At 42.6% G+C, this 55,804-nt stretch overlaps 2 protein-coding genes across 3 annotated transcripts; both read right to left on the bottom strand.

The window, feature by feature from the left end:
• Window positions 1-12,275: 12,275 nt before the first annotated feature.
• LOC139374808 (uncharacterized) lies at window positions 12,276-17,900 on the bottom strand. The gene is made up of 3 exons (XM_071115952.1): window positions 17,443-17,900; window positions 16,185-16,315; window positions 12,276-14,562 (listed from the first exon to the last, which is right to left on the bottom strand). Exons 1-3 carry the CDS (start codon window positions 17,687-17,689, stop codon window positions 13,414-13,416), a joined length of 1,527 nt encoding a protein of 508 aa, XP_070972053.1. The 5' UTR covers window positions 17,690-17,900; the 3' UTR covers window positions 12,276-13,413.
• A 3,963-nt stretch (window positions 17,901-21,863) lies between these two features.
• On the bottom strand, window positions 21,864-55,126 carry LOC139374771 (uncharacterized). Of its 2 annotated transcripts, XM_071115906.1 has the most exons (6): window positions 54,657-55,104; window positions 34,092-34,222; window positions 32,105-32,269; window positions 25,564-25,728; window positions 23,430-23,541; window positions 21,864-23,282 (listed from the first exon to the last, which is right to left on the bottom strand). In XM_071115906.1, exons 1-6 carry the CDS (start codon window positions 54,931-54,933, stop codon window positions 22,243-22,245), a joined length of 1,890 nt encoding a protein of 629 aa, XP_070972007.1. In that variant the 5' UTR covers window positions 54,934-55,104; the 3' UTR covers window positions 21,864-22,242. The 2 variants fall into 2 exon arrangements, 1 of the variants encoding a protein (XP_070972007.1); XR_011627729.1 differs by lacking the exons at window positions 21,864-23,282; window positions 23,430-23,541; window positions 25,564-25,728 and adding exons at window positions 26,123-28,823; window positions 29,436-30,292 and having other exon boundaries at window positions 30,591-32,269; window positions 54,657-55,126.
• Window positions 55,127-55,804: the final 678 nt, after the last annotated feature.

Below are 55,804 nucleotides of genomic sequence, written 5' to 3'. Positions count from 1 at the left end.
GAGCGCGTAATAATGTCATTTATTTGGACCCGTTTTTTTGTACGTGGATGGCAGAAATATTCAAACTTCATATTGTTGCACTGTGTGCAACCTCTGCATTTATAACTACCATTCAGAAGAATGAGTAAAATAACCTGGCTCATTTTCTATTGTGGGGCAGTTGGCATGGACCAATCTGTCACGTAAATTGCGACCTCTCCTATATACAATAAGTGGTGGGTTCTTAAATTCAGCTGGCAGAGCTGGGTCTGATGTTAAAACATGCCAATTTCAACAAAATGGTCACACACTCAACATAAAGTACAGTACTTTTATTGCACAAAACAATACATGATCACGTAGAAAAACGTCTCACTATGGTAACTTTACATTTTCTGTAAATCTGATACCCTCACTTTGATGAAATGGATTTTAGAATACTTGGTAAAAAAGGGTCAACATTACATTACACACAGCTTCACTACTTCCTGTCAAGTAAAAATGATTTAAGGCATTATCACAGATATGTCATCATATTAGGCAAGAATTAAGAGTAGACAAAGTTATCGTGTCAGGTGAAAATTATATCAAAAGTTTTACCATTGCAACATTTGATGTAGTCACGTTCACCGTAGTTGTCTGAAGCATGAAATAGAGTTCACAGCTGGCGATGCCTCATCGCGATTGGTTATTCCCCATCATTTGCGACAATGTCTATGAGCGTCACTAACTTTCCTTTGCGTTACCTCAAACTGTCGTGATTATCAGCTGATATAAACTTTTAAGAGTTGATTTTACTCCTGGCTCAGAGTTTGTCTGAGCAGTGTCTTAACATCATCCTATAACCAACTCTGAGGTGAATTTTTCTTCTTCTTCTTCTTCTTAAAACAAGGTTTAACAGGATTCCTAGGACCTTTTCTGGGATGATTTGTGGATACAGGCCCTTATTGGTTGATAGAATCGTCAACAACAAAAAAAGGCACATAGTATTCAACCTGTCAGTTGGAGCTGGACCCCAAAAGCCTGTCAGTTGGAGCTGGACTCCGAAAGCCTGTCAGTTGGATCTGAAGCTGGACCCCGAAAGCGACAATCTTCCACAAGTGTGTAGGCTACTTTGTTTTGTCATCAAAACAAAAAAAGTCATACATCACACATCATAATGTTCTATATCATTCTTGTACTGTTTTCAATAGGTCACCAGAAGACGCAGGACGAGAGGGGTATACTACGAAGCAAGCTAGATCTACTCACAGTTTTCTAAAGCTAGCTAGCTTCACTTCGCATCCAATTCAAGCTCATTCATCCGTACTATGACATTGGATATTGCTCATCTGCCTGCGGCTAACTCTAGCAGGTTTGTAACTGCACGTGCATGTTACTCATGGCAACTCCAACGCCAAACTCTTTATTTAGACAATGCTGAAACATCAATCCATGGGGAAGTGTCTGCCTAATTTTCATTTAGTGCCGAAATCAAAATTAAAGCAAAGTTATCTTGCCAATTCAATAGGCTAGAGTGTGAAATAGTCTTTTAGAAGTGCTGTCTTTATTTTATTATTTTGGTGTGCTTATCAATGCACAAGCATATTTTTCCCCACTCCTATCGATACAATAATTGTATTAAGTCATACAAAAGTTACTGTGCGTGAAGTTTCAAATACATTTGATGTGATTATGTATTTTAACATTACTATATTTTAACACATTTGATTAATAAAATATTTTAATGAGTTGTTTTCCTGTGAAGTTGATGATGACGAAATCTTTGTGAAAGAGAGGGATTCTGATTTCATTGGTCCTCAACTCGCGGCTCACACACTTCATTCAAGATAAATGTAGTTAGGTTGACGATAGTGATGGAATTTAGGTTTACGAGTGTTTTAACGATGCATCTTTCCGAATAATGTAACATCCGTTTCCCAAAACACCCCGCAGAGAGAATGGTCGCTAAATGCATCGTTGGAGCATGTGTCGATACTGATTGGGCGGAAAGAAATGCTGCGCTCGGATCAGCTTTCTCAATTCAAATCTTACTTTAACATTAGGACTATTTCGCAATACTGATGACGGATCAGCTCCTAGAGAAATTTGACCACCTACGGCTGCAAATATTGACGCGGCTTTTCCAATGCTTACCCAATCAAAATGCATTAAATCTCCGATTTGGCACATGATTGCGCACGTTAGCAAATAGATATAGAACAATTAATTGCATGTATAGTCCTATGGCCTGCTTTTTTATGCAGTCATCTCTTTATGCATCATTTGATTTTAATCATTTTTATACGTCGCTTGTTTGTATAAATTGCAAAGGCATTGGCAACTTTGTAATAGTAGTCAACTTTTGTCACAGAGCAACACCACGCGATTCTATGTTTAGCTGAGATCTGTGTATAAAGTGAAGCGGGAGGGCAAAAAAGCATCGAAGGACGCACTTAGTTATTCTATAGACCACTCGTAGAACAGCCACCTTCAAAGTAATGACTCGGGACGTCGGGTTTGAAATTAAAGCTTATGTTAGTAATACAACTTGTTCACGTTATATTTAACAACTTTAGATTCTACAAAACAATAACATTAAATTGCTATCGAAAGTCAGGATAATCACTGGATAATCACTTGTCACTTGTACATACATAACATAACATTAAAGTTACAAATTGGTCTAAGGCAGACGTTAAGATTACAATCATTTTGAAATGCAACGTTAATAACGATGGTTTTGGAAACAGCGCGGAGATTTACCGGGTCGCCTACGAAGGTTCTAACGATGCACTTAGCCTTAAGATGCTCTTGGAAAACCAGACCAGGGTTCGTTCTGAACGATTCGTTACCATAGAAATGTACCTGGCTAAAAGCTAAGCCATTTTCGTTGTACATATTATTCCGAGTTGACCAAAGTTACCTCGCTAACTCCTCAAACTACATTTGTAGTATAGGGCTCTGAGCAGCCTGTTTGTATGGTGGACCAAACTGGCCTATACCCTGTCTACGTGCTATTCTCAAAAAGGGCTTTAGTTTTTGAGATGCCCCATACCCGAGGTGGAGCAAAATACAACCATGTCTTCCATCTCCCATTTATGAAATGTTCTATCCTACACAGTACAAACACAAAATGAAACATACTTTTTAGGTTTATGACAAAATGTCTGGATGCAATATTCTACCCAGGAATATCCAACACTGAAATCTGTTACTCTTATTATTCCAAATGTATCTTTGGATCTTTTCTGCTGACAACAATGAAAATTAATCTTTGTCTTTAAAGGGTAGGAAGCATGAGTTCAGTCAAAGTAACAATGTAGTGTGGTCAGATTTAGTCATGGTGTGGTTACCTATAACTCCAAAAATAGTTATGTTTTGAAATATTTATGATTATTTTCAGATATCTTTCGGAGCAACCCAAAATGCACTATTGTCAGCGTCATATGGAGAACCGGCGTTACCTAGCCAGCTCAATCTGGCTAACATTAAATTTAATACCAAGTGTTGGCGTTGGTGAGCTACTATGTACATCCACGAAGAAGTAACTATATATATATATATATATATATATATATATATATACTTCTCCGCTGTGCAATCCGGTTTACGAGCCAGTCACGGGTGCACCTCAGCCACGCGATATAACCGCCATCAATAAAAGACAGTACTGTGCAGCCGTCTTCATCGACCTGGCCAAGGCTTTCGACTCTGTCAATCACCGTATTCTTATCGGCAGACTCAATAGCCTTGGTTTTTCGAATGACTGCCTCGCCTGGTTCACCAACAACTTTGCAGACAGAGTTCAGTGTGTCAAATCGGAGGGCATGTTGTCCGGACCTCTGGCAGTCTCTATGGGGGTACCACAGGGTTCAATTCTCGGGCCGACTCTTTTCTCTGTATATATCAATGATGTCGCTCTTGCTGCGGGCGATTCCCTGATCCACTTCTACGCAGACGACACCATTCTGTATACTTCTGTCCCTTTCTTGGACACTGTGCTAACTAACCTCCAAACAAGCTTCAATGCCACACAACACACGTGGTCTCCAACTGCTCTTAAACACTAGTAAAACCAAATGCATGCTTTTCAACCGTTCGCTGCCCGCACCCGCCCGCCCGACTAGCATCACCCCCCTCGTTTCGACCTAGAATATGTGGACAACTATAAATACCTAGGTGTCTGGCTAGACTGTAAACTCTCCTTCCAGACTCATATTAAACATCTCCAATCCAAAATCAAATCTAGAATCGGCTTTCTATTTCGCAACAAAGCCTCCTTCACTCACGCCGCCAAACTTACCCTAGTAAAACTGACTATCCTACCGATCCTCGACTTCGGCGATGTCATCTACAAAATAGCTTCCAACACTCTACTCAGCAAACTGGATGCAGTTTATCACAGTGCCATCCGTTTAGTTACCAAATCACCTTATACCACCCACCACTGCGACCTTAATGCTCTAGTCGGCTGGCCCTCGCTACATATTCGTCGCCAGACCCACTGGCTCCAGGTCATCTATAAGTCTATGCTAGGTAAAGCTCCGCCTTATCTCAGTTCACTGGTCACGATAACAACACCCACCCGTAGCACACGTTCCAGCAGGTATATCTCACGGATCATCCCCAAAGCCAACACCTCATTTGGCCACCTCTCCTTCCAGTTCTCTGCTGCCAGTGACTTGAACGAATTGCAAAAATCGTTGAAGTTGGAGACTTTTATTTCCCTCACCAACTTTAAAAATCAAATATCTGAGCAGGTTTATCTAGGTTTATCACTGCAGCTGTACATAGTCCATCTGTAAATAGCCCACCCAATCTACCTACCTCATCCCCATACTGTTTTTATTTGATTTACTTTTCTGCTCTTTTGCACACCAGTATCTCTACTTGCACATCATCATCTGCTCATTTATCACTCCAGTGTTAATCTGCTAAATTGTATTTATTCGCTCCTATGGCCTATCTCCTCCTCCTTTTGCACACACTGTATATAGACTCTTTTTTCTACTGTGTCATTGACTTGTTTATTGTTTACTCCATGTGTAACTCTGTGTTGTTGTCTGTGTCACACTGCTTTGCTTTATCTTGGCTAGGTCGCAGTTGCAAATGAGAACTTGTTCTCAACTAGCCTACCTGGTTAAATAAAGGTGAAGTAAAATAAAATATATTAGTCCAATTTAGGCACTCCCCCTTCTCACCAATCCTTACATATTTTATGGTTCGACAGGAAGATGAAGTGATAAGGGAGAAACAACGGGTAATAAACCAAAGGGGATTTGACCTGACCTCAACCCCCTTAAGGCCTAATCCAAAGACCTCCACCTGTATCCACTATAGCAATGCTGTGACAATGCTGAAACACATTCCAAAGCCATCTGGCTCCTAGAGAACTTCGGATTAAAAAAACAGTCTCTTTCACTCCTTAGATACTAAACTTCTGAGTATAACAATGTTCCAAGTTTAACCCAGAATCTTACAAACCTAAAGCATGTAATTAAGAAATGCATAGTACAATCACAGCAGTGATTGAAAGAGGGTATAAGGCATGAGTTGAGGTGTTCAGAGGCTTGACTTCAGTGCAGGACAGGGGTTGAGGTGTTCACAGGCTTCAGTGCAGGACCGGTTCATCATGGATGGATGGTGTTGGAGAATAGCTCAACTCTTCCACTGAGGGCAGGACAGGATTTGACGAGGAAGAGAAAAAACAATAACACTACACAGTTAAACAAAAGAGCCAAGTCAGGAGTAAAATCATTGATGTGTAATAATGGGATTGTGCTCGTGTGTGAGTGACTCTACATACAGTAATGAGAAAATTGATAGGGGTACTCACAGTGCTTGGAGAGGAAACATTCAATGTGCCAGTGGATGAGAATGAGATGTGGCTTCAGTTCATGTCAGGAGTTGACAATGGTAGTCACTTCTTAAATCAGGTAACAGGAGGGGACTTAGATGTAAATACAAATAGCAGATACATTCCATTACAGCTGCGCCATCTTAGGTTTGGGCAACGAGTTTCTCCATGAAGTTAAACTCAGACATCTCAGAATTCACAAAGTCAAACACAGACTGCGCATCTCGCCCACATGACACATCAAAGTAGCCCAAGAAACGTTCCTGAATAAAGCCCTGATCATCCACATACCTTACAACTTTAAGCAGACTGGTGGCGCCATAGGTCCCAGAGGGGTGTTGCAATTTTTTTCCCCCGGGGCCTAGAGTTTTTCCTTATCTGGTAACCTAACCAGGAAAACTCTGGACCCTATAAGGTATGCCAGTGATTAATACGTGGTAAAAAGGTTTCATGGGTTATGATGGGACCATTTTTTTCTAATCAGGTCACATGCTTTTAAAAACCATGACAAACTGCAGCAACCTTATACTTGTTCATATGAATTACACTACCGTTCAAACGTTTAGGGCCACTTAGAAATGGCCTTGTTTTTGAAAGAAATTTACATTTTTTTTGTCCATTAAAATAACATCAAATTGATCAGAAATACAGTGTAGACATTGTTAATATTGTAAATGACTATTATAGCTGGAACTGGCCGATTTAAAAAAAATAAATTAAAAAAATGGAATTTCTACATAGGCGTTGAGAGGCCCATTATCAGCAAATGTCACTCCTGTGTTCCAATGGTACGTTGTGTTAGCTAATCTAAGTTTATCATTTTAAAAGGCTATGTTAGCACAGCTGAAAACTGTTGTAATTATTAAAAAAGCAACAACTGGCCTTTTTTTAGACTAGCTGAGTATCTGGAGCATCAACATTTGTGGGTTCGATTACAGGCTCAAAATGGCTAGAAACAAAGAACTTTCTCCTGAAACTTGTCAGTCTATTCTTGTTCTGAGAAATGCAGGCTATTCCATGCAAGAAATTGCCAAGAAACTGAAGATCTCAACAGTGATGGGTACTACTCCCTTCACAGAACAGCGCAAACTGGCTCTAACCAGAATAGAAAGAGTGGGAGGCCCCGGTGCACAACTGATTAAGAGGACAAGTACATTAGAGTGTCTAGTTTGAGAAACAGACGCCTCAAGTCCTCAACTGGCAGATTCAGTAAATAGTACCCGCAGAACACCGGTTTCAACTCAACAGTGAAGAGGCGACCCAGGGATGCTGGCCTTCTTTCAAAAACAAGGACATTTCTAAGTCACCCCGAACTTCTGAACAGTAGTGTATATTTAGACTAGATTAAGAGGGGGATTTCCTCTACCCAGACACAGACACAACCACTGATAGACAATAGAACTCACAGGGTTTATGCAACTGTAGGCCTAATAACATTAATTTGCATGTCATCACTATCATCCCATACAGCATGTCCAATCTCTGTTTAGGTGCAGCCTAGGCTGCTGCAACATTTATGTAATGAGTTATTGCTTGTCTGTCCGGAATGATTGTGTTATCACCTTTGCTAAATAAATACAGAAGGGAAAATAAAACAAATGTGCCGCGTCAACCTCTCTCTTTAATCACACTTAAGGTATTATGCGATGGAAGCTATCAACATATTCTGAATGGATTACGACATCTCAGAAAATACAGTTGAAAGTTCCATATGTGAAGCAGGTAAAGTATCGTAACGTGCAATTACCTCTGCAAGTAGTTTCTCTTGTTAGCGGAACTTTCCCTCTCTTCGTGTTCTCTAAACAGCCAATTATTGCATGCTGTGAGGTTCTGTGTTATACACTATAGCCCGTTACCATATCATATGTGATGGAATATTATTTGCTGTTGGCTTGTGTGGGTGTATGTGTTATGCAACATAGCTGACTTGAGACCTTTAACAGTTTCAGGGCCATGGGCCTTTTCTCGTGATGGAAAAATACAGAATAACATGAAGACAGGAACTGTGCAATGAGTTGTGGGGGACACATACAGAACGTAGTGTAGCAAACCACAGACTGTCTTTTGTTAGAACTCAAACTTAGCAATAACAGAAACCAGATATGTGATAATGGTATCTAGGGTATGAGCGCATAGATACTCTACACAGCAACAGTTACATCTATCAACTGGAGCGTCCGGGGGCTGGGACCAGCTCGTGCGCCAACAATCAACGATAGGTTGAGTAAACCACACTTAACCTCTACTCTGACAGGCCAGCTCGGAAGCAGGAACTACTTCTGTCAGAGTATTAAAGAAGATACCTTTAGGGTGTTGGCCAGTTCTCTGTTTGCCCTGCGAGGTGGGACAGAGAGCCCGTATATACGAAAATTGCATTTACCACTTATTGCTTAGCTAATAAAAAGTACATAGTATACAATCAGTGACTCATTGTCATATTTATCCTGATACCAGACTCGATTGACGCAACCCTAACAATGCCCAAAAATGCAGTGGTGTCGATAGGCAGCTTGATACCGTCTCTGTTTCTTCTTACTTTCTCGTTGTGTTGCGCAGTTTGAATACGCAGTCCTACGTCCATTACATAATCGATGCTTAAATCTGATGTGGGCATGTATATGCTCCCTGCTTTTGTTATGGTGTTTGGCTGAACAATTGATGAGATAGGGTTAGTTTAGTGGAGTCTGCCACTAGCACAGTCTGTAGTCATTTCCCCATTGCGACCGTGTCTGTGCCTCGATCTAGGTTGGGCAGAACTAAACATGGCGGTGTTCGCTTTAGCAATCTCACTGGAATAAAGACCTCCTCCATTCCTGTCATTATTGAAAGAGATTGTGATATCTCAAATAGGGCTACTTAATTTTAGATCCCTCACTTCCAAGGCAATTATAGACAATGAACTGATCATAATCTTGATGCAATTGGCCTGACTGAAACATGGCTTAAGCCTGATTTCATTTACTGTGTTAAATGAGGACTCTCCTCCTGGTTACACTTGTGACCATATCCCCTGCGCATCCCGCAAAGGCAGAGGTGTTGCTAACATTTACTATACCAAATTTCAATTTACAAAGATTGAGCTTCTAGTCATGAAATCTATGCAGCCTATTCAATCACTTTTTATAGCTACTGTTTACAGGCCTCCTGGGCCATATACAGTGTTCCCTGAATTCCTATCGGACCTTGTAGTCATAGCAGATAATATTCAAATTTTTGATGACTTTAATATTCACATGGAAAAGTCCACAGACTCACTCAAAAAGGCTTTCGGAGCCATCATCGACTAAGTGGGTTTTGTCCAACATGTCTCCGGACCTATTCACTGCCACAATCATACTCTGGACCTTGTTTTGTCCCGTGGAATAAATATTGTGGATCTTAATATTTTTCCTCATAATCCTGGACTATCGGACCACCATTTTATTACGTTTGCAATTGCAACAAATAACCTGCTCAGACCCCAACCAAGGATCATCAAAAGCAGTGCTATAAATTCTCGGATAACCCAAAGATTCCTAGATGCCCTTCCAGACTCCCTCCACCTACCCAAGGACATCGGAGTACAACAATCAGTTAACCACCTAACTGAGGAACTTAATTTAACCTTGCGTAATACCCTAAATGCAGTCGCACCCCTAAAAACAAAAAACATTTGTCATAAGAAAGTAGCTTCCAGGTATATAGAAAATACCCAAATCCTGAAGCAAGCTTCCAGAAAATTGGAACAGAAATGGCGCTACACCACACTGGAAATCTTCCAATTAGCCTGGAAAGACAGTACCGTGCAGTATCGAAGAGCCCTCACTGCTGCTCAATCATCCTATTTTTCCAACTTAATTGAGAATAAGCACAATCTAAAATGTATTTTTGATACTAGGTTCCAAGAAACAAAGATCTTCTGTTGGATCTGACAATTCATCTTGATGGTTGTACAGTCGTCTCAAATAAAACTGTGAAGGACCTCGGCGTTACCATGGACCCTGATCTCTCTTTTGACGAACATATCAAGACTGTTTCAAGGACAGCTTTTTCCATCTACTTAACATTGCAAAAATCAGAAACTTTCTGTCCAAAAATGATGCAGAAAAATGTATCCATGCTTTTGTCACTTCTAGATTAGACTACTGCAATGCTCTACTTTCTGGCTACCCGGATAAAGAACTAAATAAAACTTCAGTTAGTGTTAAACACGGCTGCTAGAATCTTGACTAGAACTAAAACATTAGATCATATTACTGTAGTGCTTGCCTCTCTACACTGGCTTCCTGTAAAGGCTATTGCTGATTAAGGTTTTACTGCTAACCTACAAAGCATTACATGGGCTTGCTCCTATCTTTCTTTCCGATTTGGTCCTGCCATACATACCTACACTGTCCCTAGAATTTCTAAGCAAACAGCTGGAGGCAGGGCTTTCCCCTATAGAGCTCCATTTTTATGGAATGGTCTGCCTATTCATGTGAGAGGCGCAGATTCGGTCTCAACCTTTTAAGTGTTTATTGAAGACTCATCTCTTCAGTAGGTCCTATCGAGTGTAATCTGGCCCAGGGGTGTGAAGGTGAACGGAAAGGCATGAGAGCAACGAAACCCCCTTGCTGTCTCTGCCTGGCTGGTTCCCCTCTCTCCACTGGGATTCTCTGCCTCTAACCCTATTACGGGGGCTGAATCACTGGCGCTCTACCATGCCGTCTCTAGGAGGGGTGCGTCACTTGAGTGGGTTGAGTCTCTGACGTGATCTTCCTGTCCGGGTTGACGCCCCCCTCAGGTTCGTGCTGTGGGGCAGATCTTCGTGGGCTATACTCGGCCTTGTCTCAGAGTAGTAAGTTGGTGGTTGAAGATATCCCTCTAGTGGTGTGGGGGCTATGCATTGGCAAAGTGGGTGGGGTTATATCCTGTCTGGTTGGCCCTGTTTGGAGGTGTAGTCGGACGGGGTCACAGTGTCTCCCGACCCCTCCCGTCTCAGCATCCAGTAATTATGCTGCAATAGTTTGTGTCGGGGGGCTAGGGTCAGTCTGTTATATCTGGAGTATTTCTCTTGTCTTATCCAGTGTCCTGTGAATTTAAGTATGCTCCCTCTAATTCTCTCTTTCTCTTCTCTCAGAGGACCTGAGCCCAAGGACCATGCCTCAGGACTACCTGGACAGATGACTTCTTGCTGTCCCCAGTCCACCTGGTCATGCTGCTGCTCCAGTTTCAACTGTTCTGCCTGTGGCTATGGAACCCTGACCTGTTCACCGGACATGCCAACTTGTCCCGGACGTGCTGTTTTCAACTCTCTCTACCGCACCTGTCTCCAACTCTGAATGCTCTGCTATGAAAAGCCAACTGACATTTACTCCTGAGGCGCTGACCTTGTTGCACCCTCTACAACCACTGTGATTATTAGTTGACCCTGCTGGTCATCTATGAACGTTTGAACATCTTGGCTATGTACTGTTATAATCTCCACCCGGCACAGCCAGAAGAGGACTGGCCACCCCTCAGAGCCTGGTTCCTCTCTAGGTTTCTTCCTAGGTTCCTGCCTTTCTAGGGAGTTTTTCCTAGCCCCCGTGTTTCTACATCTGCATTGCTTGCTGTTTGGAGTTTCAGGCTGGGTTTCTGTATAGCACTTTGTGACATCGGCTGATGTAAAAAGGGCTTTATAAATACATTTGATTGATTTTCTTCAGGTCACTGTACCCCCTTTCGCACAAGGCTCTGACTTTCCAAAAAGCAGGCAAGGACAGCAATACAGGTGGCTTGATGGAAGGCTCCCTGTTAACCTGCTGCACTTTTGATACCAATTGGTATTGAACGCCCTCACCTTTTCATCCTTCTTCATGAAACTGTTCTCAGGCAGAGGTCGACCCTTTGTTTTAATTCGCACCTTTTCTGTGTACTCCAGAGAATGAAAGTGTTTCTTCAACAAAAAGTCCACAACATTTTCGGTAGCATTAGCCATTCTGCTGGCGAAAACTGCATGCTTGTGCTGGTAGCTAGCTAGCTACTGCTACTTGCTTCTGAAGTTTGATATTATTAAATTCAAATTCATTTTTTTAAATTACAGGAGGAGGTAGATTTGAAATTGTTTTATTGGTTTTAGAACTGTATTTTTGTCCAGTTAATGCAAGTTATTTCAATTGGCCTTGCTATCACTTTTTACTCTCAATCTCTATCCAATAATGTCACCAAGTTTCTCGACACACAGAACCCCCCAGAATGCTCTGCAGCACAACCCCAATACAACACACTAGGTTCATTCTCTGATCATAATCCTATGATTGGATGGATAAGATGTCAGTTCATACTGCAAAATCTTTGATTGGTTGCAGGTCATCCTCTGGAAGTGGTCATAATTACCATGTAGGTCTATGGAAGGGGGGTATTGAAGTCAATCTAGCCAGAGGAAAACTGAAACTAGCTGTCCTCCGGCAACACCATGGTTCTTCCCCAGAAAGTGCTGTTGAGGTTACAAAATACCTTCATTTTAAAACTGCGTTTTAATCAATTATTTGATGACATATGAATAAAATTTGTATAGTTTTATCTGAAAAAAATAACTTTTTAATGTTTCACTTTTTCTTTTTATGAAATTTCACTGAGGAGGATGACCCTCCCCTGCTGCATGTACTGGTAACATGATTTGATAGCAGGTTAGATGGCATTAAGTTTTTCCAAAACTGTGGTCTATATTAATGTGAAAGTCAGTAAAATACTACTAAGTAAAAGTCAAAGTATTTGGTTTTAAATATACTTAAGTATAAAAAGTAAATGTAACTGCTAAAATATACTTAAGTACCAAAGTAAAAGTATAAATAATTTCAAATTCCTTATATTAAGCAAACCAGACTGCACATTTTTCTTGTTTTTAAAATTTACGGATAGCCAGGGGCACTCTCTATAAGACATAATTCACAAACAAAGCATTCGTTTTTAGTGAGTCCACCAGATCAGAGGCAGTAGGGATGACCAGGGATGTTCTCTTGATAAGTGCGTGAATTGGACCATTTTCCTGTCCTGCTAAGCCTTCAAAATGTATCTTTTGGGTGTCAGTGAAGATGTTTGGAGTAAAAAGTACATTATTTTCTTTAGGAATATAGTGAAGTAAAAGTTGTAAAAAATGTAAAGTAAAGATACCCAAAAAACTACCTAAGTAGTACTTTAAAGTATTTTTACTTGAGTACTTTACACTACCGACGTTAGCAGGCTAGTTGGCTAGAAACCTTGCAAGCTGATTTGTAACATTCAAAGTATTTGCTTGTAATTTGGCTGATGACTACTGGTTTCAAATGTAATTGAAACCAGTAGTCATGAGTGTAAATTATATGGTTTAGTTATTTCTGTTGGAGTTTACATTATGGAGAATAGGATGGCTTGCCTGGGGCCTCCATATTACGTCACACCGTGCATTAACATCTTCCGGCATGACTTCGGCATTCTGATGGGTTTTATGTAATAACTTGAAAAATAGAAAAGTGAGGTAACTTTGCATTTGGACTTTTGATGCGTATACTAATGCAATTCCATATGTTACATTTGGTTGAATTTTTATGCTACCTACCCTTTAATGCAGGTTTTGATCTAAACTTCAGAAGTTATCAAGTGGAATGGTTACAATTTTATGTTAATAGAGTGGGATGGTTTTTCTGCTGGTGTATTCTGAGGTAGCTCCTTTCTGTGAACTTCTTCCCGCATTGCGTACAGGCGAACTGCCCCTCTCCCGTGTGGACCTTCAGGTGTATCTTCAGATTGTCCTGGCGGGAGAACCTCTTCTCACACTGGGGGCAACTGTAAGGTTTCTCCCCTGTGTGGACCCTCTGGTGCCTCTTCAGGTCACGAGTCTGGGCGAAGCGCATCTGACACTGGCTACAGCTGTAGGGTTTCACCCCTGTGTGGACCCTCTGATGGATCTCCACCTTCTGGAGGCAGCTGAAGCCTTTGTTACAGAACATGCAGAGGAACCGTTTCTCTTTACTATTGCCTGATGTGGCTCCCCCTCCCGGAGCCTGGTCTCTAGCCTTCTCGTTTGTGTTAAATACCTGATCGAAAAGGACTTTTGAATCGCAAGGCCCCACTGACGTGGACACTGGGTCGCGATCCCTGAGCGAATGTAAAGGAGAGTGGGTCGCAACATTTGGATTGGTCTCTAAGCTTTCCCTGTAATCTAAGGAATCTCTGCCCTGGGACTGTCCGTCTCCTAGATGACTATCTGCATTCCATGTGGGAGGAGCATCGCCCTCCACTTTCACAGTCTCCTCATCTACCACTATAACCTCCACTTTCTTGTCTTGGCACCCTTCAGAGTATACACTACTACTGTACTGGTTCCAGTCCCCTCTAGACAGATCAGTCTGTCTCTCTAAGCCCAAGGATATGTTACCAGCTTCCATTTCTGTCACGTAAGAACAAGACAGGTCATCACTGCCAGTGTCTAGCGCATTATCATCACTGTCTCCACGGCAATGAACCATCCTCTGGCTCTGGTGAAATACAGGTATGTACTCTGAGCCTGGAGCTGGAGGACAGCCCAGTCTCTCTGGATCTGATCTGTGGTCATATCCTGTGTGCAAGAGCCTGTGGGTTTCAGTTAAAGTCTCAGGGTCCATCTCTGACAACGTTCGGTATTCCACTGACCCAATGCTGCATCGGGTCCTGGGCAGCGCTGGGGCGGTGATGGGGTTCTCTGTGGCTAAAGGAGCCGTTCTTTCAGTCTTCTCCTGCTTGACCAGAGACGATCCTCCAGGACCTGCAGCCTCTGCATCTGCAGACTGACGAGAAGAGAGGTGGTACATGAGTTGAATTGGATAACAATGTCATAGGGAAGTCGCACAAGCTCCTATATCCTCCTAAGACCCAGCAATTCATTTTTATGTTCTTTAATGGACATTAGTTTTTGATCCGTATCTCTAAGGCCATAAATGCCACTGTGTTAGGTCCTGTTGTACCTATGAGAGGACATTTTGGGCTTTTCAAATATCACGTGTAGCGGTGTCACCTTCATAATTTTTACTTGTGTGTAATTATTTTTGAGAGTTTGATATTCAATTTTCTAATAGGTAAATATCTCAAGAATAGTTTGTTTTCAGAGCAGTGGAATAATTTTCACACGAAATAAGATCTAAAGAAGAGCTTGTTAATAAATGTTTTCTGTTCATATTCACTATCAATTTGTATGTCCAAACTTTTTTTCCCGGGTCTCTGGAGGCTATGACAGGTAAATGTGGGTGTACAAAAGCTGAAGAACAGCAGGTAGCCTAGTGGTTAGAGCGTTGAGCCAGTAACCAAAAGGTTGCTAGATTGAATCCCTGAGCTGTCAAGGTAAAAATATGTCGTTCTGCCCCTGAACAAGGCAGTTAACTCACTGTTCCTAGGCCGTCATTGTAAATAAGAATTTGTTCTTAACTGACTTGCCTGTTTAAATAAAGGTAATAAAAAAGAACATACGCACATCCAGGTACTTTCCGCAGGTCCTGGAGTTGAAGGCAAACTCAGGGAAACAGAAAGGAAAATGCAGCACACTGCTGCTCATGCTCCCAGATGATATTTATTTACAACATGTAAGCAAGTGAATAGCTGAGGGTAGCATTGGGCATTTGAAATGATTTCACTATTTAAATAATATCATGATATTTTTGTGTTTTAAAGAATGTATTTAAAAAAAAAAGAGTTTTACTTCAATGAAGATTTGAGAGAGAAGGTGCTCTACACTAAGGGTGTGGGGGGGGGGTTAGAGAGGAGCAGGGGCAAGTGTGTGTGTAGCACGGAGGGAGAAAGTAGCCAAACCAACTCACGCTAGTTAGACGAACTTGTTGCTGCCATAGTTCATCTGTCATGCATGTCTTGACTGCATCGTTGTAAAGACACTAGCTAGCTGCAGTAGACACCAAAGTTAGCCAGCTAGCTAACTAAAGTAGCAAGGCTGAGGCTATTTTGCTGGGCTTCCCTCCCTTGTCTTCAACTCCGTTCATATGAAACAGCCTACCTGTTGGTTGATCATTGTAGCCAACTTAATTCTGTAACTTTAATTCCATTTTGCATTGATTAGAAAGCTCCCACTTCACTTGCTACACATGGTTCCTCTTGATTGACAATAAGCTGCACCAGTGTGAAATGTATGTGGGCTACCGGTGCCTTTTTTTTAAATGAAAACTGTCAAACTGTTTTATAAAAAAATTGAATGTAATGGTCTATCCTTGTAGGCTATGTAGCAGTGTCACATAGATCATTATTTAATTTTAGAAAAATGAATACTCTCCCTAGTAATCAAATAGTAACAGTTTGGATATTCGAATAACCATGCCCATCCCTAGCTGAGGGTAGCCTTTCTGAAATAAACTGGCCACATTTGCTTTACAAAGTAACAAGTTTTAGGCAACTCTATTACACTAACCTCTATCAAAATAACATGCTGGATTGAGGTTCCACTCCCCTCATCAACAGTGATTGGTTGGTCATCTCTCCATGTATTGTGTACCGCTGGCTTCACAAAGCTCCTGTGGCCTCCAGTGAGATGTCCTTCACCTGAGAGAGTTATTGGGGGAAAAGAGGTGCTAAGTAGTGCCTGACCAATATTTTTTTTTTGGTCCAATACTGATTCCGGTATTGGGGTGACAAAACTTAACGATACAGATATATCTGCCAATATACTGTTACAGTGGACAATTAAAGTGTAATATTTTCATAAATTGCTGTCCAATAACTACTTCAAATGTTGATTTCTTATATTGTGACAAATTATACGTAAGAATGGCCGCAATTGTTCAGATAAGCATCAGATTACCTTTTTCCATATCGGTTAGTTTCAATTATCCACTGATACCAATATCGGTCGGGCTCTAGTGGTTAGATTAGCTACCGTGAATGCTCAACAGTATATTGTACACTATTGATACAGTCTAGAATTGGCAAGGATGTAAGGTAACATATCTCAAAACTTCTTGATATACTATTTATTGATTGATGTATTATGTGTCCATTTTTTTCATTGAATAAATAAACCGGAAATACAATAAACAAACATCTGGTTTGAATATTATATTGTGTCTTTACACAAGATAGCTAAGTAATCAGGGGAATTATTGCTTATTATCCAAGAACTGACCAAGCTCTCAAGAACCCAAGTGGGGTATACCCAGTTTACAGCCGCCGCCCCCCAGGTTCTCGGTTGATGGTACTGATCCCAGTTTGCTCCCTCGAACTACAATCTCGACGACACTGTTTAATCCAATCAGCTGCCTCGGCTACCTTGCGCTCACATTTTCATTGGACCATTACATTCCACATTTCCTGTGTTTCACAAAATACAACCGGATGCAATTTTGCAAGTGTTTCTTTTCTAGTTGAAAAATAATTTCTTGCTTATTTGAAACATTTAGTTTCACTGCTCTAATTACGTTGGTAACCAGTTTATAATAGCAATAAGGCTTCTCGGGGGTTTGTGATATATGGCCAATATACCACGGCTAAGGGCTGTGTCCAGGTCGCGTCGTGCTGAAGAACAGCCCTTGGACACCATATACCACACTGCTTAAATAACAGTTACCGTCTATTTGAATGGGTTAACTAAGACCCAATTCTGGGTAACACATCTGAACATGTGTGCAAAGGGGAAGGGGGCGACAGGCAGCACAGCCTTCTGCAAAATGTACCTCTTGCCATTCCTCTGTATCGGTCGAGGATCTTGACACTACTGGGACGACTGGCAAGGACGCGCTCCCGTGATACCTTCAGTTCGAGTAGCTGTAGTTTCCTCCGCAATGCCCTGTTTTCTTTCTGGCTTTGAGTTATTTCCAAACTAAACACTGCATGTTCGTCGTCTATGAGTTTACAGATCTCTGCCACGGCTGCATTCGCTAGCACCTCCATGATGGAGGCTATTTGAGTGTGAAACACCATACAGCTAGCTAACGTCAGCAACTAGCAAGCTAGCGTTACCTAGATAACATATAAACTTTAAGTCCTGTCTCCAACGCGAATTACACACTGCCTGTGGTAGGTTTGTGATATTTTCTGTTCCAGCGTGTTAATAAACGTCTAAATAACAACAATAACACTAAACACTAACATGGAAAGTGTTCTTGGTCACTGTTTACTTCCGTTTACACTTGAAAGGAAATTATCTTATTGGTTGGCGTCATAGCTCAAAGGTTGTGGTTAAATGAAAAAGGTACGCGCACCGTTCTTTGAAACGCGGTACTGGTTTTTATACTGAACAAAAATACACTGCTCAAAAAAATAAAGGGAACACTTAAACAACACAATGTAACTCCAAGTCAATCACACTTCTGTGAAAACTGACTGTCCACCTAGGAAGCAACACTGATTGACAATACATTTCACATGATGTTGTGCAAATGGAATAGACAACAGGTGGAAATTATAGGCAATTAGCAAGACACCCCCAATAAAGGAGTTGTTCTGCAGGTGGTGACCACAGACCACTTCTCAGTTCCTATGCTTCCTGGCTGATGTTTTGGTCACTTTTGAATGCTGGCGGTGCTTTCACTCTAGTGGTAGCATGAGACGGAGTCTAAAACCCACACAAGTGTCACAGGTAGTGCAGCTCATCCAGGATGGCACGTCAATGCGAGCTGTGGCAAGAAGGTTTGCTGTGTCTGTCAGTGTAGTGTCCAGAGCATGGAGGCGCTACCAGGAGACAGGCCAGTACATCAGGAGATGTGGAGGAGGCCGTAGGAGGGCAACAACCCAGCAGCAGGACCGCTACCTCCGCCTTTGTGCAAGGAGGAGCAGGAGGAGCACTGCCAGAGCCCTGCAAAATGACCTCCAGCAGGCCACAAATGTGCATGTGTCTGCTCAAACGGTCCGAAACAGACTCCATGAGGGTGGCATGAGGGCCCGACGTCCACAGGTGGGGGTTGAGCTTACAGCCCAACACCGTGCAGGACATTTGGCATTTGCCAGAGAACACCAAGATTGGCAAATTCGCCACTGGCACCCTGTGCTCTTCACAGATGAAAGCAGGTTCACACTGAGCACATGTGACAGACGTGACAAGAGTCTGGAGACACCATGGAGAACGTTCTGCTGCCTGCAACATTCTCCAGCATGACCGGTTTGGCGGTGGGTCAGTCATGGTGTGGGGTGGCATTTCTTTGGGGGGCCGCACAGCCCTCCATGTGCTCGCCAGAGGTAGCCTGACTGCCATTAGGTACCGAGATGAGATCCTCAGACCCCTTGTGAGACCATATGCTGGTGCGGTTGGCCCTGGGTTCCTCCTAATGCAAGACAATGCTAGACCTCATGTGACTGGAGTGTGTCAGCAGTTCCTGCAAGAGGAAGGCATTGATGCTATGGACTGGCCCGCCCATTCCCCAGACCTGAATCCAATTGAGCACATCTGGGACATTATGTCTCGCTCCATCCACCAACGCCACGTTGCAGACTGTCCAGGAGTTGGCGGATGCTTTAGTCCAGGTCTGGGAGGAGATCCCTCAGGAGACCATCCGCCACCTCATCAGGAGCATGCCCAGGCATTGTAGGGAGGTCATACAGGCACGTGGAGGCCACACACACTACTGAGCCTCATTTTGACTTGTTTTAAGGACATTACATCAAAGTTGGATCAGCCTGTAGTGTGGTTTTCCACTTTAATTTTGAGTGTGACTCCAAATCCAGACCCCCATGGGTTGATACATTTAATTTCCATTGATAATTTTTGTGTGATTTTGTTGTCAGCACATTCAACTATGTAAAGAAAAAAGTATTTAATAAGAATATTTCATTCATTCAGATCTAGGATGTGTTATTTTAGTGTTCCCTTTATTTTTTTGAGCAGTGTATAATGTTTTGGTTCGCCTGAGATAAGGGAAACTCAGTCCCTCAGATTAATATAGAATTTTTAAAATAAATCAGCACAGATTTGATTTTTTATTTAATTTCAACAAAATGGTCATACTCTATCCTACTGGACAGTACTTTTATTTCACAAAACGATATGTAACAAGAAGTGTACATTTTCTCACTATGGTAACACAATCTTTGGTAAATCTGGTACCCTCGACTTTGATAAAATGAATGTAAGAATACTTTGGAAAAGGTTCAACATTAAATTACACACAGCTTCACTACTTCATGCCAAGTAAACATGAAGTAAAGCACTATATTTTCTCATAAAACACCAGCATCAAACAACATGACAGGGTTGTCACTTTACATCAGTGAAGCATTTTTACAGACACCATCCCACCAACCATATCATCTACTCTGCCTCATCATACTACACAGTACCAGTCAAAAGTTTGGACACACCTACTCATTCAAGGGTTTGATCTGGGCCTGTATCCATAGTCTCAGAGTAAGAGCAATGATCTAGGATCCCCACCTGCCTATACAGGACTGGCTCTGACCTAATACCATTCATGTAGTTGACAGTGGACTAAACCTCAGTGACACTGTGTGTGGTCTGTGTGCTGCTCAGTTGGTTACTCTGTGGGTTCAGACAGGGTGTATTGTGGTTGTCCTCCATGACCATGGTCCCCTCAGGGTTCCCCAGACCCTCCTCACAACCCTCCTCCTTCACCAGCTGCACCTCTGGACCCTCCTTCTCCTGGAAGAGACAGGTGATACAGATTACACAGACATACACTGCCTCAGGTACGTACACACAGATAATAAACACACTTTCAACATAGTGTTTACCCACCCTGGGGCGGCAGGGTAGCCTAGTGGTTAGAGAGTTGGACTAGTAACCGTTCAAACCCCCGAGCTGACAAGGTACAAATCTGTCGTTCTGCCCCTGAACAGGCAGTTAACCCACTGTTCCTAGGCCGTCATTGAAAATAAGAATTTGTTCTTAACTGACTTGCCTAGTTAAATAAATAAATAAAAATTCCCAACTACATAAACGCTGTAGTTACATAATGACTTCATTGATGTTAAACCCATCATGGTGGACATATATGTTGTGGATATGAGTCAGCTAAGATAAGTCAAAATTCATCATCAGACGAGCCTATTTTGAAGTGTAAACTCACTCCATAGCTAGCTTGAAATGTTGCCGATGGAGCCATTCCATCGGCAACATTGTTGTAGGGCGAACGCTGTCAAGGAGGGCGGTCATGTGTGTTGCTGGTTCAAGCCCAGTATGGGGCAGTCAAACAGTGGAGGAAGCTAAGCTGTTAGCAGCATACGGACTCCCTTCACATAGAGTAGGTGTTTGTTAGTGTGGGTATATTTAGTAAGTGTATATTGGTTATAATGCACTGTTGTGTGTATGCAGAATAGGGTTAAAGATGTGTTGTACACTGAGTGTAGAAAATATTAGGAACACCAGAATATTGAGTTGCACCCCCTTTTGCACTCAGTACAGCCTCAATTCATCAGGGCATGGACTCTACAAGGCATCGGAAGTGTTCCACAGAGGTGCTGAGCCATGTTGACTCCAATGCTTCCCACAGCTGTGTCAGGTTGGCTGGATGGTGCCTACTACTCGTGATGCTACGTTTGATACCAGAGCTCTGAGGCATGCGTCGAAATCGCTAAGCAGTTTACTTCGAAGCAGTGTGCCGATGCTTGTATAATTTTATCAGATGCACGTGATCAATGACGTCCGAAACGTTTCTTTTTGCCGATTAGCCACCTGATTGGTTTGGTATTGGCTTCTGTAGAAGACAAAAAGGCTACCCCATGCTACGGCCTGTGCGCCGTCATCTATAATAATTTGGCTGTTCTAAATGCTTTTCATCAGCAGGTGCCACTAGTGTACACTGTGTTAATCAAAGCCTTGAGTAATGAACCTATTTTTGACACAACTGGCTGGAAATGCTCAATGCTTCATCTACTACCATACCTTGTACAAACACATTTAAATATTTTATCTTGCACATTAACCCTCTGAATGGCACACATGCACAATCCATGTCTCAATTGTTTCAAGGCTTAAAAATGTATCTTTACCCGATCTCCTCCCCTTCATCTATACTGATTGAAGTGGATTTAACAGGTGACATCAATAAGGGATCATAGCTTTCACCCGGTCAGTCTGTCATGGACAATGACAGATGGATAATGTTTTGTACACTGTGTCTTCAGGGAGTCTCAATAAAAGTCAGACTGAAAAGTCAGTGTTTATTAAACTTAAACCAGTTTTAAATACACCATATGAAAACCACACATCTCAACTAAAACTGCATGAACTTGATAAACTGCATTCACTTTCTCATTAAAAGTGTATGGGGAGGGAGTAATGGAAGTAATGAAATAGGTATTTGTGAAAATCACATTGCCTACACAATACAAACACTATGCAGGCTTTTTAGGCATATATATCACACAATGTCTGGATGAAATATTCTCCCAAAGAATATTCAACACTGAAATCTGCATCTGTGGGTCTTTTCTGCTGACAACAATGAAAATTAATCTTTGTCTTTATTGCAAGGTTTGATCAACACATCAGAAGCTATCCAGCGGAATGGTTACTTTCAATGTTATAGAGTGGAATGGTTTTTCTGCTGGTGTATCCTGAGGTAGCTCCTCTCTGAGAACCTCTTCCTGCAGTGCGTATTGGAAAATGGCCTTTCTCCCGTGTGGACCTTCAGGTGCATCTTCAGCTGGTTCTGACGGGTGAACCTCTTCTCACACTGGGGGCAGCTGAAGGGTTTCTCCCCTGTGTGGACCCTCTGGTGCCTCTTCAGGTCACCAGCCTGGGCGAAGCGCATGTTACACTGGGTACAGCTGAAGGGTTTCACCCCTGTGTGGACCATTTGGTGCCTTTTCAGGCTGGACGAGTGGGAGAAACTGGCCCGGCACAGATGGCAGCTGAACGGTTTCTCCCCCGTGTGCATCCTCTGGTGGATCTCCACCTGTTTGGGGAAACTGAAGGCTTTCCCACAGAACGAACACAGGAAGCGCTTCTCTTTGCCACTGGATCTGCTGATAGCATTACTACCACTTTCATTTGTCAATGGGCTTGCGTAGCCATTTAGTGTTGAGGCACTGGTATTGTCTAAGGTCTGGTTTAACATTAGGAAAGTGTGAGGAGGACGAAGGCCAGGGAGTGTCTGTGTTGTCTCAGGGTCCATGTTCCAGTTGATGGATCCTATAGAAGGCAGGTTGAAGGCAGCACCTGTTAGGGGGTTAACCTGAGGCACCATCAGTCTCTCTGAATCACAACTATAAGAGCAGGAGGGAGCATCGCTAACCAACTCTGTGTCTGTTCTCTCCAGCTGAATACAGACACCTCCCCGCCCTCGCAGACCTAATCTACGTCTCGCCCTGGTCTCAGCCAGTCTGTTGCCATGGAGACTAAGTTCAGCTGTTGTTTTTTCTTTCACTGTCGGTTTCTGGTTGTGGTTAACAGTGTTGTTCCCCAGCCCAGAGTTGAGGACACTGTCCCATCCGCTGACCTCCATTATGTTGCATCTGGTCCTGGCCTGCTCAGTGATGTCGTCCCCTGGGATCTTAGCTGCACCGGTCTTGGAATCCAAGATGGACACCCAGACTCCTCTGTTAGCCTCTAGCCAACCACCTGCGGGAAGAGGTTACAAAATAGACTTCATAAACATGGCAGAGAACAAAACATATGGAGTTTTATGGAAAAAAATCATAGCCAGGTGCATCACTATCCCATTGAAGATCAATTACTGTATGTAGGCTATATGTATTTCTCTCTTACCTTGCTCCCCCATCTTTAGTCCACTCAGCAGGTCAGTGCTCTCGGATATGTCTTCTATTCTCTCCTCTTTGACTACCAGCAGATCAACCTTCCCATCCTCAATGTCTACTGGCTGTAAGAGATACAGAGTGAGAGGATGTTGGATCAAGAAATCTGATATGAGCACCCTGCTATGGCGCATCTGATTGGGCAATGAGGTATCGCTATGAATACTATGCAAATGTGTTAGTCGATTTGATTACTTGACACTATTTAATGATTTGCTAAGTCAAAGGCATGGTCCCACACTTAAAACAAAATTAATCAAGACCTGGGCCAGTATCCACAGTCTGAGAGTAAAAGTGCTGATCTAGGATCAGGTCCCCACCTGCCTATATACAGGAATGCAAACTGGTGAGGTAACACTTTTTGGGGGGGGCACTGAAACATGCAAAAGAAAATCCCTGCTAGGGGGGAAATACAGGTTTTGACTAATTAATTAAACAACAAAGAATATGATCTACATGATCAGTCTCTGTGTATAAAATAAAAAGTGGTTAATGTGAACCTAACTCACAAATAAAAAATGTAAGGAAAGCAATCCAATGTTATTTGTTGCCTAGATTTTACAACAAATGACACTCAAGTCTTGAGAAAAAAAACAATACAATAATATTCCAGTTAGCCATGACAGCCTTTAAAATAGAACGCTTGTTACCATGACAGCCTTTATAATAGAACGCTTGTTACCATGACAGCCTTTAAAATAGAACGCTTGCTACCATGACAGCCTTTAAAATAGAACGCTAGTTACCATGACAGCCTTTATAACAGAACGCTTGTTACCATGACAGCCTTTATAATAGAACGCTTGTTACCATGACAGCCTTTAAAATAGAATGCTTGTTACCATGACAGCCTTTAAAATAGAATGCTTGTTACCATGACAGTCTTTAAAATAGAACGCTTGTGACCCCAAGCACATCTAAATATAGCACTTGGGGGAAAAAAATCTTAAAGTAGAAATAGAATGAAACAAACAGGCATTGTATTTTTGCTCTATTATAGTGGCCACTATAGTAGACATCATCAAGTGCACAAGGCTACATGTGTACAACAATAACGTTCACTGAGTAAAACATTTAATAATCCCCCCTCACTCACACAAAAGTGTTACGGTCAAGTTCAACACAACAAAAGCAATATCTGTGGGCTACACTGAATGTTATTACATTGTACACTTTCTTCCTGTGGACATCTGCTCTACAATGTGCCAGCAGAGCATGATACCCTTTGTTGCTGTAATTGATCCTCTTTCAGGCAGAGTACACCTGGCGGGAGGGAACGTGTGTGCCGTTTCTTTCACCTCTATTGGCATCCAGCATAAACCAGGCACAGCTCTAGCTACACTTCATCCCTGAACCCACTTGTTTAACAAGCAACGCCTCATGTTCACCTAACTCTCTCATTCTGAAAATGAACCACATACTGTAGAGGGTAAACATTAGTTCACATAGTAGTTAGTTCGTTAACATTTCACACAAATTGCCAGGGTCCAGTAAGCAACTAACGCGTTATAACTTGAGGAACCGCAAGGAGTCGTATAACAGTTATCAGTTAATACTATAGCGAATTATTTAGGTTACTAACGTTAGCTCATCTGATGTTGTAACGTTAGATAGCTAGCTGTCTGACTTTATTAGCCAGCTAATTTTCATACAATAAACTAAATTATTTGATCATCAAAGTTCGCTAATGTTGCTCAACAGTTCTCTGGCTAGCTAAAGGAGAATTCGATCCAGCTAGCAAGATACTTAACAATGCCAATACTTGTTCCATCACTTTCTCCCTCGCCTCAAACTTTCCAAATGCCAGTTGTTTTTCGGTTACAGCTCATGAAGTACGCTTCATCACCTTCTCATCCCCGTCTCCGTGGCCAGGCTTCTCGACTACCTCTTCGTTATTGTTCACAAAAAAACTTCTCTCATCGGATCTACACGATTCAAAACGTCGATTTTCGACGAAAGGTGACTCGTTTGCATCCCTGCTATGTAGTCTTATTCATTATGATTTAAAAAGCGAAACTGAGCAGCACTCATACTCTAAGATACTTTTTGGATACGGGTTCTGACCTAATACCATACAGTGGGCTCACCTCAGTGAGACTGTGTTTGGTCCTGTGCTGCTTAGTTGGTTCCTCTGTGGGTTCAGGAGGAGGTGTAGTCAGGTTGTCCTCCATGACCGTGGTCCCCTCAGGATTCCCCAGACCCTCCTCACACCCCTCCTCCTTCACCAGCAACACCTCCAGACCCTCCTCCTCCTGGAAGAGACAGGTGATAAAGATTACACAGACATACACTCCCTCAGGTATATATATACACAAAGATAATAAACACACTTTTGACATGGAGTCTTTACCCATCCATACCACGTTTGAGTCCTATACTGTAGTTACAGAATGACTTCATTGTTGTTAAACCCATCATAAATATGATGTTGTGGGTAAAAATAAATCAATAATGATGATAAGTCAAAAGTCATCATCAGACAAACCTGACTAAACTATTTTGACATGTACAGTAGGTGTTTGTTAGTGTCTGGGTTTGTGTAGGTATATTTAGTAAGTGTATATTGGTTATAAAGTGCTGTCTGGTGTATGCAGAATAGGGTGAGATCAGATGTGATGTATATTAAAGAGTCTCAATGAAAGTCTTAGAATGAAAAGTCCAATTGTTTTATTAAACATAAACAAGTGTTCAATACACCATATGAAAATCACATATATTTAAAATCGGCATGAACTTGATGTACTGCATTCATTTTCTCATTAAAAATGTTTTGGGAAAATAATGAAGTAGTTGAATGGAAATAATGAAGTAGGCATTTGTGAACATGATATGTGACTCGCTTTATCATAATCAGTCACATTGACCCCAAAACACAGTGCTGGAAAAAGGAGAATGTTAGCTTTCTACTGAGACCATCATGATCACTCTACTCCAAATGACAAGAAAGTTACGTGCCATTACATGCAGAGTATCACCAAATCATGTTTTTGAGAAAAACACAGTCAACGTTTGCAATTACTTTTAAGACATTTATTCAAATAATGAACAACAACTATTTACTTAATTACAAAACAATACATGAAATCCATTGACGAGTGCCCATGTTCTTCTTTTTCACTTACGCACGCTCAGACACACACACACACACACACACACACACACACACACACACACACACACACACCATCTTGCTCCAACTATACAGACAGTGTCTGTCTACATCGTTTTCGCGCACACACACGTGCACATATATGGATACATGTGCACACAATTGTACACATAAACTATGTATACATAATAATGTGGACACCCCTTCAAATGACTGAATTTAGCTATTTCAGCCACACCCGTTTCTGACAGGTGTATAAAATAGAGCACACAGCCATGCAATCTCCATCAACAAACATTGGCAGTAGAATGGCCTTACTGAAGAGCTCAGTAACTTTCAATATGGCCCGGTCATAGGATGCCACATTTCCAACAAGCCAGTTCGTACAATTTATGCCCTGCTAGAGCTGCCCCTGTCAACTGTAAGTGCCGTTATTGTGAAGTGGAAACGTCTAGGAGCAACAGCGGCTCACCCGCGAAGTGGTAGGCCACACGAGCTCAAAGAACGAGAAGCTCAAATCGCCTGTCCTCAGTTGCAGAACTTACTACTGAGTTCCAAACTGCCTCTGGAAGCAACGTCAGCACAAGAACTGTTTGTTGGGAGCTTCATGAAATGGATTTCATGGCCGAGCAGCCGCACACAAGCCTAAGATCACCATGCTGGAGTGGTGTAAAGCACGGCGCCATTGGACTCTGGAGCAGTGGAAACACGTTCTCTGGAGTGATGAATCAGACTTCACCATCTGGCAGTCCAACGGAAGAATCTGGGTTTGGCGGATGCCAGGAGAATGCTACCTGCCCCAATGCATAGTGCCAACTGTAAAGTTTGGTGGAGAAGGAATAATGGTCTGGAGCTGTGTTTCATGGTTTGGACTAGGCCCCTTAGTTCTAGTGAAGGAAAATCTTAATGCTACAGCATACAAATTACATTCTAGACGATTCTGTGCTTACAACTTTGTGGCAACAGTATGGGGAAGGCCCTTTCCTATTTCAGCATGACAATGCCCCCCTGCACAAAGTGAGGTCCATATAGAAATGGTTTGTCGAGATTGGTGTGGAAGAACTTGACTGGTTTGCACAGAGCCCTGACCTCAACCCCATCAAAACACCTTTGGGATGAATTACAACGCAGACTGCGAGCCAGGCCTAATCGTCTAACATCAGTGCCCGACCTCACTAACGCTCTTGTGGCTGAATGGAAGCAAGTCCCCACAGCAATGTTCCAACATCTAGTGGAAAGCCTTCCCAGAAGAGTGGAGGCTGTTATAGCAGCAAAGGGGGGACCAACTCCATATTAATGCCCATGGTTTTGGAATGAGATGTTTAACGAGCAGGTGTCCACATACTTTTGGTAATGTAGTGTTCAAGCAACAGAATGAGCTAAAAATGATCAGAGTAAGTCCTGGTCTCTAAGCAACAACTAAAATGAGAAACGTTAAAGAAAATCTGACTACACCAGTGCGTCACCAGAGAGTAAGGTCCGACAGTCTCTTTGGATCCGATTCGTGTGGGCTTTGGTTAGAGTCTTTGTCACTGGCGTGAGCTGACGAGCGTTTGGTACAAATATAAGTATAGAGATTTAGGAAAACACTCACCATGATCACGCATTAACGTTTTTGTACTAGCGCCACACACAGGACTTTGGTCTCAAATGTCGGTAGCATCAGGATGTCTGACTTCTTAAATCCAGGGATCTGTCCTGGGAGCGGCACCGCGAGGATATTGGTGAAGTTGTTGACATAGTGGACAATTCACTGAGTGTCCTCGTAGGACAGCACCTGTTTTCTGGCGAGATGACCACCACACCTCTTTTTTCCTTGGAGCCTTATCCCGATCCTTAGAACTATAGAACTTTATCACTGCAGTCAGCTTTTTGTAGAAATTCTGACATTTTTAAACATGCCTGTTAAAATGTGCTGAAAGGCACAATGTATTCTCAGCTGTTTTATTTCTATTCATGATTTAGCCTACTACTCATCTTTTCTTAAATATCTCATGAACTTGTTAATATTGTTGCAGCCCCAATAAGAACAGAGGACATCAGGTTGTATTACTCAAATGAAAACTTACGCGTGTCGGAACTTGAATGTTTCTCTGCAGATTTGCTCAAAGAAATATGTCCTCTGATGTTATCTTTTTGTTAGTTCCGGTTCGAGATGACCATTTCCTTGCAGAGGTTCATGGAACCAGAGATCTTGCCAATGAGCACTAGATGTTTTTCATCTGAAAAATAAGACAACTAACAATATACAATTTTTTAACATTCAGTCATTGTCGTCATCTATTCTAGCCAATACATTTTAAAGTGATATAAACATGTTCAATAAAACACAAACTACACAACCTGTACAGATTGAAATGCATGCGTGAATCACACACACTTTTATTAGTAGTGTAAATGGGTCAGGTTCGATATAAATAAATGTCATAACTTTATAGATGGCCATTTCATGGATTTATGTAACCCGTCTTTAGGACAAATACCAGCACCCACAACACACACAGGTCCCATAAGTTACTATCTACATAGCTAGGTTGCATGGGCTACACATCCCCCACTTCACTCTCTCCCCCCCAAGCCACACATTCACTCACACACACACACACACACACACACACACACACACACACACACACACACACACACACACACACACACACACACACACACACACACACACACACACACACACACACACACACAGTTGGCTTTAATACATTAACAGTTAGCTAGTCAGTCTACGTGTGCCTTATCACACCCAAACACACTAACAGATAGACAGACACAGAAAACATGCACACATTACACACCCACATAAACTTGACTACTATTTGAATGGCAAGCACTTACCATTGGTGAGTTAGCTAATTCATCTGGTCACGTCTCTTGACCATCTCCTCGGGGGTAAAAACCAAATATCACGGCTTCCCTTTATTGGACTTGCACGTGCACCTGAACTCGCAATCCTTTTCAATTTCTTGCCCAGCACCACTGACATATTTCCCCTCGACCGACTGAAGCGCCGTCATTGATCGATTCACGATTAACAGGTGCACAGGTGGTCTTGATGCCACTGATCGTCTGAACCAGCTCCCAGCACAACATTACTATTTAAAAATCTTGCGATTTCTCTCCCGGAAATCCATCAGTGCAGTTGAAAGCAAAGCTAACTAGCTACGGTGTAGGCAGTAGTGACAGTGTAACTATGTATGATGGGTCTTTATGAGCGAGAGAGTGTAGCCTTTTCCCGCGGATGATACACTACAGTAGCTTTGATTGGGAAAACAGGAAAATCATCCGATTGAATAGCTTATTGTAGCTTGATTCAAACTATATAGTGAGCTAGCTAGTTTGTAATTCATTCATGATTTCGGAATAGATGAGGGTTTTGATAGTGCAGATAAGCTAGTGCCTCGAAAGCCTGATGTTTTACAAGCTAGCATCCACCAAACGGATTGGAAAGTGCTACGTTTCATCCTACATTTAAAGGATTAAAAACTATATTCATACTGAATTTGGCAATTACACATACAGATGATGAAAGCAAAGACATTGTTTTGTTAAAACCAGATGAAACCCCCAAATAGCAAAAAATCTAAATTTCGACAAAAACACAATTTATATGCAAATTAGTCATTGCTACTTCCGACTGATTATTGTAGAGCGAGTCACATATAGTCTACACCAGGGATGGGCAACCCTTTTGTCTATGGATTAACCCCCCCCAAGCTATCTAAACTTGTAGTAATCATGGCCGAATTACTGACAGGGGGGACCCAATTGATCGTTAGATATCATATAAAAAAACTGCAAGCATTTGTTTCCACCCTCTGGCAAAATGCATATTATTTCCAAACTTGTAGCAATCATGATTTAATTACTGACCTGGGGGCCCTCATGATCATGCGTAGAATTGCATAAAATTACATTAAACAATTGCAATCTTCTATCCACCTCATGGCAAAAATGTGTAGAATTGCAGAAAACTTGTTTAAAAATTGCAACATTTTCTCTATGCCCCATGACAACATGTGTAGAATTGCAGGAAATGAACTCTAAAACTACATTTTTTTCTCTTTGCTAAAATGCTCTACTCGCAAAATATAGCTTAGGGCCCCCAAAAGGCTAGGGCGGGCTCTGACTGAGTTCCGATTTTTTTGTGGCTCCCACACCCATCAAAGCTGCCCATCCCTGGCCTACACAGTACAAACACAATATGTAACAGACTTTTTAGGCACAAATATGCCTAAAATATATATCACATGTCTGGATGTAATATTCTACCCAGGAATATTCAACACTGAAATCTGCTACTCGCATTATTCCAAATGCATCTGTGGGTCCTTTCTGCTGACAACAATGAAAATGAATCTTTATATTTAATACATCTAAACGTCCTGAAGCTATTGAGTGGAATGTTTTTTCTGCTGGTGTATCCTGAGGTAGCTCCTATCTGAGAATCTCTTCCCGCAGTGCGTACAGGCGAACGGCCTCTCTCCCGTGTGGACCTTCATGTGCATCTTCAGCTGGTGCTGGCGGGTAAATCTCTTCTCACACTGGGGGCAGCTGTAAGGTTTCTCCCCTGTGTGGACCCTTTGGTGCCTCTTCAGGTCACCAGCCTGGGCGAAGCGCATGTTACACTGGGTACAGCTGAAGGGTTTCACCCCTGTGTGGACCGTCTGGTGCCTCTTCAGGGTGCCAGCCTGGGCGAAGCGCATGTGACACTGGGTACAGCTGAAGGGTTTCACCCCTGTGTGGATCCTCTGGTGGACCTCCACCTTCTGGAGGCAGCTGAAGCCTTTGTTACAGAACATGCAGAGGAACCGTTTCTCTTTGCAATTGCCTGATGTGGTTACACCTCCCCGAGTCTGGCCTTTAGCCCTGTCGTTTGAATTCAATACCTGATCGAAAAGGACACGGCTGTGTAAATCGGAAGGCCCCATCGACGTAGACACTTGGTCATGATCCCTGAACGTGTGTAAAGGGGAGTGGGTCGTGACATTTGGATTTGTCTCTAAGCTTCCCCTGTAATTTAAGAAATCTCTGCCCTGTGAGTGTCTGTCTACTAGGTGACTATCTGTATTCCATGTGGGAGGAACGTCGCCCTCCACTTTCATGGTCACTTCATCTACCACCAGACCCTCCCCTTTCTTATCTAGGCACCCTTCAGAGTATATACTGCTACTGTACCGGTTCCAGTCCCCTCTGGACAGATCAGTTTGTGTCTCTAAACCCAAGGATATGTTGCCAGGGTCCATCTCTGTAGCGTAAGAACAAGATGAATCATCACCATTAGTGTCTAACGAGTTACCATCCCCACTGGAATGAACCGTTCTCTGGCTCTGTTGAAATACTGGTAAGTACTCTGAGCCGGGAGCAGGAGGACAGCCCAGTCTCCCCAGCCCCAGTCTCTCTGGATCTGATCTGTGGTCACATCCTGTGTGTAAGAGACTGTGTGTTACAGTTAAAGTCTTGGTGTCTGTCTCTGACTTGAGGACGGCGTTCGACATTCCACTGACCTCCGTGATGCTGCGTCGGGTCCTTGGCTGTGCTGGTGAGGTTGGGTCTTTTCTGTTTACATGGGGCGCTTCAGCCGTTCCAGTTTGGATGTCTCTGCTGTGCCATGGGTCCTCCTCTCCTTCAGACCTCTCTAGCTTGACACCAGGATCTTCAGCCTCTGCAGACTGACAAGAAGAGAGGAGATTATTACCATACATTAGTTGAATTGGATAACAATGTGAAGTCTCACAAAGCTCACCTATGGCAGATAAATGAGGATATACAGTGCCTTGCGAAAGTATTCGGCCCCCTTGAACTTTGCGACCTTTTGCCACATTTCAGGCTTCAAACATAAAGATATAAAACTGTATTTTTTTGTGAAGAATCAACAACAAGTGGGACACAATCATGAAGTGGAACGACATTTATTGGATATTTCAAACTTTTTTAACAAATCAAAAACTGAAAAATCGGGCGTGCAAAATTATTCAGCCCCTTTACTTTCAGTGCAGCAAACTCTCTCCAGAAGTTCAGTGAGGATCTCTGAATGATCCAATGTTGACCTAAATGACTAATGATGATAAATACAATCCACCTGTGTGTAATCAAGTCTCCGTATAAATGCACCTGCACTGTGACAGTCTCAGAGGTCCGTTAAAAGCGCAGAGAGCATCATGAAGAACAAGGAACACACCAGGCAGGTCCGAGATACTGTTGTGAAGAAGTTTAAAGCCGGATTTGGATACCAAAAAAAATTCCAAGCTTTAAACATCCCAAGGAGCACTGTGCAAGCGATAATATTGAAATGGAAGGAGTATCAGACCACTGCAAATCTACCAAGACCTGGCCGTCCCTCTAAACTTTCAGCTCATACACAAGGAGAAGACTGATCAGAGATGCAGCCAAGAGGCCCATGATCACTCTGGATGAACTGCAGAGATCTACAGCTGAGGTGGGAGACTCTGTCCATAGGACAACAATCAGTCGTATATTGCACAAATCTGGCCTTTATGGAAGAGTGGCAAGAAGAAAGCCATTTCTTAAAGATATCCATAAAAAGTGTTGTTTAAAGTTTGCCACGAGCCACCTGGGAGACACACCAAACATGTGGAAGAAGGTGCTCTGGTCAGATGAAACCAAAATTGAACTTTTTGGCAACAATGCAAAACGTTATGTTTGGCGTAAAAGCAACACAGCTGAACACACCATCCCCACTGTCAAACATGGTGGTGGCAGGATCATGGTTTGGGCCTACTTTTCTTCAGCAGGGACAGGGAAGATGGTTCAAATTGATGGGAAGATGGATGGAGCCAAATACAGGACCATTCTGGAAGAAAACCTGATGGAGTCTGCAAAAGACCTGAGACTGGGACGGAGATTTGTCTTCCAACAAGACAATGATCCAAAACATAAAGCAAAATCTACAATGGAATGGTTCAAAAATAAACATATCCAGGTGTTAGAATGGCCAAGTCAAAGTCCAGACCTGAATCCAATCGAGAATCTGTGGAAAGAACTGAAAACTGCTGTTCACAAATGCTCTCCATCCAACCTCACTGAGCTCGAGCTGTTTTGCAAGGAGGAATGGGAAAAAATGTCAGTCTCTCGATGTGCAAAACTGATAGAGACATACCCCAAGCGACTTACAGCTGTAATCGCAGCAAAAGGTGGCACTACAAAGTATTAACTTAAGGGGGCTGAATAATTTTGCACGCCCAATTTTTCAGTTTTTGATTTGTTAAAAAAGTTTGAAATATCCAATAAATGTCGTTCCACTTGATGATTGTGTCCCACTTGTTGTTGATTCTTCACAAAAAAATACAGTTTTATATCTTTATGTTTGAAGCCTGAAATGTGGCAAAAGGTCGCAAAGTTCAAGGGGGCTGAATACTTTCGCAAGGCACTGTACATGTAAGCAAGTGAATCGCTGAGGGGAGCGTTCTGAAATAAACGGACACATTTGATTTGCAAAGTAACTCATTTGTTATGCTACACTATTACACTAACCTCTATCATGATAACATGCTGGGTTGAGGTTCCACTCCCCTCATCAACAGTGATTGGTTGGTCATCTCTCCAAGTATTGTGTCCCACTGGCTTCACAAAGCTCCTGTGGCCTCCAGTGAGATGTCCTTCACCTGAGAGTGTGATTGGGGGAAAGCTGTGGTTAGGTTAGCTACTGTCAATGTTCAATGTCAGTGCTTGACTTGTGCAGGAGCTCACTGGAGCCGAGTGCCAGCACATCAAATTTTCTACTGCTTCAACTCCTGTTCCTCTTATAGAATATTAGTTCAAAAGTATTGTGGAGGTCCTGCACCTAAATATAAACTGTACCGGCACCCAAAATGAGTCCTGGTACCTAGTTAAGTCAAGCACTGTCAACGGTATATTGTACACTACTGACCAAGTCTACAATAGGCAAGGATGTAAGGTAACACTTGATGTATTATGTTCCATGCATCATATTGTTTATAATGCAGTAAGTAATGCAGTAAATCAAGAATCTGGTTAGAATATGATATTGTTTCTTTGTGCAAGAGAGCTAGTCTGCGTACCAGACGTTTTGCCTAACATTACACTCCTTGTCACATCTTTGGAGTACAATGAGTGGAATTAAGTAGCTGAACAGAGACGGCAACCAGACTACAAGATAGCTAGCTAACTAAGTAAGTAAGTAATCTAATCACGGGAGATACTGCATACGCATACTGCTCCGTGGTTTCCATGGCGAGGTGAGGTATACTCAGGGTCGATATTATACGTAATAAGGAATTCCCCTCGACCACGCCCACAAATGTTGGAAAACAAATATTCTTTCCCGTTCACCTTTATTGTAAAAGAGACATCGTGGTCAATTTTTTGTTATACAGAAATAACAAAACATGCCTGAAAAGCTGCTGTGTTGTTCAATGCACATGTAACCAACACTAGCGGTTCTGGGGAGGGGGCAGTGCCCCTGTGACAACAATTTTGGACCCCCTTGTGGCCCCCCTAAATGTGGAGTATGAAATAATTGTTACATAACACATTTTTGATATCATTCTTTTTTTACATCCGTTATTAGACAGAAAATGCTAATAAATTGTTGAATGATTATGAACATGGTATTTTGCCTGCTAATGCCTGCAATGCAGTGAGGAAAATGATATGACAACATTAACGTCTAATGTAACTGGTCCCTCTAACAGTCACAACTGGTACAGCTTGGCCCCTCCAGATGAAATGGTCTAGAACCGCCACTGCTAACCAGGTCAAAAACCCTTACCTACGGATCGCAATGCTGCCACGTAGGGAAATATAGCCTGCAAGAAGAGCCCTGTGGATTTAGGCAACTCGGCATGGGAAATGTGGGGACCAGGTGCTCAAGTAGCTTACACGTAGCTAAGGGTGTGGAAAACGTGTAATGTTTACGTGCTGCTGAGCGGTTTGTTGCAAACTCTACATTTTTAACAACCGTTTTATATTTTTATTTTTCCCCTCGCTCAACGTTTTTAATCTCGTACGCTCGATCTGGACATTATTCTACAGGACCCCCACCAACCGAAGCTAAGTAGCAACATTAACATTATGCCATCTAATTGCAGTCGCTTTATTCATAATATACAGGAGAACTATCGCCTTATGTTGAGTCCAGCTTCAGACGCAATCGTTAGGCAAGGGTAATTTCAGTGTTGGAAAAGATGAAACAGCGTTGGTGCCACCAAAAAGTACAGCTAGTAGTATAAATCCTCTCGCACAGTCGCCGCAGCCGGACAGTTTTCTCTTGGCTTCTGGAAGCAAATGCTGTCGAAATGCTCAACTGGTGTCGCTCATTCAGCCGAGTGAAACTTTCAACCGGTTTTCCCCATTTAAAAACGAGTCAGAGCCTTCTCAGGTCTCTCCTCCACCCGTTACGGCGTCTGAGCCGCCAAAACCTCCCACCACAAGCTCTGACCATTACCCGCAGGATTACAGGCTGACTACACCGCTTGCGGTGCAAAATACATTTAGAAATCTGTAATTCAATTATTGCACCCACACTGCCCCCGCACGCCAACGAGCGTCTGCGTTACCAAAGGCTAAAATAGAAGTCAGTTCTTTTTCTGACACAGATCGACTGCAAGTCCTGCCTCTCCCATCTCCTCATTGGTTTATAGAAGCAGGTACCCACGTGCCATCTCCTTATTGGTTATACCCACGTGGGTGACTGAAAGATGAACAAGGTCAGTGGCAGTAATGCACCTGATTTATGAAAGTTCCCAATCGCAATATAACGTCAAGAGAAGAAAAAGCCTGGAAGGAGGAGAGATGACTAGAAACGATTCGGTTGACTGGTTTTATGTGTTTTATGTATAAACTCAATGTTTATATCCCAGGACAAATTAGCTAGCAACAGCAAGCTAGCTAAAAATGACAAATTAGCTAGCAAGTGCAAGCTAGCTAACTAAATTGCCATAAATGTTTAATGCTTTTCGACCTGTCCCCAAATTAATATAATTGGTTCAGAGTTTGTTTTGATATTTTAACCTGCCTGTCATGATCACGTTTGGTGTGGGGGGACAAAATACATTTATGTACGATGGCGCACGCGCGCAGCCGGTTTGTGTTCCGTGTTAGACTTAAAAAGAATCATCCAGAGATCATACACTGTTTACCAGGGGGCAGGGCTACAGACGTAAATACTAATCTTAAGATGGTGTTGGCTAAGGCTAAAACTGGCGAGTATAGGGATTGTTACGGATACAGTTATCCTGTGTGTGTATCCTGTGTGTGTGTGTTTCTTTTCTCTCATTCTCCCCTCACAGGTGAAAATCATTACTCCCCAATCAGTCAACAATCAACCCATCAATCAGAAGACACACCTCCTCCTGTTTCCTACCCTATCACAGTTCCTTCCCCATGGTTTAAAAACCCCATCATTTGTTTGTTCAAGAGCTCAATCTTTGTAATGCCATGTTGGTAGATAGCTGTTCTTGGTAGATTTCAGGAGAGCTCAATCTTTGTAATGCCATGTTGGTAGATCTCTATTCTTTATAGATTTCAGTAGCACAATCTCTTTGAAATGCCATGTATGTAGATCTCTCTCTTTGCGTATTAACCTCTCTTTTGTTTGAGCACCTCCATAGCACTTTGTCATCACCTGTGAGTATTGTTTTGGTTATGGTGTTTGTTTGTTGCTGGTGGGAAAAGGGGAAAACAAGACAAGTCGCCCATGGGCATACACTACCCGTAGGTAAACTTTGTTAAACACACTAGTTAGAACTGGGTGGACCACCCACTGTATTTTTGGTTAGTTAGTTAGCTGTTGTTGAAATAGGCTAGTCTAGCTTAGGGGTGTTTTTGCATATTTGTTTCTTTCCTTGGGTCCAGCTCAGCCCCTTTTCCTGCTCCCCCCCCCCCCCCCATTACCGTGTGTTTATAATAAACCCTGAGTTTGACGGTATTATTTCGGTTGTCGTGGTTATTTCGTTCACTTTTACTTTGTCACTATTATAATTTACATGAGTTATGTTACGGGTCTCACTAATCTCTCACAAAAGAGATTCGTAACATAAGTGGGGGCTCATCCGGGATGAGCTGTAATCCTTCTCAGAGGAATAGCCTCGGGGTATCTTGTAGCCATACACATTATCGTTAACAAAAACTGGTTACCCGATTTTGTCTTCGGTAACGGTCCGACACAATCAACCACCACATGCTCAAATGGTTCACCTATGACAGGTATAGGACAAAGAGGAGCAGGAGGAATAACCTGATTTGGTTTTCCTGTTATCTGACAGGTGTGGCATGTCCGACAGAACTGAGCCACATCTTGTTTTAAACCTGGCCAAAAGAAATGTCGAAGGATCCGATCATACGTCTTTGTAATTCCTAAATGACCAGACCACTGGTGATCATGAGCAAGGGATAACACATTCTGTCGAAAGGCTGTAGGAATCACTATTTGGTAAACAGCATTCCAATCTCCACCCGCGTCAACATGGGATTTCCATTTACGCATGAGGAGATTACCATCAATGAAGTAAGCCACATTCTTCTTCTTCACCTCTTCTAACGAGACAACACTAGAAAAACATTTAGCAAGCTTGTTGTCAACCTTTTGGTTAGCAATCAGCTGCTCACGAGTAACTGGTAACTGTATTGCATCAGCAATAAGTTCAACGTTCTTTAATTCTTTCCTGGGCTGTTTGTCAGAGGTGATCAACTTCTCAGAGGTATCACACAATCCATCCTCTTGATCATCCTCTTTGAACAGAACAGTGTTCGACAAATCTATCACGTCACCCTCTTGTAGTGCCTGAGCACGAGTGACAGCACAAGCGGGGAACACATGTGGATAACTCTGTGCCAACTCATTCGAGAGAGAGTGGTCACTTTTATCCAATACTTCCAATACGGGTACTACCTTTCCTCCGGCAATATCGTTACCCATTATAAAGGTCACACCTTTCACTGGCAACTTAGGACGTACCCCCACTCTGAATATTCCACTGATTAAGTGTACTTTCACAAAGTGCAACGGCACTGGGACAAAACCCATTTCAATACCCTGCACTAACACACTGGAACCACAGTATGTATCGTCAGATAAGGGCAACACATCAGACAATATAAACGACTGCGCCGCACCAGTATCTCTAAGGATTTTAACCGGACGCTGAGACGCTTCGTCATTCGTTAGGGACACAAACCCATCGGAAATGAATGGTTCATAACTACGGTCGGGGACTGGGTCTTTCAAACTACAGTTACTCTGAGGCACCCGTTTTGTTGCAGACCTCACAACCGTACGAATTAGACCAACACCTGTTGGCGGCTTGGCACGAAGAGGCATCCCTTGTTTGCGTTTAAGCAGGAAGCAATCATTAATCATATGTCCCACTTTATGACAATAGAAACAGGAACGCTCATTCTTCTGGCGTGCTTGATATACTACTGCGGGCCGACTAGGGCTAAAGGTAGGAAACTCAGTGGTTCTACTCTCAGTTTGAGCCGAAAACACACTCTTGTGCGTCAACACAAACTCGTCCGCCAACACAGACGCTTCTGCCAGGGAGGATACGTTCTGTTCGTTTAGGTAAACTACAATGCGTTCGGGTAAGCAATTTTTAAACTCTTCCAACAAGATTAACTCCCGGAGAGAGTTGAAATCAGTTACCTTACTAGCAGCATGCCATTTATCAAACAGATTTCCCTTGTCTCTAGCAAATTCCACATAAGTCTTACTAGAAGACTTTCTATGAGACCTAAATCTCTGTCGGTATGCCTCAGGCACAAGCTCATAGGCACGAAGAACAGTAGCTTTGACCACCTCATAATTCAAACTGTCCTCCAGAGGTAGCGCTGACAAAACCTCTTGGGCTTTACCAGTTAATTTACACTGAAGTAATAGGCACCATACCTCTTCAGGCCACTTCAATGCTACGGCTATACGCTCAAATACACAAAAATAGGAGTCAACCTCTGACTCTCTGAACAAAGGTACTAAGGCTATCTGCCTACTAATGTCAAACGTGTTTGAGGACACAGCTGGTGAGGACGACTCACTAACAGTGACAGCAGGAACGAAGGCTAGCCTCGCTGTCTCTGCCTCCAGTTCCATCTGGCGCATTTTAAACGTCATCTGCCTCTGTTCTCGTTCTCGTTCTTTTTCTGCCTCAATTTTACACATCTCCAAATCTAAATGCCGCTGTTCTTTTTCTGCCTCACCCTCATTATCAGATACCAATGGGCTTATAGGAGCAGTTACATCCCCTACAGGGTTAGTAGACTCAGGCAGCGGTAACACAAGCACCTGCTCTTCCAACAATACATTTAACACTAGCTGTTTAACCTCCGCCTTAACTACACTCTGCGGAATCGATATAGAGTAATGGTCAGCCAAGGTCATTAAATCAACTCTACGACATTTATCAAAAACCTCCCACGAAGGATTATCCAAAAAGGACTTCAAATCAAAAGTAGCCATCTTACACTACTTCACAAGAGCCAACGAAAATAGCAAACACTAATGCTACTTCAGCTATGACGCTCAACACTGAACTATACCACTACAACAATCTACATGAGCGGCATGGGTGTCAGTAAAGACAGATCCCGGATGAGGTGAGATATTTGTTGGAGAATGACCTGGCTAAGCCAAGTTCAAGCCCTTGGAGTTCTCCTTGCATTCTGGTTCCTAAACCTGATGGTACGTCCAGGTTATGTACGGATTATCGAAAGGTAAATTCTGTCACAATGCCAGATTCGTTCCCGTTACCCAGACTGGACGACTGTATCGACATTATTGGTGCTGCTAAGTATGTGACCAAGTTGGACCTCTTAAAAGGTTACTGGCAGGTTCCGTTAACTTCACGTGCTTCTGAGATTTCTGCCTTTGTGACCCCAGACAACTTCCTTCAGTACTCAGTCATGGCTTTTGGGATGCGAAATGCACCAGCCACTTTCCAACGACTGGTTAACTCTGTATTAGCTGGCGTTCCTAATTGTAGTGCATACCTTGATGACCTAGTGATTTATTCGTCTACGTGGTCAGATCATGTTGACTTGCTAAGGGTAGTATGTGAACGGTTGGCAGCTGCTTCTCTAACCCTGAACTTGGCAAAGTGCGAGTTTGGGAAGGCTACTGTTACCTATCTCGGTAAAGAGGTTGGCCATGGACAGGTGCGCCCTGTTGATGCCAAGGTCTTGGCTATAACTGCATTCCCTGCACCTACCACTAGACGAGAGCTACGCCGCTTTTTAGGGATGGTTGGCTATTACCGTAGCTTCTGTAAAAATTTCTCTGCGGTAGTTGCTCCATTGACTGATTTGCTCAGTCCGGCAAGACCATTTGTGTTGTCCCCTGATTGTAAGAGAGCTTTTGAATCAGCGAAAGCACTCTTATGTAGTACCCCTGTACTTGCTGCTCCGGATTTTGAACAACCGTTCAAGCTAGAGGTAGATGCTAGTGCCAGAGGTGCTGGTGCTGTTCTACTGCAGCAGGACAAGAGTGGAGTAGATCATCCCGTTTGTTATTTTTCACGTAAATTTAATAAATGTCAAACAAACTATGCGACAATAGAACAAGAAGCTCTTGCTTTGTTGTTGGCTCTGCAATACTTCGAAGTATACATTGGTTCCAGTGCCCTACCAGTGATTGTGTATACTGACCATAACCCCTTAGTTTTTCTCCACCGAATGTACAACCAGAACCAGCGCCTTATGCGTTGGGCGCTGATTGTACAAAATTATAATTTGGAGATCCGCCACAAAAAGGGTTCAGATAATGTGTTGGCAGATGCTTTGTCTCGTGTGTGAAGATGATTTCTGTATGTTTTGCAAGGTTGTTGATTTGTTGTGAGTGTTCATTTAAATACTGTAGTCGCAATCCCCCCTAGGGTTGCTCTTTTAAGGGTGGGAGTGTTACGGATACAGTTATCCTGTGTGTGTATCCTGTGTGTGTGTGTTTCTTTTCTCTCATTCTCCCCTCACAGGTGAAAATCATTACTCCCCAATCAGTCAACAATCAACCCATCAATCAGAAGACACACCTCCTCCTGTTTCCTACCCTATCACAGTTCCTTCCCCATGGTTTAAAAACCCCATCATTTGTTTGTTCAAGAGCTCAATCTTTGTAATGCCATGTTGGTAGATAGCTGTTCTTGGTAGATTTCAGGAGAGCTCAATCTTTGTAATGCCATGTTGGTAGATCTCTATTCTTTATAGATTTCAGTAGCACAATCTCTTTGAAATGCCATGTATGTAGATCTCTCTCTTTGCGTATTAACCTCTCTTTTGTTTGAGCACCTCCATAGCACTTTGTCATCACCTGTGAGTATTGTTTTGGTTATGGTGTTTGTTTGTTGCTGGTGGGAAAAGGGGAAAACAAGACAAGTCGCCCATGGGCATACACTACCCGTAGGTAAACTTTGTTAAACACACTAGTTAGAACTGGGTGGACCACCCACTGTATTTTTGGTTAGTTAGTTAGCTGTTGTTGAAATAGGCTAGTCTAGCTTAGGGGTGTTTTTGCATATTTGTTTCTTTCCTTGGGTCCAGCTCAGCCCCTTTTCCTGCTCCCCCCCCCCCCCCCCCCCCCCCCCCCATTACCGTGTGTTTATAATAAACCCTGAGTTTGACGGTATTATTTCGGTTGTCGTGGTTATTTCGTTCACTTTTACTTTGTCACTATTATAATTTACATGAGTTATGTTACGGGTCTCACTAATCTCTCACAAAAGAGATTCGTAACATAAGTGGGGGCTCATCCGGGATGAGCTGTAATCCTTCTCAGAGGAATAGCCTCGGGGTATCTTGTAGCCATACACATTATCGTTAACAAAAACTGGTTACCCGATTTTGTCTTCGGTAACGGTCCGACACAATCAACCACCACATGCTCAAATGGTTCACCTATGACAGGTATAGGACAAAGAGGAGCAGGAGGAATAACCTGATTTGGTTTTCCTGTTATCTGACAGGTGTGGCATGTCCGACAGAACTGAGCCACATCTTGTTTTAAACCTGGCCAAAAGAAATGTCGAAGGATCCGATCATACGTCTTTGTAATTCCTAAATGACCAGACCACTGGTGATCATGAGCAAGGGATAACACATTCTGTCGAAAGGCTGTAGGAATCACTATTTGGTAAACAGCATTCCAATCTCCACCCGCGTCAACATGGGATTTCCATTTACGCATGAGGAGATTACCATCAATGAAGTAAGCCACATTCTTCTTCTTCACCTCTTCTAACGAGACAACACTAGAAAAACATTTAGCAAGCTTGTTGTCAACCTTTTGGTTAGCAATCAGCTGCTCACGAGTAACTGGTAACTGTATTGCATCAGCAATAAGTTCAACGTTCTTTAATTCTTTCCTGGGCTGTTTGTCAGAGGTGATCAACTTCTCAGAGGTATCACACAATCCATCCTCTTGATCATCCTCTTTGAACAGAACAGTGTTCGACAAATCTATCACGTCACCCTCTTGTAGTGCCTGAGCACGAGTGACAGCACAAGCGGGGAACACATGTGGATAACTCTGTGCCAACTCATTCGAGAGAGAGTGGTCACTTTTATCCAATACTTCCAATACGGGTACTACCTTTCCTCCGGCAATATCGTTACCCATTATAAAGGTCACACCTTTCACTGGCAACTTAGGACGTACCCCCACTCTGAATATTCCACTGATTAAGTGTACTTTCACAAAGTGCAACGGCACTGGGACAAAACCCATTTCAATACCCTGCACTAACACACTGGAACCACAGTATGTATCGTCAGATAAGGGCAACACATCAGACAATATAAACGACTGCGCCGCACCAGTATCTCTAAGGATTTTAACCGGACGCTGAGACGCTTCGTCATTCGTTAGGGACACAAACCCATCGGAAATGAATGGTTCATAACTACGGTCGGGGACTGGGTCTTTCAAACTACAGTTACTCTGAGGCACCCGTTTTGTTGCAGACCTCACAACCGTACGAATTAGACCAACACCTGTTGGCGGCTTGGCACGAAGAGGCATCCCTTGTTTGCGTTTAAGCAGGAAGCAATCATTAATCATATGTCCCACTTTATGACAATAGAAACAGGAACGCTCATTCTTCTGGCGTGCTTGATATACTACTGCGGGCCGACTAGGGCTAAAGGTAGGAAACTCAGTGGTTCTACTCTCAGTTTGAGCCGAAAACACACTCTTGTGCGTCAACACAAACTCGTCCGCCAACACAGACGCTTCTGCCAGGGAGGATACGTTCTGTTCGTTTAGGTAAACTACAATGCGTTCGGGTAAGCAATTTTTAAACTCTTCCAACAAGATTAACTCCCGGAGAGAGTTGAAATCAGTTACCTTACTAGCAGCATGCCATTTATCAAACAGATTTCCCTTGTCTCTAGCAAATTCCACATAAGTCTTACTAGAAGACTTTCTATGAGACCTAAATCTCTGTCGGTATGCCTCAGGCACAAGCTCATAGGCACGAAGAACAGTAGCTTTGACCACCTCATAATTCAAACTGTCCTCCAGAGGTAGCGCTGACAAAACCTCTTGGGCTTTACCAGTTAATTTACACTGAAGTAATAGGCACCATACCTCTTCAGGCCACTTCAATGCTACGGCTATACGCTCAAATACACAAAAATAGGAGTCAACCTCTGACTCTCTGAACAAAGGTACTAAGGCTATCTGCCTACTAATGTCAAACGTGTTTGAGGACACAGCTGGTGAGGACGACTCACTAACAGTGACAGCAGGAACGAAGGCTAGCCTCGCTGTCTCTGCCTCCAGTTCCATCTGGCGCATTTTAAACGTCATCTGCCTCTGTTCTCGTTCTCGTTCTTTTTCTGCCTCAATTTTACACATCTCCAAATCTAAATGCCGCTGTTCTTTTTCTGCCTCACCCTCATTATCAGATACCAATGGGCTTATAGGAGCAGTTACATCCCCTACAGGGTTAGTAGACTCAGGCAGCGGTAACACAAGCACCTGCTCTTCCAACAATACATTTAACACTAGCTGTTTAACCTCCGCCTTAACTACACTCTGCGGAATCGATATAGAGTAATGGTCAGCCAAGGTCATTAAATCAACTCTACGACATTTATCAAAAACCTCCCACGAAGGATTATCCAAAAAGGACTTCAAATCAAAAGTAGCCATCTTACACTACTTCACAAGAGCCAACGAAAATAGCAAACACTAATGCTACTTCAGCTATGACGCTCAACACTGAACTATACCACTACAACAATCTACATGAGCGGCATGGGTGTCAGTAAAGACAGATCCCGGATGAGGTGAGATACTTGTTGGAGAATGACCTGGCTAAGCCAAGTTCAAGCCCTTGGAGTTCTCCTTGCATTCTGGTTCCTAAACCTGATGGTACGTCCAGGTTATGTACGGATTATCGAAAGGTAAATTCTGTCACAATGCCAGATTCGTTCCCGTTACCCAGACTGGACGACTGTATCGACATTATTGGTGCTGCTAAGTATGTGACCAAGTTGGACCTCTTAAAAGGTTACTGGCAGGTTCCGTTAACTTCACGTGCTTCTGAGATTTCTGCCTTTGTGACCCCAGACAACTTCCTTCAGTACTCAGTCATGGCTTTTGGGATGCGAAATGCACCAGCCACTTTCCAACGACTGGTTAACTCTGTATTAGCTGGCGTTCCTAATTGTAGTGCATACCTTGATGACCTAGTGATTTATTCGTCTACGTGGTCAGATCATGTTGACTTGCTAAGGGTAGTATGTGAACGGTTGGCAGCTGCTTCTCTAACCCTGAACTTGGCAAAGTGCGAGTTTGGGAAGGCTACTGTTACCTATCTCGGTAAAGAGGTTGGCCATGGACAGGTGCGCCCTGTTGATGCCAAGGTCTTGGCTATAACTGCATTCCCTGCACCTACCACTAGACGAGAGCTACGCCGCTTTTTAGGGATGGTTGGCTATTACCGTAGCTTCTGTAAAAATTTCTCTGCGGTAGTTGCTCCATTGACTGATTTGCTCAGTCCGGCAAGACCATTTGTGTTGTCCCCTGATTGTAAGAGAGCTTTTGAATCAGCGAAAGCACTCTTATGTAGTACCCCTGTACTTGCTGCTCCGGATTTTGAACAACCGTTCAAGCTAGAGGTAGATGCTAGTGCCAGAGGTGCTGGTGCTGTTCTACTGCAGCAGGACAAGAGTGGAGTAGATCATCCCGTTTGTTATTTTTCACGTAAATTTAATAAATGTCAAACAAACTATGCGACAATAGAACAAGAAGCTCTTGCTTTGTTGTTGGCTCTGCAATACTTCGAAGTATACATTGGTTCCAGTGCCCTACCAGTGATTGTGTATACTGACCATAACCCCTTAGTTTTTCTCCACCGAATGTACAACCAGAACCAGCGCCTTATGCGTTGGGCGCTGATTGTACAAAATTATAATTTGGAGATCCGCCACAAAAAGGGTTCAGATAATGTGTTGGCAGATGCTTTGTCTCGTGTGTGAAGATGATTTCTGTATGTTTTGCAAGGTTGTTGATTTGTTGTGAGTGTTCATTTAAATACTGTAGTCGCAATCCCCCCTAGGGTTGCTCTTTTAAGGGTGGGAGTGTTACGGATACAGTTATCCTGTGTGTGTATCCTGTGTGTGTGTGTTTCTTTTCTCTCATTCTCCCCTCACAGGTGAAAATCATTACTCCCCAATCAGTCAACAATCAACCCATCAATCAGAAGACACACCTCCTCCTGTTTCCTACCCTATCACAGTTCCTTCCCCATGGTTTAAAAACCCCATCATTTGTTTGTTCAAGAGCTCAATCTTTGTAATGCCATGTTGGTAGATAGCTGTTCTTGGTAGATTTCAGGAGAGCTCAATCTTTGTAATGCCATGTTGGTAGATCTCTATTCTTTATAGATTTCAGTAGCACAATCTCTTTGAAATGCCATGTATGTAGATCTCTCTCTTTGCGTATTAACCTCTCTTTTGTTTGAGCACCTCCATAGCACTTTGTCATCACCTGTGAGTATTGTTTTGGTTATGGTGTTTGTTTGTTGCTGGTGGGAAAAGGGGAAAACAAGACAAGTCGCCCATGGGCATACACTACCCGTAGGTAAACTTTGTTAAACACACTAGTTAGAACTGGGTGGACCACCCACTGTATTTTTGGTTAGTTAGTTAGCTGTTGTTGAAATAGGCTAGTCTAGCTTAGGGGTGTTTTTGCATATTTGTTTCTTTCCTTGGGTCCAGCTCAGCCCCTTTTCCTGCTCCCCCCCCCCCCATTACCGTGTGTTTATAATAAACCCTGAGTTTGACGGTATTATTTCGGTTGTCGTGGTTATTTCGTTCACTTTTACTTTGTCACTATTATAATTTACATGAGTTATGTTACGGGTCTCACTACCATCCCCCCTAGACTGTCGGGCCAAAAGAGATTCGTAACAGGGATATTGTTATCCACCTCGGCACCAACGATGTTAGGATGAAACAGAGGTCACCAAGTGCAACATAGCTTCCGTTTATAAATCAGCTAGAAAGATGTGCTGGCATCGAGTAATTGTCTCTGCCCCCCTCCCAGTTAGGGGGAGTGATGAGCTCTACAGCAGACTATCACATCTCAATCGCTGGTTGAAAACTGTTTTCGGCCCCTCCCAAAAGATAGAATTTGTAGATAATTGTCCCTCTTTCTGGGACTCACCCACAAACAAGACCATGCCTGGCCTGCTCAGGAGTCACGATCTCAATCCTAGCTGGAGGGGTGCTCTCATCTTATCTATGAACATAGACAGGGCTCTAACTCCTCTAGCTCCACAATGAGATAGGGTACAGGCCAGGCAGCAGGCGGTTAGCCAGCCTGCCAGCCTGCCAGCTTAGTGGAGTCTGCCACTAGTACAGTCAGTGTTGTCAGCTCAGCTATCCCCATTGAGACCGTGTCTGTGCCTCGATCTAGATTGGGCAAAACTAAACAAGGCGGTGTTCGCATAAGCAATCTCACTGGAATAAAGAACTACTCCATTCCTGTCATTATTGAAAGAGATTGTGATATCACAAAATAGGATTACTTAATGTTAGATTCCTCACTTCCAAGGCAGTTATAGTCAATGAACTAATCACTGATCATAATCTTGATGTGATTGGCCTGACTGAAACATGGCTTAAGCCTGATGAATGTACTGTGTGGAGAGGCCTCTCCTCCTGGTTACACTAGTGACCAAATCCCCTGCGCATCACGCAAAGGCGGAGGTGTTGCTAACATATACTATAGCAAATTTCAATTAAAAAAACAACTAAGTTTACATATTTTGAGCTTCTAGTCATGAAATCTATGCAGCCTACTCCTACTTTTTATAGCTACTGTTTTCCTGGGCCATATACAGTGTTCCCTGAATTCCTATCGGACCTTGTAGTCATGGCAGATAATGTTCTAATTTTTGGTGACTCTAATATTCACATGGAAAAGTCCACAGACCCACCACTCAAAGGCTTTCGGAGCCATCATCGACTCAGTGGGGTTTTGCCCAACATGTTTCTGGAACTACTCACTGCCACAGTCATACTCTGGACCTAGTTTTGTGGAATAAATATTGTGGATCTTAATGTTTTTCCTCATAATCCTGGACTATCGGACCACCATTTTATTACGTTTCCAATCGCAACAAATAATCTGCTCAGACCCCAACCAAGTATCATCAAAAGCAGTGCTATAAAGTACAACAATCGGTTAACCACCTAACTGAGGAACTAAATGTAATCTTGCGTAATACCCTAGATGCAGTTGCACCCCTAAAAACAAAACATTTGTCATAAGAAACTTGCTTCCAGGTATACAGAATATAACCGAGCCCTGAAGCAAGATTCCAGAAAATTGGAACGGAAATGGCGCTACACCAAACTGGAAGTCTTCTGACTAGCTTGGAAAGACAGTACCACACAATATCGAAGAGCCCTCAATACTGCTCGATCATCCTATTTTCCCAACTTAATTGAGGAAAATAAGAACAATCCCCCCCCCCAAACAAATTATACTGTTGCAAAGCTAACTAAAAAACATTTCCCAAGAGAGGATGGCTTTCACTTCAGCAGTAATAAATACACTAACTTCATTGACGAAAAGATCATGATCATTAGAAAGCAAATGACGGACTCCTCTTTAAATCTGAGTATTTCTCCAAAGTTCAGTTGTCCTGAGTCTGCACAACACTGCCAGGACCTAGGATCAAAGGAGACACTCAAGTTATTTAATTTTATATCTCTTGGCACATTCATGAAAATAGTAATGGCCTCTAAACCTTCAAGCTGAATACTGGACCCTATTCCAACTATACTACTGAAAGAGCTGCTTCCTGTGCTTGGCCCTCCTATGTTGAACATAACAAAGGGATTCCTATCCACCGGATGTGTACCAAACTCACTAAAAGTGGCAGTAATAAAGCCTCTCTTTAAAAACCCCAAATTTAACCAAGAAAATATTTAAAAAACTAAATTGGCCTATATTGAATCTCCCATTCCTCTCAAAAATGTTAGAAAAAGATGTTGCGCAGCAACTTACTTCCTTCCTGAAGACAAACGCTTCAGTCTGGTTTCAGACCCCATCATAGCACTGAGACTTCACTCGTGAAGGTGGTAAATTAACTTTTAATGGCATCAGACCAAGGCTCTGCATCTGTCCTCGTGCTCCTAGACCTTAGTGCTGCTTTTGACACCATCAATCATGACATTCTTTTGGAAAGATTGGATACCCAAATTGGTCTACATGGACGAGTTCTGGCCTGGTTTAGATCTTATCTGTAGGAAAGATATCAGTTTGTCTCTGTGGATGGTTTGTCCTCTGACAAATCAACTGTAAGTTTCGGTGTTCCTCAAGGTTCCGTTTTAGGACCACTATTGTTTTCACTATATATTTTATCTCTTGGTGATGTCTTTTGGAAACATGATGTTAACTTTCACTGCTATGAGGACGATACACAGCTGTACATTTTGATGAAACATGGTGAAGCCCCAAAATTGCCCTCCCTGGAAACCTGTTTCAGACATAAGGAAGTGGATGGAGGCAAAACTCGGACAAAACAGACATGCTAGTTCTAGGTCCCAAGAAACAGAGAGATCTTCTGTTGGATCTGATCTGATGGTTGTACAGTACAGTCGTCATAAATACAACTGTGAAGGTCCTCGGCATTACTCTGGACCCTGATCTCTCTTTTGATGAACATATCAAGACTATTTCAATGACAGTTTTTTTTCATCTACGTAACATGGCAAAAATAAGAAACTTTCAGTCCAAAAATGATGCAGGAAAGTGAATCCATGCTTCTGTCACTTCTAGATTAGACTACTGCAATGCTCTACTTTCCGGCTACCTGGATAAAGCACTATATAAACTTCAGTTAGTGCTAAATACGGCTGCTAGAATCTTGACTAGAACCAAAACATTTGATCGTATTACTCCAGTGCTAGCCTCTCTACATTGGCTTCTTGTTAAGGCTAGGGCTGATTTCAAGGTTTTACTGCTAACCTACAAAGCATTACATGGGCTTGCTCCTACCTATGTCTCCAATTTGGTCCTGCCGTACATACCTACACGTATGCTACGGTCACAAGACGAAGGCCTCCTTATTGTTCCTATAATTTCTAAGCAAACAGCTGGAGGCAGGGCTTTCTCCTATAGAGCTCCATTTTTATGGAATGGTCTGCCTATCCATTCGAGAGACGCAGACTCGGTCTCGACCTTTAAGTCTTTACTGAAGGACTCATCTCTTTAGTAGGTCCTATGATTGAGTGTAGTCTGGCCCAGGGGTGTGAAGGTGAATAGAAAGGCATTGGAGCAACAAACCGCACTTGCTGTCTCTGCCTGGCCGGTTCCCCTCTCTACACCGGGATTCTCTGGCTCTAACCCTATTACGGGGTCTGAGTCACTGGTATACTGGTAGTCTTCCATTCCGTCCCTAGGAGGGGTGCGTCACTTAAGTGGGCTGAGTCACTGACGTGATCTTCCTGTCCGGGTTTGGCGCACCCCTCGGATTCATGCCTTGGGGGAGATCTTCGCGGGCTATACTCAGCCTTGTCTCAGGGTAGTAAGTTGGTGGTTTGAAGATATTCCTGTAGGGGTGTGGGGGCTGTGCTTTGGCAAAGTGGGTGGGGTTATATCCTGCCTGGTTGGCCCTGTCTGGGGGTATCGTATTTATGCTGCAACTGTTTGTGTCGGGCGACTAGGGTCAGTCTGTTATGTCTGTAGTATTTCTCCTGTCTTATCCGGTGTCCTGTGTGAATTTAAGTTTGCTCCCACTAATTCTCTCTCTCTGCCTCTCAGAGGACCTGAACCCTGGGACGATGCCTCAGGACTACCTGGCCTGAACTCCTTGCTGTCCCCAGTCCACCTGGTTGTGCTGCTGCTCCAGTTTCAACTGTTCTGCCTGCGGCTTTGGAACCCTGACCTGTTCACCAGACGTGCTACCTTGTCCCGGACTCTCTCTCTCTGAAGCAGGCAATGTTAAAAATGCATTTTTCTTAAATGTAGTTTTGTAATTTACTAAAACAGCAGACAAGAAAATTTTTGAAAAGGATCAAGTTTTTTCTGTGAGCCAATGGGGTAACCTACAAGTGCCTTAAGCAAGCATTCACACTACTTTTTCACATTTTGTGTTACAGCCTACAGTATTTACAATTGATTACATGTATGTCTTTTAGTCACTGGCCTACACACAGTGCTCAGTGCCCCATAGTGTTAAATTAGAATTGTTTTTCATTATTTTTTTAAACAAATTATTTCAATTTAAAAGCTGAAATGTCTTGAGTTTAATGTATTCATCCCATTTGTTATGGCAAGCCTAAATAAGTTCAGGAGTAAAGATTTGCTTAAAAAGTCACAATGAGTTGCATTGACTCAATTTGTGTGCAATAATAGTGTTTAATATGATTTTTGAATGACTACCTCATCTATGTACTCATACAATTATCTGTAAGGTCCATCAGTCGAGCAGTGGATTTCAAACACAGATTCAACCACAAAGACCAGGGAGGTTTTCCAATGCCTCGCAAAGGGCACCTATTGGTAGATAGGTAAAACATTTAAAAAAGCAGACTTTGAATATCTCTTTGAGCATGGTAAAAGTATTCATTACACTTTGGATGGCGCATCAAAACACCCAGCCACTTTAAAGATACAGGTGTCCTTCCTAAGTCAGTTGCCGGAGGAAAGAAACTGCTCAGGGATTTCACCATGAGGCCAATGGTAACTTTAAAACAGTTACAGCGTTTAATGGTTGTGACGAGAGAACTGAGGATGGATGAAAAACATTGTAGTTAGTCCACAATACTAACCTAATAGACAGAGTGAAAAGAAGGAAGCCTGTACAGAATAAAACATATTCAAAAACATGCATCCTGTTTGCAACAAGGCACTAAAGTAATAGTGCAAATTAAATGGCAAAGCTATTTACTTTTTGTCCTCAATACAAAGTATTATGTTTGGGACAAATCCAACAACACATTACTGAGTACCACTCTCCATATTTTCAAACATAGTGGTGGCTGCATCATGTTACGGGTATGCTTGTAATCATTAAGGGCTGGGGAGTTTTTCAGGATAAAAAATAAACGGAATGGAATCCTAGAGGACAACCTGGTTCAGTCTGCTTTCCACCAGACACTGGGAGACTAATTCACCATTCAGCAGGACAATAACCCGAAAACACAAGGCCAAATCTACACTGGAGTTGCTTACCAAGAACACAGTGAATGTTCCTGAGTGGCTGAGTTACAGTTTTAATTTCAATCTACTAGAAAATCTATGGCAAGACCTAAAAAAGGGATGTCTAGCAATGATCAACTACCAATTTGACAGAGCTTGAAGAATTTTGAAAAGAATAATGGGCAAATGTTGCAGAATACAGGAATGGAAAGCTCTTAGAGACTTACTCAAAGATTCACAGTTCTAAAAGGTGACTCAGTGGTGTGAATACTTATGTAACTTAGACATTTCTTTATTTCATTATCAAGAAATTTGCAACAAATTTCAAATAACATGTTACAACTTTATCATTACGGGGTATTGTGTGTAGATGGTTGAGAGAAAAATATTTTGAATCCATTTTGAATTCCGCCTGTAACACGACAAAATGTGGAATAATCAAGGGGTATGAATACTTTCTGAAGGCAATGTAGGTAACCATAGAACACCTGCCTGTGGGGAAAACAGCCTATCTAAAACTGACTTGGACCATCCTATGTAGAGATCTCAGTAAATATTGTATTGTCTCTACCACGCTGCCCAGCCTGGCTGTACTGAATTCAGAAAGTATTCAGACCCCTTGACTTTTTCCATATTTTGTTACGTTACAGCATTATTCTAAAATGGATTCATTTGTTTTTTCCCCTCATCAATCTACACACAATACCCCATAGTGACAAAGACAAAACAGGTTTTTAGAAATGTTTTAAAAATAACTGCTGTCACATTAACATACACATTCAGACCCTTTACTCAGTACTTTGTTGAAGCAGCTTTTGGCAGTGATTACAGCCTAGCGTCTTCTTGGGTATGATGCTACAAGCTTGGCACACCTGTATTTGGGGAGCTCATTCTTCTCTGCAGATCCTCTCAAGATCTGTCAGGTTGGATGGGGAGTGTCACTGCCCAGCTATTTTCAGGTTTCTCCAGAGATGTTTGAGTGGGTTTAAGTCCGGGCTCTGGCTGGGCCACTCAAGGACATTGTCCCGAAGCATCACCTGCGTTGTTTTGGCTGTGTGCTTAGGGTCATTGTCCTGTTGGAAGGTGAACCATCGCCGCAGTCGGAGGTCCTGAACACTCTGGAGCAGGTTTTCATCAAGGATCTCTCTGTACTTTGCTCTGTTGATCTTTCCCTCTATCCTGGCTAGTCTCCCAGTCCCTGCCGCTGAAAAACATCCCCACAGCATGATGCTGCCACCACCATGCATCACTGTAGGGAGGGTGCCATGTTTCCTCCAGATGCAACGCTTGGCATTCAGGACGAAGAGTTCAATCTTGGTTTCATCAGACCAGAGAATCTTGTTTCTCATGGTCTGAGAGACTTTAGGTGCCTGTTGGAAAACTCCAAGTGGGCTGTCATGTGCCTTTTACTGAGGAGTGGCATCCGTTTGGCCACTCTACCATAAAGGCCTGATTTGTGGAGTGCTGCAGAGATGGTTGTCCTTCTGGGAGGTCCTCCCATCTCCACAGAGGAACTCTGGAGCTCTGTCAGAGTGACCATTGAGTTTTTGGTCACTTCCCTGACCAAGCCCTTTTCCCCGATTGCCCAGTTTGGCCGGGCAGCCAGTTCTAGGAAGAGCCTTGGTGTTTCTAAACTTCTTCCATTAAGAATGATGGAGGCCACTGTGTTCTTGGAACCTTCAATGCTGCAGAATTTCTTGGGGTACCCTTCCTCAGATCGGTGCCTTGACGCAATCCTGTCTCAGGGCTCTACGGACAATTCCTTCGACCTCACAGCTTGTTTTTTTCTCTGACATGCACTGTCAAATGTAGAACCTTATATAGACAAGTGTGTGCCTTTCCAAATCATGTCCAATCAATTGAATTTACCACAGATAGACTCCAATCAAATTGAAACATCTCAAGGATGATCACTAGAAACAGGAAGCACCTGAGCTTTCGAGTCTCATAGAAAAGGGTCTGAATACTTAAGTAAATAAGGTATTTCTGTTATATTTTTTAAACATTTGAAAAAAATATTAAAAACCTGTTTTCGCTTTGTCATTATGGGGTATTGTGTGTAGATTGAGGGAAAATGTTAATTTAATCAATTTTAAAATAAGGCTGTAATGTAACAAAATGTGGAAAAAGTCAAGGGTTCTGAATACTTTCCGAATGCACTGTATGCTCCCTCTCAAGATAATACCTTTCTGAACTGCCTATCATCAAAGCTGTGGAAGACCATCGCCCAAGAACTGCCAGATCCCTACATTTGTTTTGTTCAATTGTTTTTTGTTTTTAAAGCGACTGTCCGATTCTACTTGTTCTATATACAATATACAGACATAATTCTGGGTAACACATCTGAACATATCTGCATTGGTGAACGAGGTGACAGGCACTACGCTATGAACGCGACAGGCCATGCATCCTCGTCCTTCGGTTAAATGTACCTCTTGCCATTCCTCTGTATCGTTCGACAATCTTGACACTACTGGGACGACTAGCGAGGACGCGCTCTCGCGTTGTCCTTTCTGCGCGCTCCCGTGCCACCTTCGATTCCAGTAGTTTCCTCCGCAATGCCCTGTTTTCTTTCTGGCTTTGAGTTATTTCCAAACGAAACACTGCATAGTCGTCGTCTACGAGTTTACAGATCTCTGCCACGGCTGCATTCGCTAGAACCTCCATGATGGAGGCTATTTGAGTGTGAAAAATCATACAGTTAGCCATTGTTAGCTAGTTAGCTATCAAATAAGTCCTGTCTCAAACTCGAACTAAACACTACACGGGGTGATGATGTGCAGTTCAATTAATCCGATTTTGAGTTCCAGGATGTTAAAACGTCTAAATAAAACCGCTAACGTGGAAGTTGTTCTTAGCCTTGTTCACTTCCGTTTACTTGTCTGTTTCCGGTGTTGTGCCTAAATGCTCCCCCCTGACAGTCGCATTTCTATAACTGAAGCCACACTTTATGATTGTTAACTCTGAAAGAGAAGAATAACAGTAAAGTAACAAGTTATACAATTTAATTAAATACACTGATGTAATTGAAAAAATAAGGCAAAAAAACATGAATGTCAAATATATTCAATAAACAAAGAATTAAATAGTACCTCTACGCCTCACTGAAGCATGACCTTTGATGTGGTTGTTGGCCATATATTGATTGCTCAGCTTTATATGTGCAGAAGGGGCAGTGATGAAGTCGACTGCTGCTGCATTTTTTTATTTTGGGACTCTCGCCCTCCACTCTGTACATCAAAGAAAATAAGCATAGACATAAAATGCACGATAATTAGAAAGGCATGAAATAAGCAATAGGCATTTCATTTCATTACTGTATATACTATGTGTAGGCTGTGTAGACTCGCTATGTGTAACTTAGGGAATGGCCATCAGCATCAACGATACACATTTAGAGCCAGCAAAACACAAAGCATACATTGAAGAAACACAGAAAATCAACGATCAAATCGATTACATAACTGTACATGTAAACCTAGGCTTACTGCTCAAGTAGTCAAATTTGTCTAAATAAGATTCCCTCATTGTAAGTAATTAGCTAGCTCACGTGCAAAAGGATGCTATTGCTAATTAGCTA

Source organism: Oncorhynchus clarkii, chromosome 19 (assembly GCF_045791955.1).
Source record: "Oncorhynchus clarkii lewisi isolate Uvic-CL-2024 chromosome 19, UVic_Ocla_1.0, whole genome shotgun sequence".
Lineage (NCBI taxonomy): Eukaryota > Metazoa > Chordata > Actinopteri > Salmoniformes > Salmonidae > Oncorhynchus > Oncorhynchus clarkii.
This window is presented reverse-complemented; position numbering and strand designations above follow the sequence as displayed.

Coding starts and splice junctions, on each gene's coding strand:
- LOC139374808 (XM_071115952.1), bottom strand. CDS start 17,689: ATGGTGTTTCACACTCAAATAGCCTCCATCATGGAGGTGCTAGCGAAT. Junction 16,316..17,442: donor ATACAGAGGAATGGCAAGAG/GTACATTTTGCA, acceptor TAACTCTCTCAG/GTGAAGGACATCTCACTGGA. Junction 14,563..16,184: donor AGCATGTTATTTTGATAGAG/GTTAGTGTAATA, acceptor TCTTCTCGTCAG/TCTGCAGATGCAGAGGCTGC.
- LOC139374771 (XM_071115906.1), bottom strand. CDS start 54,933: ATGGCTAACTGTATGATTTTTCACACTCAAATAGCCTCCATCATGGAG. Junction 34,223..54,656: donor ATACAGAGGAATGGCAAGAG/GTACATTTAACC, acceptor TCACACTCTCAG/GTGAAGGACATCTCACTGGA. Junction 32,270..34,091: donor AGCATGTTATCATGATAGAG/GTTAGTGTAATA, acceptor TCTTCTTGTCAG/TCTGCAGAGGCTGAAGATCC.